Below are 71,527 nucleotides of genomic sequence, written 5' to 3' on the forward strand. Positions count from 1 at the left end.
TTTCAATGAAGGTGCATCATTACCCAGTCTTGGGTCAGGGCACCATATATCATAATTCACCAATGGAGGGGTCAAGCTAATGAGGTCCTGCAGGCATTTAAAATGAAAGTATATTAAAGGGTGTCCTAAAAAAATAAAATAATGAACATGTGATGTATAAGATCATACCTTAGGTACAGCTTGGAAGTCTTAGTCTAAGGAGGAGCAGTGAACAAATAATGGCTCATTGAAGATATGCTGGCTCCATTCTTGCCACCAGTGATCAAAAAGCTGTAGAAGTGAAAGGGGTGCACTCCCATCCACTAATGGCTTCTAGCAATAAAGATTATTCAAAATGAGAAATTCTATTATACTCTATTCTAGTAGTAAGAGTTTCCCTAGGATTCACTTTATCAGCAAATAATAGAGCTGGGGGCAATTGGCCAAAACCCATCTGCCTGACCACTATTGAAGGACAGAAAAACTCACAGGAAGCTGGGAATTTTTCTCTGCCATGCCTGATCTTGACTAGTAATGGGCTTGGCCTTACCAAGTGACTTAGAATTTTGAACTCTTCAAGATCACTATAAATGGTCTAAAATCTGAATGATGCTGGGAGTTCAAATTCTAGAGTGTCTGGATAAACAAACCACTCTAAAGCTAGCTCTAGAAAGTCTTTGTAGAAAAGCTTGAAGAAATCTATGATTTATCCATCAATGATTATTATCGATGCTGCCTCACCAAAAGACATACATCAGTGAGTCATCTGGCGTTTTGGGAGTTTTTCTTCTTATTCTTCTGGGTATTCTGAAGGGAAAGATAGATTGATCAGCTTTGGAGTCACCAGTTTGTGCAAATGGAGGTTAAACCATAACTGCAATAGCCACCAAGGGCCTGTGATGGTTGGAACAGTCTTATTTTCCATCAAGTGCTGGGAAACTCTGTTCAGAAGATTATATAATGCTCCAAGAAGAATCTTCCCAAGTGGGATTTTAGAATTGCCTGATATTTTTTTGCCAGAGTCAGATAATTGGAAGTTGGAGAGCAGGCTTGTCCACAGATGTAACACCCAAAATTTTGATTTCAATTAATAGGAATTAATTGAAATTATTTAAGTATTGTTGTGGACATTTAATCTAGTAAATAAATAATTTTTGTCAAATTAAAAACTCATCATAAGTTTAGAAACTTGAATCTTGCATTCATGCTGGAGCATAGTATTTTTTGTGTGTTGTTCCTGTTTTTATTTTATTTGTTTGTGCTTTCAAAATGCTATTTGGAAAAGGTTTTGGAAAAGAAAACAGAAAAGAAATTGGAAAAAAAGGAGAGAAAGAGGGAAGCCACCCTGTCGGCCTGGCGGCCCAGCCAGTTCCCCACCCCGGCCCAATTCCTCCAGCCCAGCTCCCCTCTCCCCCTCCCTCCCCTTCTTGTTTTCGGCCGCAGCACGGCCCAACTGGCCAGCCCGCGCGCGCACTCCCTCCCTCTCCCTCCTTTCTGCGACTGACGACGCGGGCCCGCGTGGCAGTGCCCTGTTTTTCTTCCCCAGCGCAACCCCGAGCCGAGTTTGATGGAAACCTCGCCTCAATCCCGATTTGCCCGGGATTTCCTTGCCAAGAGCAACCGAACCTCTGCAAAACCCCAAGCCTTTCCCCGTGCTCCCCTATTTCCCTTATATTGAAGCCATGAGGCCATATCCGTGGCTCAATTTCGCCTTCAGATCTCGCCGAGAAAACCAAGAGCGCCGCCGTCGTGATTGTCGCCAACCGAAGCCTCTCGGCGGTTTGTGATCCGTCGCCGAGGTCCGCGTGGTGTTTCCGAAGTCGCTGAACCTCTCCATTCTCTCTCTCGTGTGATCTGCGCCGTGCTAACCACTGCCAAACCCTACAGGAGCACTTCCGGCCGCCATTCGAAGCACTACCCCGCCCCCGTGGATTCCTCGCCCCCGTTTCTGTGCAAGGTGAGTTCGCCTGAGTCCCCTCCGCGTCCCCATACCCTCGGTTCGGAGAATGGTGCTCTAAATCGTGAGATAGGCGATCTCTGGCGAGGAGCAAAGCTCCCCAGCCACGGCGCCGCCGTGGACCCCTTCTGCTCCGGCCGGCGACCACCCCCCCATCTCTCCAATCTGTTTTGCACCATCCGATCTGAGATCAACGGTTCTCATTCAATGATACCCCTTCGCTGGTAAAAGTTATTAAAGAGACCCTCTGGAATACGGTATTCAAACCCGCAGTCCATGGCGTAAAGTTTAAAAGCCGTTTTGTTGTTTCGAAGGCGTACTCTGCGTCGGCTTAAATGAAAACACGTTTTCAGTATTTACAAAATTGCCACTGCATTTCTTTTGGCCTTAGAATATTCATTTTAACTCCGAATTGACCCATTCAAATTTCGTTAGATTCGTATTTACGAGCTCTACATGTTAGAACTATTTATTCTCTGTTTTGGAACTTTTTAAATTCCTGGTTCTATTTAATTAATTATTTCTCTATAGGAAATCTTAGAAAATTCATATCTTTCTCGTTTTAATTCTGATTTTCGTGAACTTTACGTTCGTGTGATCGTAGCGCTGCGTAGAATATTTTGATAAGCTTTTATATTTGTTGTACCACTGTTTGGTGTATTGTTCTAATTATATCTTGTTTGCTTCGTGTATGATTGTCTACATTGGATTGCGTGTTGTTGATTGATGATTGGGATTAGACGGTGAGCCGTACGTTGGTGATCAAGACCAAGCTTTTGAGGACCAGCAGGCTCAGGAGAGCTTTGAGCAAGGCAAGTATAACTTGGGATCATCCTTGTTACGTATTCACTTATAAATACACATATATATCATATGCATGCTATCACCTTGTCGACCTTAGCAAAATTATAGATGTTTGTTATCCTGGATTCCTTGCTACCTACTTGATATGCATTTGGTGTAGATGTGCTAGTGCTTGATATAATCCATGATCTTGTAAGATAATTAATAGCTATGCCATGAACGTTAAATTATGACAAATAACTATATGAGATCTTGTCTGTAAGTGATCACCAGGACAACAGTGCAACCATGAGGGCTATAATGGCTCTGGCTTTAGCTCAGTATGAAGACCTTTTCTAGCTTGTTAGAGGTTACCCGAAAGGGCGGAGGGGCTGAACCGTTTTGGGTATAGTGCGAGCCCCTGTCCTTATGTGTATAGGCTGCGCGTCATTGTGCCATTCGGAAGGGGGTATCTATATCTGCGTGCAAAGAAAACCTTGCGGCCCTAACATGTTAGATGAACTTTTGAAAGGCTTCATAGTGATCCCTGCCGACCTCCCTAGGAAGGGGGTTAAGAGATTAGCTACCTCGGGTGAAAGGGTAAATCATGACTCATGGGTAAAGATGTACAACCTCTGCAGAGTGTAAAACTGGTATACTAGCCGTGCTCACGGTTATGAGCGGCCTTGGGGGTTCTTGCTGCGCCGACGATGAGCTTATTAAGTTGTTATGTTCATTTGATTATTGTTTATGCTATGAGTTAATTACGCTTACACTTGATCATGGGATTAATGGATTATTTAAGCTACCTTGACATTTGCTATTTAATTATGAATATGCTATCCACCATTAAAAGTTAAATGCAGTCAAACCAGTGTCAACTATTTGAGCCTCATGAACCTCTGGTTATACTTGTTGAGTACGATATGTGCTCACTCTTGCAATTTCCCAACATCTCAGGCTATGATAATGAAGATGACTGGAATGAGGATTACCGTTATGAGTACTAGGTTTGGAGTCAACCAGTCAACAGTGTCCCTGTGTGGAGCTTCCGTCGAGAGCGTGGTTTACTTTATGCTATCATTTTTGTATGAGACTATGTGATATTTTATATTCCGCTATGTAATAAACACTGCAATGGTACATTTGAGATTTGTCTACTTATGTGTGCGACTGTTTCTGGGGCACATATGAGTCTTTTATGCATCCTATTTTGTTCTTAAAATATGGGTGTGACAAATTGGTATCAGAGCTTTGTTGACTGTCGGACGCAAGCCTAGTTAGAAATTGGCCGTCTTAAGGTTTTGAAATTGCTATAGAATCCTTGCTCTATAAACCTTGATATTTTCTTCCACATTATATCCCATTCATCTTCACCTTGTTGCTTATTTTAAAGACTTGTTCTCATCCCCACTCCTTACTTTGAATATGCTTTTAGAACCTTCTCTTACCACTTTCTGGTGTCATTTAAATAGGAGTTTTAGAATCTTTGCCCTTAATAGGAAGAGAATGTTAGTACCGCAAGTTGAGTCAATGCTTGAAGTGTGAAACTTTGATGCTTGGTTTGGTTTGTTATTATGCTTATGCTTGATTTGGATCTTTGTAATGAGTGCAATGATCTTTTGGATTTCCTCTACAATTTCATTTAGTTTATAGGCTTAAGGCATAAGGATTAATGAACTAAATAGTTGGGGTCGGTTAAAATTCTGTTTCTGTCCTTTGCTGTTTCCTGGAGCAGTCTGCAAAGAATCTGGTACATCTCAAAATATGTTCGTGCAATGTTCATCAAATTTTTCTGAAAACAAGTAGACTTTCGTATCTTTCCAATGCCGCAGGAATGACCATATTATCTGTTATGAGCTGTGAGTTATGACTGTTTAAAGTTGAGGTTTCTGTGCAGTCTGGAAGTCTGGAACAGTTTCGGTTGTACCCAGTTTTTGATTAACCTAACTTTGGAATCTGGTAATATGATGTAAATGAACGTTGTAGACAATTTCTTTATCTTTCCAACGGTGTACAGCATGTACCCTTTTGAATTCTGGAACTTGAGATATGGCTGATATTCTGATCTGCTGATGTTGGATGTTACCCAGAAAATTTCAGATTCCGTTAACTCTTGTAATTGTCATGTTGGACATTACGAAGATGTGTTCATATACCTTGGAATGCAGATGGCAGCAAGGAAAAGAGGCAGAGGCAGAGGCCGTGGCAATGGCAATGGCAATGGTGGCAATGCCCCAATCACTGTGGAGGAACTCATGCAAACCCAAAATGAGATGATGCACGTCTTCATGCAGCACCTACAACAGCAACCTCCACCAACACCCCCACCTGTCCATGTGAGAGATAAGCGTGGCGAGTTTATGAAGGGAAGACCCCTGGTGTTTACACACTCAACTGATCCTATGGAGGCAGATGATTGGCTTCGTGCTGTAGAGAGACAACTGAACATAGCCCAGTGCAATGATATGGAGAAAGTGTTGTATGCTTCTGGACAACTTCAAGGTGCAGCTCAGACATGGTGGGAGTCGTATCAAGTTGCTCGTCCCAACAATGCTCCTCCTGTCACTTGGATGGAATTTTGCAGAGATTTCTGAGCACGACACATCAATGAGGGAATGATGGAGCTCAAGCAGGATGAATTCAGATCTCTCAGGATGGGTTCTATGTCTGTGGCTGAGTATCATGACATGTTTGAGCAGTTAGCTCGCTATGCTCCAAACGAAGTTAGAGAAGATGCTGACAAACAATGCCTCTTCATGAAAGGTCTTTACTATGAACTTAGGTTGCAGTTGGCTGCAAACACATATCCTACCTTCCAGGCTCTGGTAAACCGTGCTATTGTGTTGGATAACATGCGTAAAGGTCAAGATAAGAAGAGAAGAATGTTAGCCCAAGGTTCTGGAGGTAACAACCGCCAACGTTTCAATTCTCAGCAGGGCGATCAACAGAGGTACCATGGACCAGTTAGTCAAGGGGATCGCAACCAACAACCTCAGCATAATCCTAATCAACAACAGAGTGGTCAGCAGACTCACCGCTCAGGAAATTCAAATGCCACCTCTATGAAGAGAAGTGCTCCCAATACCCCTACTAGGTGTTTTCGCTGTGGAAAGGAAGGTCATATGTCATATGATTGCCCAAAGAGATTCAACCAGCAGAATAGCAATCAAAAGTCTAACTCTCATGGAGCAAAGGTGAACCATGTGGCTGCAGAGACAATACAAGAGGGACCGGAGATTATGATGGGTACGTTCAGTATCAACTCTATTCCCGCTACAGTTTTATTTGATTCTGGAGCTTCACATACATTCATATCACAAGCATTTGTTAGAGTTCATAGCATACCACTAGTTGCCATGAAAACTCATATGCTAGTAAACTCACTAGGAGGGACTATACCAGTTTCATATTGTTGCCCCTCAGCAAGTCTTTCTTTAAGGGGGGTAGACTTCCCGGTTAGTCCCATGGTTATGAGAACCTTAGGCATAGATGTGATATTAGGTTTGGATTGGATGAAGAAATATGCTACGGAAATTAAGTGCAAAGAGAAAGTGGTAGTTGTGACAACACCAAAGGGAGAGAGAATAAGTGTTGACGTAGCAGTACAGGCTCCACCCACAGCTACAGTAAACCAGCTGGGTGATGATGTTGATCTTCAGGAATGTGTAGGGAATAAATCTTCAGATGAATTTTCAGATAAGTTACCAGGTGTGCTACCTGACTAGAGACATGAATTTGCTAGAGCAATGGAATCGGTTTTTAGAAGCAGAAGCAATTTGAGAAAGAGAGGATGATTGGAGAGAATCGTATCCACAGTGGTTTGTTTATGCACTGCTCAATCTCGAGGACGAGATTCTTTTAAGGGGTAGAGTTTGTAACACCCAAAATTTTGATTTCAATTAATAGGAATTAATTGAATTTATTTAAGTATTGTTGTGGACATTTAATCTAGTAAATAAATAATTTTTATCAAATTAAAAACTCATCATAAGTTTACAAACTTGAATCTTGCATTCATGCTGGAGCATAGTATTTTTTGTGTGTTGTTCCTGTTTTTATTTTATTTGTTTGTGCTTTCAAAATGCTATTTGGAAAAGGTTTTGGAAAAGAAAACATAAAAGAAATTGGAAAAAAAAGGAGAGAAAGAGGGAAGCCACCCTGTCGGCCTGGCGGCCCAGCCAGTTCCCCACCCCGGCCCAATTCCTCCAGCCCAGCTCCCCTCTCCCCCTCCCTCCCCTTCTTGTTTTCGGCCGCAGCACGGCCCAACTGGCCAGCCCACGCGCGCACTCCCTCCCTCTCCCTCCTTTCTGCGACTGACGACACAGGCCCACGTGGCAGCGCCCTGTTTTTCTTCCCCAGCGCAACCCTGAGCCGAGTTTGATGGAAACCTCGCCTCAATCCCGATTTGCCCGGGATTTCCTTGCCAAGAGCAACCGAACCTCTGCAAAACCCCAAGCCTTTCCCCGTGCTCCCCTATTTCCCTTATATTGAAGCCGTGAGGCCATATCCGTGGCTCAATTTCGCCTTCGGATCTCGCCGAGAAAACCAAGAGCGCCGCCGTCGTGATTGTCGCCAACCGAAGCCTCTCGGCGGTTTGTGATCCGTCGCCGAGGTCCGCGTGGTGTTTCCGAAGTCGCTGAACCTCTCCATTCTCTCTCTCGTGTGATCTGCGCCGTGCTAACCACTGCCAAACCCTACAGGAGCACTTCCCGCCATTCGAAGCACTACCCCGCCCCCGTGGATTCCTCCCCCCCGTTTCTGTGCTAGGTGAGTTCGCCTGAGTCCCCTCCGCGTCCCCATACCCTCGATTCGGAGAATGGTGCTCTAAATCGCGAGATAGGCGATCTCCGGCGAGGAGCAAAGCTCCCCAGCCATGGCGCCGCCGTGGACCCCTTCTGCTCCGGCCGGCGACCACCCCCCCCCATCTCTCCAATCTGTTTTGCACCATCCGATCTGAGATCAACGGTTCTCATTCAATGATAGCCCTTCGCTGGTAAAAGTTATTAAAGAGACCCTCTGGAATACGGTATTCAAACCCGCAGTCCATGGCGTAAAGTTTAAAAGCCGTTTTGTTGTTTCGAAGGCGTACTCTGCGTCGGCTTAAATGAAAATACGTTTTCAGTATTTACAAATTTGCCACTGCATTCCTTTTGGCCTTAGAATATTCATTTTAACTCCGAATTGACCCATTCAAATTTCGTTAGATTCGTATTTACGAGCTCTACATGTTAGAACTATTTGTTCTCTGTTTTGGAACTTTTAAATTCCTGGTTCTATTTAATTAATTATTTCTCTATAGGAAATCTTAGAAATCTCATATCTTTCTCGTTTTAATTCCGATTTTCGTGAACTTTACGTTCGTGTGATCGTAGCGCTGCATAGAATATTTTGATAAGCTTTTATATTTGTTTTACCACTGTTTGGTGTATTGTTCTAATTATATCTTGTTTGCTTCGTGTATGATTGTCTACATTGGATTGCGTGTTGTTGATTGATGATTGGGATTAGACGGTGAGCCGTACGTTGGTGATCAAGACCAAGCTTTTGAGGACCAGCAGGCTCAGGAGAGCTTTGAGCAAGGTAAGTATAACTTGGGATCATCCTTGTTACCTATTCACTTATAAATACACATATATATCATATGCATGCTATCACCTTGTCGACCTTAGCAAAATCATAGATGTTTGTTATCCTGGATTCCTTGCTACCTACTTGATATGCATTTGGTGTAGATGTGCTAGTGCTTGATATAATCCATGATCTTGTAAGATAATTAATAGCTATGCCATGAATGTTAAATGATGACAAATAACCATATGAGATCTTGTCTGTAAGTGATCACCGGGACAACAGTGCAACCATGAGGGCTATAATGGCTCTGGCTTTAGCTCAGTATGAAGACCTTTTCTAGCTTGTTAGAGGTTACCCGAAAGGGCGGAGGGGCTGAACCGTTTTGGGTATAGTGCGAGCCCCTGTCCCTATGTGTATAGGCTGCGCGTCATTGTGCCATTCGGAAGGAGAGTATCTATATCTACGCGCAAAGGAAACCTTGCGGCCCTAACATGTTAGACGAACTTTTGAAAGGCTTCATAGTGATCCCTGTCGACCTCCCTAGGAAGGGGGTTAAGAGATTAGCTACCTCGGGCGAAAGGGTAAATCATGACTCATGGGTAAAGATGTACAACCTCTGCAGAGTGTAAAACTGGTATACTAGCCGTGCTCACGGTTATGAGCGGCCTTGGGGGTTCTTACTACGCCGACGATGAGCTTATTAAGTTGTTATGTTCATTTGATTATCGTTTATGCTATGAGTTAATTATGCTTACACTTGATCATGGGATTAATGGATTATTTAAGCTACCTTGACATTTGCTATTTAATTATGAATATGCTATCCACCATTAAAAGCTAAAATGCAGTCAAACCAGTGTCAGCTATTTGAGCCTCATGAACCCCTGGTTATACTTGTTGAGTACGATATGTGCTCACTCTTGCAATTTCCCAACACCTCAGGCTATGATAATGAAGATGACTAGAATGAGGATTACCGTTATGAGTACTAGGTTTGGAGTCAACCAGTCAACAGTGTCCATGTGTGGAGCTTCCGTCGAGAGCGTGGTTTACTTTATGCTATCATTTTTGTATGAGACTATGTGATATTTTATATTCCGCTATGTAATAAACACTGCAATGGTACATTTGAGATTTGTCTACTTATGTGTGCGACTATTTCTGGGGCACATATGAGTCTTTTATGCATCCTATTTTGTTCTTAAAATATGGGTGTGACAACAGAAGATATATCTGTCCAACCATATGTTCAGGATTCTTTGTGCTCTCTATCAAATACAGACTTACCCTCAGTCTTGTGATTAATAATGTATTGGGACCAACCCCTAGTTTTTGTGCTACCAAGCTTGGCAGTGGGTGTCACCAGCAGACTAAAAGGGTTGATGTGTCCTGCTATGTTGAGGCCTGTCAGCATGTGAACATTGGATAATGTTGGAGACATTGGGCCTTGCCTCAAGAGAAAGGCATTGTAAGTGTTAGACCAAAAGAAACAGGCAGCTTTGAGCATTGGTTCATTCTTCTTGATATCACAGAGGGACAAGGAGATGCATTGGTCCAAGTTCCTAGTCCAATCTACTCTTTTCTTGGCTGCTACTTTGATTAGCCAGTTCTTCTAGCCTGGGATGATTGAAGGCCAGTTCTTTAAAGAAGTCCTCTTATCCTAGAGATTTGGATGCATATTAGACTCCTTGAAAGGAACCCTATTGGTCTCAGCAATAATTACCTTGTTGGGGTCTAGATCACCCATTGGGCCCAGAAAATTTTTGTGCAAATTGCCATCAAGCGGGATGAATATCTAGCCCTCGAGATTCTGAAAGTAGAGGAAAAGCATAAGATGCAAGCTGACAGAGTAAGAAAGTTTAGAAAATCAAAAGGAGAAAGCATACCTCTAGGATGTTGTCGATGGACGCCATCGGAACAAGAGTTGCCGAGTTGAAGGATTTGGTGTATTGGGATTGAATCGTATGGAAACTTGGCGAATTATGCAAGTTTTGAATTTTCGATTGAAAATGTTTGGAGGGAAACCCTAGCTTTTAAGATTGATGAACGAAGAAGACAGAGGAGGAAACAGAGTAATCAATATGTCTGTATCGGTTTTGAGTGGAAATTTTGGAATAAAAACCAGTTTTATCCCAAAATTAGGGGGCATGTGTTAATCCCAAATTTTAGCGAGTCAGAAAACTACCAGTGGGCCTGCTTCGCAGAAGGAGGGATAGCCGGATAAGTTGATCGACAAAGCAAGCCTGGTGAAATTAGTTGATCAGGAGGGTGTCAGAATGAGGCAAGACGAAGGAGACGTGTCGGGTTCAATTAAGATGGAAAAGTTAGAGTCCAGGTTACCTTTTTGAGGAAAGAGTCGTATTAGGACATGAGACTAGGACTCCAGACTATAAATATTAGGAACCCAATCCTTGTAAGAATATACACAATCATAATACAAACCCTTTCGGCTCTAGCCACCAACCTTAGGAGTAGGATGAGAAGTAGATCTCGACGAGACCTTCAACAAATCGAGCTGCATCGATTGATTTTGACTTCGGTTTGCTTGTAAGTATTGTCATGGTTCATGTTTAGTTTATCATGGCTGCATCATTTGACCTCATGTCAAGCTTGATTATGAACTAGTTATCGATTTGAACTGTGTTTGTAAGGCTGCATTGCTTCAATCTCTCATGAATCTCGGTTCAAGTTAGTTATCGGCTCTATTAAATTGGTAATTTAATAGATTCATCAAGTTACCAATATTATTCAAAGCTCAATGTTTTATTTATTGTAACAATATTCTGCCCGATCAAGATTTAACGAGTTGGCTCGAGCTTCAAATCTAAACACTTATCACAAACCTCAAGTAAATAACAATTATTAAGCGAATATAAGATAACTAGCTTGTTGATCTTGATCGTTACATGTTGTGCGTTCGAGATATTTGTTTTGTTATGATTAATTTGGTATTAATAACTAAATCCGATTATAACAAAATAGATAGATCTTGTTCATGCCTCATGGACCTTGTATCGGCTAAAATCGTCGATCCAGCTAAGCTTGAACGAATAGCGCGCGTGCATGAATCTGTTTATGCATTAAATGAACTAGTAATCTGTGTTGAATTTATTGAAGCCCGCTAGCCGTTAGACCGGTTGAATGTATATTTAATACAAATTATGAAACTAATTTACTGAAACCGTAGGTCGTTAGACCACTTTTAGTAATTTATTGTTTATTTTGTGGATGAAAGGATAATGCACGTTAGCTGTCTTTTATCTTTACATACACAACGTATCGGCTAAGTAGCCGATCCGGTAGTTTATACCCATAAGATGCAATTGTTCAATACGTTCGATAATGCTTATCTTTTTACATTGTTTTAAGGAGTTGACTTTTTAGTTAATTTCTTTCATTCAACGACTTCTTAAGGCCGTACATCTCAGAACTGTCTGGCAATAACCGGCAGGTTCCATAATTTGACATTTGTACTTTTACCTTGTTAATTTTCAGATCAAATTGACTGGCACGCCCCGGAATCAATTCACCAAGCTCGTGTGTTTGTGGCTCAAGAGGTCTAGGACTTCAGCTCCTGCACTCCCCTTGAGAGCCCCGAGATTGTTGGTGTGAGAAACCAATTTTTGCACCAACAAGACCCTAGAAGACTTCTAAGAAGACCAAGACATCAAGGAGATGTCAGGATGAAAAGGCATGAAGAAAAGAGGTCACTGTGCATAGAGCACTGGAGTAAAAGCCTGGTAAGAGTGAAAGGTCCTAATATGGCTAGAGGGGGGTGAATAGCCTATTTAAAAATTCTAAAAAACACTAGAGCAAGAGGTTAGTAAATAACAAAGTGTTGATATTTGGGAACGCAATAAGGAATTGATCCGCAAGCGCACGGATATCGGTGAGCACTTCACCCGAGAAATTATCCAGAGTATCGTATTTATTTTTTTTACCACTAGGAGAAAGAGTGCATCTGACTAACCGGTCTATTACTACTAACCTTTAGGCACAAAGAATGTCTTTCGATGTGAGTGATAAATAGAGAAGACTGCAACCGTAGTCTCCTTCTAACCTTGGTAAGGATGATCTACTGTTCTAATGGGGAGGCTAACAGAATCTAGACAACACAAAGGATGTTCGACCCGCACCTATAAACCCTATCCTTCCTGCTAACGAAATGTGATCTACAAAGGTAGCTCGGAATTGTCACGTTCCTCACTACTACCACGGTCCAGCTAGTCAGGGAATATCTATGAGTACCCCAGCCTAAACACCACGTTTACGCCAGTAATGATTACTCTAAACTCTACGCGAAGAGATTAAAGTAAACTCATAAACCATAAGAACAATAAAACAAGAACTTACTAGAATTTAGAAGTCGAATTACTGAAGAATCCTAGGAGCAAGCTTCGAGTTAGGAGAACTTGATCCCGCAGGTACAAGCTTGGAGTAGACACCGACAGGCCGGGCATCCTCCATTCTACACCTCCACTCTATCTCTCTCAATCTAGTAGAAACTAGAAGATCTATTTCTACCTTACATTGGTTGCTAAGCCTAAAAAGAAATATTAATTAGAGAAGAGGTTTTCCTTCGAGGGCACCCCTCAGTCTCTATGATAATTTCTTCATGTCTTCTCCAGGGGCCAGGGGGCCTTGCTTATATAGTCCTCCCCTTCTATGCGTTTTTGGGTCGATAGGCGAGGTGGTACTATGTTTTTCTTGATCCAATAGGTCGGTGGAATATCCAGAGCGAAAAGAGTCCTGATCTGGCTCCAGAGGGGGGCGGGCGCCCAGGCTACCAGGGCGGGCGCCCTGGGCCTGGCCCTGTTTCGCCTCCGCTTCGGTCTCATGGCTTCTGGAGTCTTCTAGATGATGTAAAATCGTGCGGTGCGTTGATATCTCTATGTAATCCCGACATATGGGCCTTTCTTCCTTATTTCCTGATAACCCCCTGCAGAAATAGATAAACAACAAAACTCATGGAATTCTGTCAGATCAAACCCTAATTCTAGGTGTTGGTTGCATATTGGTCCTTTCTCTTGTTTATTTGATAATTAAAATTGATACTTAAGAACCGTCAACAAATACCCCCATACTTAGGCTTTTACTCGTCCTCGAGAAAAGGATGGTTAAGAAAAATATCTGGGGTAAACATTTAAAAATATTCTTTATATTTGCTGGGTGTTAAAAATCCACTGTGTACCATAGTCAGGGATGTTTATGGTCAAGAGAAAAGATCCTTTCTTCTCAATCCTGTCACTTGGAGCTTTTGTATATTTTTGAAAGAAAGTTAGCATACCTTTTTATCCTCATAGGTTCTCTCAGATCACTCATTATCTTTTATATATCTCACTGAGGTTGTTTTATTTTGCAAAAATTCTCAAGCATTCTTACTTTGCATTTATTGCCTGATCAAAACGGGATCCGAGGAGGGGAATGTCATACTCTTAGATCAAAGACTTTGAAAATTAAAAACTTTGTCAACTCTTGCTGGCATATTGCTTATTAGAGGGACCATGGGCTATCATTTTTTTTCTCTTTTTTTCTTCTTTTTTTTTAAGTGGATACCGAGGTACCCCTAATTCTACTGCCGGACACTTGTCCATTTTTTCTGCGAGGTTGTCGAGCACTTGCTCCTTTTTATTTCCTCGAAATATTTCTATTTTTGCATAGCCCATGCCTCTAATGCAATAATACTTCGGAAGAGTGAATCTTACTGAAATAATGTCTTGATCTTAGGAGCATGATAAATCTCTCAACAAGGGTCTAACTCATTTTGAACAAACTCAATACAGAGCAGATAGCTTTTATAATCATTATTAATATTTTTAGTTTTATCAGGCATATAAAACACTTAGGATGGTAGCTAGAAATTTGAATATTTTGAAATAAATTCTCCAAGCAACAATGATATCAAGAATAAGAAACTCATACTCTACCATCACATATTCCATATTGACTTAAGTAACACAGGGTTTTAAAATGATTTTATAATAGTTGCAAGTTTTCAGGAAATATCATAGATTGAGATTAACCATGATAAGAAATATTTTAATCTTTTTAATTTATCATGTCGAAAACAATATTCTGCATAATCCAAAATATATGTATGTGTAAAGTAAAGTGTGCAGAGTGTGTACCTGAATCGTGGAGTCGTGTAGTCGAAGTGTGTTTGGCATGTCGAGGGATCTCCCCCATACTTGTTTTCTGCTTTCTTGCACAAAAATAAAGTAGAGACACACAAGACATAATAATAATAATAATAATAATAATAATAATAATAATAATATAATAATAATAATAATAATAATAATAATAATAATAATAATAATAATAATAATAATAATAATAATAATAATAATAATAATAATAATAATAATAATAATAATAATAATAATAATACTCTTTATTGCTCTTGAGGCATTTATTACAAAAGACTGATAGCAAACTGATAATAATAGTAAACCTAAACCGAATTTAAAGATAGATAACTAAAATGTATTGCCTCAAGGTCTAATCTAGATAACTTAGCGGCGCTCTAATTCCTGGATCTTCTTATTGGCACTGGCAAGATCCTGCCTAAGGCCTAGTATAATGGTGTTGTGGTTAGAGAGCTGCCTAGTGAGTGAATTAATCGAGGACTGGAGGTCTATGATAACTCTATCTAGCCTGCGAACTTCCTCATCAATATCCATTATAGTCTTGCGACGCTTGGGAGGTGTCTCAAAAGCATTGAGAGAGTGCTTCGGGGCTGCCTTTGGAGGGATGAAACGGACTTTGGCTGCTCTAATCCCTTCAAAGTAAGGTCTTTCCTCCTCCGTAGTGTAGCGTACGCTGCTGATCTCGCCGCTTCGTTTGGTCTTGACTCCAACGACCCTCTCATTGGGTCTAGGTGGAAGAATCCTTGTGCCGATTGGCACCTTGATAGTGGTCTTCGACTTGGATGATGATCCTTTGAGGAGTAGGGCTTGTGGCGGTGCGGTGAGAACTGGTTGAGCATGGTAAGATTGGGCGGAGCTGCGTTGGCGTAATGGCATGGCTTCTAGCTGTCTTTCTGTGTTGGCCGGGACGAGAGCACGGGCATCGGAGTCTTCCACAGGCTTTATGTTGAGGTTGAAGGGGACGACTTCCCAATCATCGTGGTACTTCTCGGCCATTGGAACAGCAAGGAACTAATAAAACTTTAATTGAAGTAGAGCTAATCAAGCTCTAATTGAAGGAGAGCTAATCAAGCTCTAGTTGAAGGAGAGAAAGCTTGGTGGCTTGGTGTTTGAAAACTGAGGTCAGGGGTCTGTTTATATAGGGGTCAAAAGGGTGCCTCTATGGGTTGTTCGGGTTGCTCCCGTCGATGTACGTGCAAAACTTTCTATCCGAGGGATTATTCGAATTACCATAATTGCATTTTCCATAACAGAGAAAGTCGGGACCGAGGGGGAACAGGGGCTGGGCGCCCGCCCACCTGAGCTGGGCGCCTGCCCTCTCTATGGCCCCTCTGTGGGCCCACTTCTCCGAGCGCGTTTCTAGATGCGAAATTATTTAGAAAAATATATATATCACCCAAAACCATCAGACCAAAAGTGTCGGGCTCTAATTCTCCATGGGAAGGTAAAAATGGACTACGTCTATTTCTTCAAATTCCTCATTGGGCTCTAAAAATAATTTAAGACGTTGACCATTTACCTTGAATAACGTACCTTCGTCATTTTGAAGTGTGATAGCTCCGTGGGATGATGAATTGATTACCTTGAATGGTCCTTCCCATTTGCTCCAGAGTTTTCCATGCCCGAAAAGCTTCACCCTGGAATTAAAAAGTAATACCTTATCTCCGGGTGTGAACTCCTTCTTCTTGATTCTTTTGTCATGCCACCTTTTTACTCTTTCTTTGTAGATCTTTGAATTGTGATATGCCTTCTCTCGCCATTCTTCCAATTCTGATAGTTGCATTCTTCTATAATCTCCAGCAACATCTAGGTCCATATTCCATCTCTTTATGGCCCAGTGTGCTTTGAATTCTAGTTCAACAGGTAGATGGCAAGTCTTCCCGTACACCAATTGGTATGGAGACATTCCGATTGGGGTCTTGTATGCTGTCCGGTATGCCCAAAGTGCATCAGGTAACTTGTCTTTCCACGTCGTTCCCATTTCATTTACTGTCTTCTGAAGAATATTCTTGATTTGTTTGTTGGAAGTCTCTGCTTGGCCACTTGTCTGAGATGATAAGGGGTAGCGACGTTGTGACGGATTCCATGTCTTGATAGATATTGCTTGAAGCGTTTGTCGATGAAGTGTGCTCCTCCATCACTTATCACTACTCTGGGGACTCCAAATCTTGGAAATATAATTTCTTCAAACATCCTCTTTGAACTGACGTTGTCGGCATGCTTGCAAGGTAATGCCTCTACCCACTTTGAGACATAGTCAACTGCCACCAAGATGTACTCACACTTCTTTGATGGAGGAAATGGACCCATGTAGTCTATTCCCCAGACATCAAAGAGCTCAATCTGAAGGTTGTTGGTGAGTGGCATTGCATCCCTTGTATTTATGTTTCCGTGCCTTTGACATGGCCCACATCTTCTGATATATTGCCTTGTGTCTTCATACATTGTAGGCCAATAGAATCCACACTGCCAGATCTTTGAATGTGTACAGAATGCTCCATAGTGACCTCCATATGGTGATGAATGACATCTGTCGATGATCTTCCATCCTTCCTCAGTGGTCACACATCTCCTGAGTAAGCCATCAGAGCATACTCGGAAGAGGTATGGCTCATCCCATATATGTGAACGACTTTCTTGAATAAGCTTCTTCTTGTTTGCTCCTGGTGGTACATACCCTGAAACCATAAAATTAACAATATCTGCATACCAGGGGTCAGACCTGTTAATCCCGTAGAGCATGTCGTCCCGGAGTGAATCATTGATGGGGGTTTCCTGTGGACTCTTAAAATACATTCTAGACAAGTGATCAGCAACAGAATTTTCTACTCCCTTTTTATCTTTTATTTCTAAGTCAAATTCTTGGAGTAATAAGATCCATCTAATCAGGCGAGGTTTAGCAACTTTTTTAGTGAGCAAATATTTTAGTGCAGCATGATCAGTGTAAACAATTATTTTAGCTCCAACTAAATAAGATCTAAATTTATCAATGGCAAAGACAACAGCTAGGAGCTCTTTTTCAGTGGTTGCATAGTTAAGTTGAGCTCCTGTCAAAGTTTTACTGGCATAAGCAATTGCATGATGCTTCTTATCTTTAGTTTGTCCCAATACTGCCCCCACAACATAATCACTAGCATCACACATAATTTCAAAAGGCAACGACCAATCAGGGGGTTGAATGATTGGTGCAGAGATGAGTGCTTTCTTTAATAAATTGAAAGATGTTAGACATGCATCATTAAATTCAAAAGGAGCATCCTTGGCTAGCAAAAGAGTAAGTGGTCTAGCAATAAATGAAAAATCTTTTATGAATCTACGATAAAAACCAGCATGGCCAAGAAAGCTTCGAATTCCTTTTATATTCACAGGTGGAGGTAGTTGTTCAATTACTTCAGTTTTAGCTTTGTCTACCTCAATACCTCTTTCAGACACTAAGTGTCCTAGCACTATTCCTTTCCTAACCATAAAATGACATTTTTCCTAATTAAGGATTAAGTGCTTTTCTTCACATCTTTGCAAAACCTTGTCTAAGTTTTCAAGACAACTATCAAAAGTTTTTCCATAAACAGAGAAATCATCCATGAAAACTTCCATAATCTCTTCAATCATATCAGAAAATATAGACATCATGCATCTTTGAAAAGAAGCTGGTGCATTACATAACCCAAAAGACATTCTACGGTAAGCATAAGTTCCATAAGGGCATGTAAAAGTGGTTTTGCTTTGATCATCGGGATGGATCGGGATCTGATGATACCCTGAATATCCATCTAAGAAACAGAAGAACGAATGGTTTGCTAACCGCTCTAGCATCTCATCTATAAAAGGTAAAGGAAAGTGATCCTTTCTCGTGGCTTTGTTTAGTTTTCTATAGTCTATGCACATCCGCCATCCCGTGACGGTGCGTTGTGGAATTAGCTCGTTCTTTTCATTCATAATAACAGTCATGCCTCCCTTTTTAGGCACAACTTGTACTGGGCTCACCCACTCACTGTGCGGCACAGGATATATAATCCCTGCATGCAGCAACTTTATAACTTCCTTTTTAACTACCTCTCTCATAGTGTTGTTAAGTCTACGTTGGGGTTCTCGAGAGGGTGTAACAGAAGGATCTGTTGGAATACGATGGGTACAAATCATAGGACCGATTCCTGTAAGATCTTGAAGTGAGTAGCCGAATACTGAGCGATGTTTCTCAAGAATGGTCATTAATCGCAGAGTTTGATCCTGAGTGAGTTTATCGCTAATGATCACAGGGAACTCTGGATTATTGTTTAAGAAAGTATAGGTAAGACCGGGTGGTAAAGTTTTAAGCTCTATGGGAGGTCTAGGTGTTTCTGCAAACTCATCTAAGGGTTCAGGCTCGGAAGGTTCGTCTTCTTCTTCTGTGAAGAAAGGAGTTTCGTCTTCTAAGTCTGGTTCATCTAAAAGCTCTAGAGATGCAGCCTTTACTTCCTCCATAGGATCAGGCAAAAGATATGACTCGGCCTTATTATTTAAGGAGTGTGAAATTGTTATCGGAAATTTAAATGTTTTTCCAAAAGAAATGTGTAGCTTTCCAGTATGACCTTCATAAAGGAGTCTTCTAAAAGGTTGTCCTATCAACAGGTCGAAGTCTCATGTATCAAAGATATAGAAGTTCAAATGAACCATGGAGCCTTCTACCGTAAGAGGTAGGACATTAATAATTCCAAGACTGGGGACCAATCGTCCCGAAGATTCCTTTATGACCTTTGTTGTGGGGGTTAAGACAAGATTTTTAAATAGTTTAAGTGCAAAGGATTCAGACATGATGTTGATCCCCACAACAGGATTATAGAGAGCATTAAATCGATCAGAATTATAAGCACAGCGTATAGTTATAGAGGGTGTGTCCAAACGGATCACATCAGAGGAAAGCTCTGATTCCTCCAACCATTCGCTACTCATTACTGAGATAAGCTCTCTCAATTGATATTCACTTGGCAAATAAATGCTAAATTGGCCGTTTTGGGGTTTGTCAATAGAATGGTAGTTTGAAATATTTCCAAAATCGGCAAAAAGATCGGATTCTATATCCAGCATGAAGTCCGGTGGTGGAATTTCTTCCTCTTGTGGCTCAGAACTTGGGATAGCTAAAGTAGATGAAGAATTTGGCAGAGTGTCTACTTCGGCTTCGTAGGTTTCATCATGAAGGGTATTATCCATCTCAGCTTCTAGGATTCTATCTAGGATCACTCTTGCTTCATCAGCACGGATGCGAAAGAAAGAACCTCTAGACATTGTGTGCAGCATTTGTTTATGATTTTTCTGAAGACCTCGAAAAAAGTGAAATAAAAGACCAGGGTCTTCAAGATTAAGGTTTGGACCAGATTCTAAAAGATCAAAAAAACGTTTCCAGGATTTTCCCAAAGTTTCATTATCTTTTTGTTTAAAAGATAGGACTTCGAGTCTAAGGTCGTCTATACGGTCAAGGGAATAGAAATCTAGACAAAAGTTGGCTCGTAAAACTCCCCATTCACCTTGTTGTTGACTTACCTTCTGACTGTACCATTGTCTAGCTTCTCCCCTTAGAGAAAAAGGAAAAAGCTTCCAACGTAAAGTCTTATCAGAAATGCCTTCAATGCGAAGACAATCACATGTTTGCTCAAAATCTCTAATATGAAGGTAAGGGTTTTCGTCTTCCTTTCCCGAAAAAGATAGGTTTTGAATCATGGCAATCAACCTAGAACTTAACTTATACTGGGATGTTTGGATAGGCTGTGATGATTCCCATGGTAAAAGGTTAGTTGCTAAAGGGATTGCAGACTCATGGATCGATTTAGAATTTTGGTTTTCCATAAGGTAAGAGTAAAGAAAATAAATAAAGAATATAAAAGATAAGAAAAGATAAAAGTATAGATACAAGCTAATAGTAAGACACAGGTTATCTCAGCAACCGTCTTTCTCCCCGGCAACGGCGCCAGAAATGCTTGTTGATATTTGGGAACGCAATAAGGAATTGATCCGCAAGCGCACGGATATCGGTGAGCACTTCACCCGGGAAATTATCCAGAGTATCGTATTTATTTTTTTTACCACTAGGAGAAAGAGTGCATCTGACTAACCGGTCTATTACTACTAACCTTTAGGCACAAAGAATGTCTTTCGATGTGAGTGATAAATAGAGAAGACTGCAACCGTAGTCTCCTTCTAACCTTGGTAAGGATGATCTACTGTTCTATGGGGAGGCTAACGGAATCTAGACAACACAAAGGATGTTCGACCCGCACCTATAAACCCTATCCTTCCTGCTAACGAGATGTGATCTACAAAGGTAGCTCGGAATTGTCACGTTCCTCACTACTACCACGGTCCAGCTAGTCAGGGAATATCTATGAGTACCCCAGCCTAAACACCACGTTTACGCCAGTAATGATTACTCTAAACTCTACACGAAGAGATTAAAGTAAACTCATAAACCATAAGAACAATAAAACAAGAACTTACTAGAATTTAGAAGTCGAATTACTGAAGAATCCTAGGAGCAAGCTTCGGGTTAGGAGAACTTGATCCCGCAGGTACAAGCTTGGAGTAGACACCGACAGGCCGGGCTTCCTCCATTCTACACCTCCACTCTATCTCTCTCAATCTAGTAGAAACTAGAAGATCTATTTCTACCTTACATTGGTTGCTAAGCCTAAAAAGAAATATTAATTAGAGAAGAGGTTTTCCTTCGAGGGCACCCCTCAGTCTCTATGATAATTTCTTCATGTCTTCTCCAGGGGCCAGGGGGGCTTGCTTATATAGTCCTCCCCTTCTATGCGTTTTTGGGTCGATAGGCGAGGTGGTACTATGTTTTTCTTGATCCAATAGGTCGGTGGAATATCCCGAGCGAAAAGAGTCCTGATCTGGCTCCAGAGGGGGGCGGGCGCCCAGGCTACCAGGGCGGGCGCCCTGGGCCTGGCCCTGTTTCGCCTCCGCTTCGGTCTCGTGGCTTCTGGAGTCTTCTAGATGATGTAAAATCGTGCGGTGCGTTGATATCTCTATGTAATCCCGACATGTGGGCCTTTCTTCCTTATTTCCTGATAACCCCCTGCAGAAATAGATAAACAACAAAACTCGTGGAATTCTGTCAGATCAAACTCTAATTCTAGGTGTTGGTTGCATATTGGTCCTTTCTCTTGTTTATTTGATAATTAAAATTGATACTTAAGAACCGTCAACACAAAGCGAAGCTTTTTTTGCTCTAGCTCTAAAGGGGGTTTTCAAGCCACCTATCCAGCAATTCTAGTTGATATGATCACTAGGCACACAAGAGCTATGTCTCTACTTACACTAGAGAGCTACCTAAAGTTTCTATACAAGTATGTAAGCTACTCTAGATTGCAAGAAAGTAAGAGAGAAGGTTTGAGCTTTATACCACCGCGTAGAGGGGATGAACCAATCAATAAAATGAAATCTAATCACCGGGAGAAATCCAAAGTACAATCACAATGGAGACACACGATTTTCTCCCGAGGTTCACGTGCTTGCCGGCACGCTACGTCCCCGTTGTGTCAACCAACACTTGGTGGTTCGGTGGCTAAGAGGTGTAGCACGAACCTCGTCCTCACTAGGACACCACAAGAACCTACCCACAAGTGAGGTAGCTCAATGACACGAGCAATCCACTAATGTTGCCTTTGGCTCTCCGCCGAGGTAGGCACAAACCCCTCACAATCACCGGGAGATGGCCACGAACAATCATCAACTCGTGCCAATCCTCCTCCGCTGCTCCAAGCCGTCTAGGTTGCGGCAACCACCAAGAGTAACAAGAAAACCGCTGCTCCAAGCCGGACGGTGCTTCCAGTCAAACACTCTGTCCGAAGTCAGATAGCACCGGACACATGAACAGGAGCTCCCCAGCGTCCGGTGTTCACCGTCCGGTGCTTAACCCTAGAACCACAGCACACCGGACGCTCAGCCTCAGCGTCCGGTGCCTCAAAGGCCAGCATTCGGTGAGTGTTTCTCTGCGAGGAACACTCCCGCGACTTCTCCAAATTTTCCACCGGCGCAATAAAAAATATGCACTTCATTTTCTCGAAAAGCGCCGAATCCCGCCTCCTCTCTCTACACTTCAAACTCCACCTCCTTCTCAAAGTGTGCCAACACCACAACGTGTATACCAACAAGTGCACGTGTGTTAGCATTTTCACAATCATTTTCTTCGAAGGAGTTAAGTTAGCTCACTAGGTTCTAAATGCATGCACATGAACAATGACACGTAGTGGCACTTGATAACCTCTTAGCCAAAGAATTCCCCTCTTTATAGTACGGCTATCTATCCTAAATGTGATCACACCCTCTATGGTGTCTTGATCACCAAAAACAAAAACCCTAAGCAATACCTTTGTCTTGATCTCCATAGGGTTTTGTTTTTCTCTTTCTTCTTTTCCATGTTGAGCACTTGATCATCTTGTGGTCATCACCATCGTCACCATGATCATCACTTGCTCCATCACTTGGCATGTACCAACCTCATTAAGTCTACACACACTTAGTATAGAGGTTAGTACTAGGGTTTCATCAATTATCCAAAACCAAACTAGGGCTTTCAAAGAGAACACTTAGTTTTAATGTCCATCATTCACCAAAAAACTCTAGAGGCGTGGAGTTGGCTAGCACCAAAGCTTGGCTCCAGGCATGCAATTGGATGAGCATTTCTATAGAAAGATTTCTTAAGTGCCAGAAAAGTCCACTTATACATAGAGGGAAGCACCAAAGAAAAAAGGTGGTTGTCTAGAAGGTTATGCAGAATATTTGGAGTGGCACCAGAGAACTTCAGTGGTGCACTAGAGAAGGCAACAGAGAAAGAAGCCCCCAATAGTCGGCAACGAATAGTCCATATGGCACCACTAGGAAACTCCTAGGGCACCGTAAGCTTTCAATTCTCACTTTAAGAGGGAGTCATCCACTAATGACTATATTTGGGTTGGAGGCTATATATACCCCCATGGTTGACTAGTTTGGAGATGTTAGAGCGTGCTGAAGTTGTAGAAGAATGCTAAGGCTCTATTCCAAGCACTCTAGCCACCAAAAGTATTTAAGGAAATATATATTAGGTGATTAGCATAGGGCTTTGTGAAGTGCACACCTTAGTTAGACAACCTTCTTGGTACTTTGCTCTAGGCATAGGTTGTGTTTAGTGAGGTTTGCATATCCCTTATAGCTCGATGCCTATGTACACCATTGTTGTACACTAGCTAGGGGCTTTGAAATCTTGTGATATCACATCAACCGCGTTTGTGGTGTGGCCCCCTAGCTTGTACCTTAGGGAACAAGGTTTGTGACATTTTGGTCAGAAGCTCGATATATAGTGAACATGGTGCGGAGTGGTCCAAGAGAATGCCAAATAGAGATCCAGTTGCACGTGGGAAGACCCATGGACTCCATGAAGTTACCCGACCAGTTTGAGAGGGGCTCCACCTTAGACCAAGGGGAGCATGAGCTTCTCATACCTCGGCAAAAAAATTATCATGGGGTTTAATTTCTCTAACAACTTTTATTATGTATCTAGATATAAGTGTATATTTAGGTGCATAACAAAAACTATGTATAAAAGAGCCAAAATGAATTATAATTTAGAAGGGAGCGAGTAAATAAGTAGTTTCCTGTATATTTTCTAAAATATCAAAGTAATGGCATTAACAACCCAATAGGTATCAATATTGTACTTAGTGGCAAATACTAAAATACATGTAGTACTTGGACAGTCAGCAATGTGACTAGTATGAACGGTTTTCATACAAGAGGTCTGATATCTACTTGTTTTTTAAGACCAGAAAAAAGGAAAAGTAGTTATAGTATTGTATTATATCCCATCAAAAGCCACAAGTAACCATCTTGAACTGAAATATTTGGACACTCGTTTACCATTTCTTCTAGCTATGTCTAACGTCATGTAGCTTGGCTTCAGCTGTGTTCAGGAGTGCTATTGTTGCAATAACCTTCTCTTGTCTCTTTTATCTTATGTTCCAGCATAAAAAAGAGGGACAAAAGAGGAGAGAGAGAGAGAGAAGGATATTAGTGATGCATGTGTCGCCATAGAGGTGCTTTTGCTATGTACCAATGCATGTTTTGTTGATTTGTAGGGTTCTAGTTGTTTTTTATGCTAGAAGCATGATTTGAATAGAAGAGAGATGTGGTGGGACCTGTTAGTAAATGAAATTATTTTGAAAACCATGTAGAGATAACTAAAAAAACCAATTATTTATGGCTATTTTATTAAACTTGCTCTTAGACATGAGCAATGTACATAGGTATAGGCGCCTCCCATGAAAATGAAAAGACACAGTCATCCAAAGTACCATGCCACTCCTATCATCATCTATCCTTCGTATGACGCTCTCATAGACGGTAGCCACCATGTCGGTCCCACCTACTGCTTCTCTCATTGATGACCCCACTCATTCCCACTTTGATCACGACCATCCCCTTTCTAAATTTGATATCAGTGACCCCGCCACCAACAAATTGAGCTCACCTCTGGCAAGATTGAACTGTAGCCAAAGTTTATCCCTATCCTCCTAGCAGAATCTAAAGGACACGATGACCCTCTCCTCCTATGCTCCTCATTTGACCACAATGCTTCCCGCTGCTTGTCCCTCACGCAATGCAACCACCGCTCATCACTCCCTTTGTTTGAGTTGAGCCTCAACACCCTCATCATTGCGTCTGCTCATCTTCCATGCCATCTAAGCCAACGAGGAAGAACTCGAACCCACTTGCGATGTAGGTCTAGTAGTGTGTAGATGTGTAGGTCTAGTAGTGTGTAGATGTCCCTTGTTGTTTTCTCCCTCCTTGAGCTTGTTGGAAGCAACAATGTGGATCGGTCCTTATGGACTGCTTTAGATTTGATAAACTATACAAATATGTCCATATTATACATAGAATATTGCTTATGGGCCGCTTTTGAGTGATATTGTGTTTGGCCTTATATTTGCTCTAAAGTATTGCATCCATATTGTACTCTACTTCTCTCACTCATGTTATGGCATCCGCAATGTATAAGAGCACCTTTGATTCCATATAGGAGCACCCTTATTTTGTTCCAAATATCACGATGTATTGAAACAGTATTAATCATTGAGGTGTGGACTGACAACAAGCAAAAAAAGAATGATACTAGGAGTTAGTTCTCTGTCTTTAAAGTAATAGGATCAACATATGGTGTATCATGAACAACTTGCAATGACCTAGAGAAGGAAAGAAGATTGATGGAGACAAATTATATTTATAGGAGTTAGTTCTCTGTCTTTAAAGTAATAGGATCAACATATGGTGTATCATGTATGCATGTATAATACTAGCTCTTCAACACATTGCAGACCGACATGTTCGCTTGTATAAAAAGCTATAACTGAAAGTACTGTTTACTTAAATAACTGACAAATTCGGCAGATAACATGAAACAATCAAAACTCTCGAGCTGCCCTCATAGTACTTAGCACAAACCTTTTTGTGGGGTCATACATGCTTTTTAGTATACTAGTGAAGCGTGTGCGCCATCGCGTGCACATGCAATATAAGTATGGAAGCTGAACTCAGATGAGATAAGCACTGGAAAGTAAATGCAGTAGTTGCAGTATGCGTAAATGGAGCAATTACAACATGCACTGAAAAGTAAATAGAGAACTGCAACATAGACAGAGTCCTAGTATGACAGAGCATGGTTCTGACATTACACAGCTGATTTTAGCATTGCGCAGATGGGGTTCATAAGTACAACAAGATCTATTTTAGTTCGTGGTCTGTCTCCATGGAGGCTCTGGTAGTCTGGTGTCGTTGCTGGAGCAATCTGTTTGTGGATTTGGCTGTGTTAGTTTTGTTTTATCTGTGAATCCTAACATAATGATATGTAAAGCGAATTGATAAGAAATGTACCTGAGTCTCGGCAAGGACACACACATTCATTGGGGTGACTGCATCCCGATATGTAGCCTGGGAGGTCTCTGAGGGAATATATTGTGATGACTACTGCTTGTTTTGATTATTTTTTAATGGATGAGTTATTGATAAGAGGCCTGCTAGCTATACCTGTGGAGTGGAGTAATGAGGTGTGTCCTTCATGCTCACCATAGTCTGCTATAATTTTGTCGTTGCAGCTCACATAGCTGTCTGATTTTGACAGGGAAAGATGGGTGAGCAGAGAAAATTCACAATATAAATTGGAGTATTTAGAAACATAGGTGTCATAGCTGTAAACATGGCCTCTGAGATTCATGCGGAGTGCAAGGTTGTAAATGTAATTGTTTTTGTAAGCTTACTTGGAATCTTACCGGTATATACCTGGCGACTGTGAATAGGATGTAACTTCCGGATCTGGTAACCATTAACAGTTGGTTAGTTTGGAACTATTGTAGTTTGCTGTGTATGAGTGGGGATTGCGCTATGTATTTTATCTGTTGATAATATTTTGGTGCTTCCAACTCATGAGGAACCTGTCTAACTCAAGTCTAGTGTTATCAAATCTAATCAAATGGAAATAAAAGCAACAACATGGCCAGCTATTGTCCTATTGAGTTTCCATAGTAGTAGTCCTTAATCTCGAAATGCCACATTTAGAAACAGAAAGAGAACCTGATTCATTCAAATTTCAGAGTCATACCAAAAAAATACCGGTCATATTGACTGGACCAAATGTTGATCAACACGAATCATAAATTTAGAGTGGATGGTGTAAGTATTTTTTTTCTTTGGCACCACTGAGGACCTTTTGGCCGAACTCTGATGCTTGCAGCTGTAAAGAAGCCAATTTACTGCTTAACGTCATATATCACATTTGTTAGCAGAAACAAAGAAGCCAATGTAATAAACTATTTTTGGTCTTGACATTACATAAGCAGTGTTCTAAAGTTTCTTTTTTTTCCTCATGCTAACCAGACCATCAATCCGTAGTATTAATATTTTTTTTCTAAAGTCATAGGAATTAGAAGTTGAAGGAAGGAAATGACACTTACCTTACTTATATACTCGTGTCTTACTGGGCTGCATCTATGTGATAGGAGTATATTTTTCTCACGATCTACAACCATGCAATTAAGCCATTATTGATAGACTTAATTACAGAAGATCAAAATAAAAATTCTTGGCATAAAAATAGCCAAATGCTAATGTGGCAGAGCTGCATTGGTACAGTATCATCTAAGTCTTCTGAACCAATGTAATCTAAATCTATCTTTTGTAGAGAACATGCACACTGAATAGGTATTCGTTTTGAACAGATCGCTTGCACAAGGAGGACAATGACACACAGCTTTTTAAAAATTGTAATGTACTAATCATAGCTCATATGGGAACCAAAAACAACCATTATGTACAACACTATAAATGATAACCATAAAGGTGCATGCTGTAGCGAGATGACCATATAAAAAAAATGTGTGCCTAAAACATGAACCTGCGTTGTTTTGTCTCACGGGGAGGTTGCATGATTTTCAAAACTGAGTCATGCCATGGCAGCAGGCAGCATAAAAAGAAGCAGGGGCACTACCTGTCGAGTTGGTTGTCAAGGAATTCAGACTACCTTATTGTGATTTATCCACAGGAATGACAGCATAAAGAGAAATTCAGCAATCTGTGTTGTGAACGGAGTAAACAGTTTAGCAGGTTTGTATCCAAATCAATGTTTTTAACAGATATGTAATTCAACTATGAAAACACATGTTAAACTGTGAGGACTAACATACCATGAGATTGTAATAGTCAATCCAGCCCCACATCAAGGCCTGCATAAAGGGAAATTCAGCAACTTGAGTTGTAAAGTAAACAAGAACAATATCTGAATTCATGGTTTTAACAGATATGTAATTCAACTGTGAGAATGACATCCTAAATTGTAAGCACTAATATACCTTGTGTCACAGAACCGACCAAATTATAAGAGTTCAAGTGTAGAAACGATTGCCAAGCAATCAAGTTTCCAAACTTGAGCCCATATAATCCCAGTAGTCAATTGAAATCACGAAGGACTTCAAACCAACTCGCAACAAACCAAGATCGTAATAATTCAACATAAACACAGCGAATGTTACATAGTCATTCATTGCCGTCGAAGCGGCACCACATCGGAGTTATTAAGTTATTACAACACAAGTTCGAAGTAGCGGAAGCAAAATAATTACACACACTTGTTCAAAGTTCAGTTCACAAGTTTTTGGTTATTGCCAGAGTCTACACCATCCTTCCAAAAGCATCAGATAGGAGGTTGTTAGAGAACCGTGCCCAACGGTTAGTCCTCATCCCCAGCGGGATGGAGACAGGTCTTGCAGAAACCGTCATAGAAGATGTCATCTGCAACATGTGAGAATAAACCCTGAGTACGAGAATGTACTCAGCTAGACTTACCCGTCTAGTAAAATATAAAAGACACCAAGGATCATGCAAGGCTAAGATATAAAAGTAGAGCTGGTTGACTCGACATTTTTGCCAAAAGCCTTTATTAAGACTAACACAAAGTAAGAGCATCATATTTATTTATCATCAGCCTACCACTAGATTAGCACCTGTACTACAACACATCACTTGATTATTACAAGCAATAATAACCATATCAGGTTCATCATCTGTTCTTCTTGCTATCATCATTCTCATGAACCAAGTTCATTAGTGAATGCTACGTTTGCCGCTGCTCTGTCAAGTTCTCACTGACCGGGAGAGACGGCGATTCGAATCGAATTCCTATCCAGCTGGAGGGTTATTCCTAGCACTCACCCAAGCATCCCCCGTCGGAGAGCCATCGGGTCACCTTTGGTACGACTCAGGAATCGCGGCTCCGATCAGCGCCGCACTCCCAAGGCTACCACTCTGCCAGGGAGGTCAGGAATTTTAACTCACCTGCCTTTGGGCTTACGCCAATGGTCCCCCGCACACCGCACTTCCTCCGGTACTGCGCACTTTATACTTGCCGGTCTTCCGGCCTGAGTCATACTACTCGGCTTCGCGGTCGGAACGAGTTATCCGGCCAACTAAGTGTCAGGCATGCGTTCAACATGACAAGAGGACGTACAACGATCAGTCCTTAGCTGCCACAGACGGAGTTACTACAACCTTGCAAAACTCCGCCCGGCTTAAATCAATTTAATCAGGTTCCATCCACGATAGCGTATATAGACCATCGTGACCCGACACAACCCTATATCGCGCAGGTGATAGGAAATCACCCGACTTCTACCGATTAAGCATGGCTAAGCTGCTACTCGATCCTAACTCTATAACCAAGGGGTGGTGAGTTATCTGGACAAGGATGGAGTAAAATGCAGCAAAGGTTTCATCACAACTCCTGTACTTAATGCAGCAATAGATATAACATATTAAGTAAACTTTCGAAAGTAAAGGGAGGCTTAGAATGCTCCGGGGCTTGCCTTTCACGAACGAAGCTGGCTCGTGACTTGGACACTCAACTTCTTCTTCTAGCTCCTCGGGTCCGACTTGCTGGACCTCCACCTCTTGGCTGCCCTCCTGGCCTTCGGGATTCACTTGCAGATCGAAGGAGGCGGTCACGTCCGATGCACCTATTGCATGCTCGAGGAATAAGAGGGTGTGCATACAAAAGAATGGATGCTTGATAACATAATGATCTCACTGGACACTCATTTACGGAGTACACAGTTATAACAAGTCCACACAAGGTAGTAAGTTAACTTGGTCCAAAACCTATCATGATACTAAAACAGCAAGCAACACAAAACAGAAGTAACTCATTAAATAAATCATAACTAATGATAAACAGATCCAACAAATATAAGTGAAGACATTCTGGAAAGCTTATGAAATTGTCTACAAATCATATTTAAATATCACAGTAAGATTCATACATTAAACCAGTCATTTAAACAAAGTTCCAGGTTCTGTCCCAGAAAAACAGAGAGCACCTATTTCTGGAACCCAACTTGGAAAGATCATAACTTCAAAACTACTAGACCAAATGATCCCAAATTTAAACCACAGCTAGTTCAATAAGTTTACAACAACTTTGATTTAGATAAGTTGCCCAGAAAACCAAATTATCATTAAGCAAAAGTTAAATTGCTTCCTTGCTGTCCAGAACAGCCTTTAACCCTATAATTAATTATTTGATGACATAACCAAAACATAAATCATGCCAACCACATAGCTTATGAGCACAAGCATATTATAACACAACCAGAACACCAGATGGAAACTTCCAAACATTTACTTAACAAGGCATTTATTAATTAATTCTAGAAAAGAGCATAATTACAAGATGCTTAGTCAAAGTGCTCAGAAAAACCTACAAAAATTATAGAAGCACAAGTATAGCACCAAGGCATCACCATAAAAATTTCAGAGCAATTGCACATACCAAATTAAAGATATGCATCTAACATGTGCCAGGGTGTATATTTCATAAATTGGAAATCATGACTTATATTGTGTCAAACAACAGATTTCAGATTATTTACATGTTGTGAATACCATAAACAAGTTTACTACCAAAGTAGAGCACCAGCATAAGCACCAATTATTTTATATGATTTAATCAAAGAAACAAGCCACATTTCAATCATAAATTATATATCAAAACTGCAGTACTCCAAAAATCATGAAATATTTATCAAAGCACTCTAATACCATACAAAAGCTACCATAAAATTTTCGTGCAAACTAAGCAGTATAACCAGAGATATGAATTTATCCATGAATAACAAGATTAAATTCTTCATAAATATTTTCCCAGAAAACATGGTTCATTTTATATTTTTATTAAAAACTAGCCATCTCAAGGAACACCACAAAATTGGTTTCACAAATTTTAGATCTCAGAAGCAGTAGATATGATTTTTGCAAGAAAGCCAAAAATCCAAATTTTGAATAAAAGAAAAGGAGGGAAGGAGGTGACACAGTGGACCCCGGCTGTCAGATTCATCTCCCTCACGGCCGAGGCGACTCTCGCCGGCGATTTCTCCGCGACGGCGAGGTCTCCGGCCAAACTAAGGGTACCAACGTGATCCCCAGACTCTAGCGACTCGATTGACCCCCTTTTCCCCACGGCGGAGCCACCAGAAGGGGCTCGCCGTCGACGATGGCGGCTCGGCGGAGGTGCTCGGCGTTACGCCGGAGCCCTCAGGCCGATAGAGCGCGACCTAAGACCTTCTACAGCACCAGCGAACTACGGCGGAGCTTCCTAGGTACGCGGCTTGGCTTGAAACCTCGTGGAACACGCTGGCCACGAGAGCACCCATCTCCGGCGGAAACACGGCGGCGCTGCACATCGTGTCCGGCGACGGAGAGCTCGGTAGAGCGTCCACCAAGTGGCACAAACGCAAGCTAGGAACCTAAGCAACCTCTAGGACCCAACCAGAGACGACGAGAGGCTTCACAGGGCTCGGCATTGGGCTCGCCGGAAAAGATGGTCACAGCGACCCGATTTGGGGGAAGAAGGGAATGGCGGCTCACCGGTGGATTTCACGGCGAGGTGGTGGGTGGAGAATGGAGAGCGGTTCACGGCGGAGCTGTGGGTGGAGTTTGGTGAGCAATGGCGCAGCAAGGAACGCGCGCGAGCTCGCCGGAGTACGCTCGCGACGGAGAGCTCACGGCGGCCGCGTTTCTGGCGAGAGGGGCGAGGCAGAGCAGAAGTGGACGCGTCCACTCTGCCCGGGGCGACGTCGTGGACTTCATGCACGCGTTGGGAGCTGACGAGCGGGGCCATCGCCGGCGTACGGACGACATCTGGCGGACAGGTGGCGCTCTGGCCATCCCCGACGGTGAGCTCGGCTTCGATTCAGAGAACATGGCGACCGGCTGACAGAGCGACTTCAGCAACGCATAACTCCCAAACCAGCCCGAGATAGAAGATGATGCAGTTGACAAAGTTGGAGTTTCAATCGAGTTCTACAACTTTGTCAACAAGAGCAAAAGCCAGATCGGCTGGGATTGAGAGATATAAAGTTTCCAAAATCGATCGGTTTCGTTCCAGGACAGCCCCAAATCTGCCTTGTGGGTAACTTTTGAGCTATTTGTGATCATTTTCATGAGATGGCCATAAAACAACTTTTGTTCCTTATAAAATTTGCTACAACTTTGCTGTAGAAAGTTTTGACATGCAAACATTTTATGAAACACTTTTTAAAAGCCTAAGAAAAAGAGGTTTCTAGGGCCTATTTGCACAAGTATGACTTAAAGGCATATTTTGGAGAAGTGATCAACATGAACATTGTTCCCAAGGTTAAGTTAAGCATAGATAAACTAATTACCAAGGCATAGAGCATAAACACAAGCATGGTTCACTCAAACATAAGCATAGGAAGCCTATTTAAGCAATTTAAATCACATTTTACATAGAATGACATGGCTCAAGATAGATGATGATCATGATATGCTTTGAGTAGATGGTGATGCCTATGCTATGCACATGATCAATGCAACCATAACACTGGGGTGTTACACCTTGATATTTTAATAGTCAATCCAGGCTATCTATAAAGAGCAGAGGCTGCCATTTTTGTGCTGAAAGAAAGAAAAAAAATTCATACATCACTTTAACATATGGTGATATTTTAATAGTCAATCCAGGCTATATATATAGAGAGAGAGAGAGAGCAGAGGCTGCCATTTTTTGTGCTGTAAGAACGAAAAAAAATCATACATCACTTTAGCCTTGAGGCCAACAGGTCAAACAACAAGAAGACGCTAATTAATTAGATTGAACAACCAATAAAATAAGTTCATCAGTACACACCTGGGCCAAGTCATCATCTGGCCACGACCACACCAACCAAAGGAAAGGAATGTCAGGTGCGATTAGTCTAGCACTTAGAGATAAAGCAGAATGATGAAACTTTAAGTACGTATCTCTAAAACACACACGAGCTGGTCAGGGACTTCGACCAAACAATTGGCACTTGTAGCATCCTGAAAGAAGGCGTAATCAGAGTACCTACAACAAACACAGATGTAGTCAAATTTGACTATGAGACTGAAAAACATTAGATGATAAACAACTATTTTTAGTTGTCGATGAGGAAGCAGGTAGAGCAGGTCTCCATCACGCTGTGGGCTGATTTTGTCCCGGCTCAGCAGACAAACAAGAAGAAAGGAGAAAGGCTTACCAGGATGGAAGGAGCTGGCTATGGAGGCACTAGATCTGGTCATGGAGGCACCGGATCCGGCTGCGGAGTCGTCGGAACAGCCGCTAATAGCCGTGCAACGTCTGTCGTGGGGGCTTGCCCGTGGCTGTGGCCGTCGCACCGGGTTGTGGCTGCGCTTGGGGGTAGCCTCGCCTGGACGCCATGTTGCCGCAGCACCACGCCGAGGGCCGCCGCGCTAGGGGCGGCCTCGCCTGGGCGCCACGCCGCCGCGCAAGGCGCCTGCCCTAGCCACCATCGCCGCGGGAAAGGAGGGAGAGGGAGGAGGCTGGCCAATATGTCGCCACGCCGGAAGAGAGCGAGAGAGGGAGAGGAAGGGGAGGCACAGGCGGGGGCGGCGGCGGCGGCGTGCTGTGGGAGGAGCGACAGGCTGAGTCATCGCCTCGTCAGGCGTAGGAGGGAGCACGGGAAGAGTCGAGAAGGAGAGAGAGAGAACGAGGAGGAGAGAGGAGGAGGTGAGAAGCTAGATAGAGAAGCAGAAGTTGTGATATATATTTGCTTCTCTAGATTCGAAAAAGAAGCGAGGGAAGCAGGGGAAAGTGGGAGAAGCTGAGAAGAAGCGCGAGAAGCCGCTCCAAACGATTTGAGCCACACGATCGAAGATCCAACGGCCAGTAGAATTTTGGGCGACGTGGACCCTGCTTCTCATCTGGAAGCCACCGGATGGTTTAGAAGAGAAAAGAGGTGTTTGTTTGGAGGGACTAAAGTTTAATAAGTATTGTAGCACATTTATAACTATAACAATTAGTGTCCAATCATGGACTAATTAGGCTTAAAAATTATTTCGCAAATTATTCTGTAGCTGTGTTTTTAACTTTGTAAATAGTCTCTATATTTAATACTTCATACATATATTCAAGTATTCGATATGATAGAAAAAATTATAAGAGGGAACCAAACATGGCCTAACACTATCAGATCACAAATTCTCGAGCTGCCCTCTCACGATCTAGACGTGTTAAAGATTTACCCATGCGTGATCTTTCGTTGTATTTAACAAATATTGTCTAATTATAGACTAACTAGGTTCTAAAGATTCATCTTGCAAATTAAAGGTAAACTGTGTAATTTAGGCCTTGTTTAGTTCCAAAATTTTTGTAAAATGCTTACTGTAGCACTTTCGTTTGTATTTGAAAAATATTATCCAATCATGAACTAACTAGGCTCAAAAGATTCGTGTCGCAAATTACAGGTAAACTGCGTAATTAGTTTTTGTTTTTATCTATATTTAATGCCCCATGCATGTGCCGCGAGATTCGATGTGACGAGGAACATCTCAAAAATTTTGTAAAATATTTTGGAAACTAAACAAAGGTCTACTCCATGCATGTGCCGCAAGATTCGATGTGACGCGAAATCTAAAAAATTTTACAAATTTTTTAAAACTAAACAAGGCCTTATTTAGTTTTCAAAATTTTTTATGATTTCTCATCACATTAAATCTTTGGACGCATGTATAGAGTATTAAATCTAGATAAAAAAATAACTAATTACACAAAATTTACTTATAATTTATTAGACGAATGTTTTGAGCCTAATTAGTCCATAATAAAATAATAATTATTAAATATAAACAAAAGTAATATAAGAACCAAACTCAAATTTTTTTACCAACTAAACCGGACCTTAAAGCTGATGGTGCCTTGAGTGTGTGGGGAGTTATTCTAGATTCAAAAGCCGGTTCCCGGTGTCGTCGTGACATCCTCATCATCAGAAATTGAAAGGCCGGCGCCCATCAACAAGGCCCCACATGGTCTCCCCTTTTCGAGGAAGCGAAAGAGCAAAGCAAACCGCCGGAGGAAAAAGCACAAGCGCGTCGCCACGTGGCTGGGACCACACCCCTGACCCCACCGCACACTCTATATCCCCAGTTCCGCACAGGCACACGGCCCCACCTGCCGGCCGCGTCTACCTCCTTCCGTCCGTTCTCCAGGCCGTGTCCAAACTCCAAAGCACCACTCCCACTCCCTCCGCCCACGCGCACGGCGCGCCCGTCCTGTGCACACATCACAACACCACACGCCGCGCTCGTCAGTTGTCACGCACCCCACGACGCCCACGCCCCAACCGTCCCTCCAAACCCAGATCCTCCCCCGCCTCGCCTCACCCACCACCATGCCCATGGACACAGACGAGCGCCCCCTCGTCGAGCTCGCCTCCGCCTCCGCCGGCGCCGCTGCGGCCGCCACTACTCCCACCGCCTCGACCTCCGCCTCCGCTCCCTTCCCGGCCCCTGCCACACCGGGGTTCTCCCGCGCGGTCCGCTGCAACGCGCCCGCTTCCTCGCTCCCGGGCACCGATGGCGGCGCGCAGCAGCCGGCGTACCCGGGGAACGCGATCTCGACGACCAAGTACACGCCCGCGAGCTTCGTGCCCAAGTCGCTCTTCGAGCAGTTCCGCCGCGCCGCCAACTGCTTCTTCCTCGTCGTCGCCTGCGTCTCCTTCAGCCCGCTCGCGCCCTACCGCGCCGTCTCCGTCCTGCTCCCGCTCGTCGTCGTCGTCAGCGCCGCCATGGCCAAGGAGGCCGTCGAGGACTGGCGCCGGAAGCAGCAGGTGAGCGCGCACTGCTCTGCTCTGCTCTGCTGTACCTCCACGGGTTCAGCAAAGGCATTGGGACTGGTGGATGCTGATGTCTCTCTCCCGCCGAGTTGGTTGGGTTGGTTGGCCTGACGGCATTGGGGTAGGCAAATGTTGTTCATTGGATTTGTTGCTTAATGCTCGGGGATAATGGGTGGTTTTGATCTGAAATGTGGCGCGTCACCTCGATAGTCAATACTAACAATTCTGTGCGCCTACAAGGCAGTTTTTAATAGTTGTAGTGCATCTCTGCTTCATTTTCTTTTACGAGACTCTCAAATGTACAGTGTCCAGATCCCAGGGGGTAGTTAGAGAGTTCAATGCCTTTTCAGTCACTCAAACGCACTGTCATTTGGCTGTAGGTAGGATGTCATAATGGCATGTTTGCCTGCCTGGGATTGTGGACGGCCGTACTTTGCCTGTGTTTGTGATCAGAAGGGATTGCATTAATTTCTAGGGAGCGAGATAACTTTATGTTTTGTGCACTTGTGCTTCCTACTCGCCTACTGTCTTAAAACATTTGTGCCATAACATAGTTGTTTACGGCCTTGTTTAGTTCACCCCGAAATCCAAAAAGTTTTCAAGATTCTCTGTCACATCGAATCTTGCGGTACATGCATGAAGCATTAAATATAGACGAAAACAAAAACTAATCACACAATTTGACTCAAAAACTAATCACACAATTTGACTGTAAATCACGAGACGAATCTTTTGACTCTAGTTAGTCTATGATTGGACAATATTTACCACAAACAAACGAAAATGCTACAGTTCCGAAAACTTTTCAGTTTTCGGAACTAAACAAGGCCTACATATCCAGGGTAGTTGTATCTCCTATCAAGCTGTGTTGATAAGGCTTCAGCAAATACTATGTTTCTTTTTTCTCTGGGATACCCACACAAACTTTTGTTTGATTAACATATATATGTTTAAGCTATATCTGCTGTGTTAATGAAGTTTGAACTGAAAACATATTGTGTGGAAGTAATTTCCCAGCCATATATACATGCTGTTTTGTTTAATATTTACTGAACTGAATTTGTTTTTGACCTTCTTTTACATAGGACATAGAAGTGAACAATAGGAAGGTTGAGGTGTTTGATGGGATCCAATCATTTCATGAGACGGAATGGAAGAAGCTTCGAGTTGGCGATATAGTTAAAGTTAAAAAGGATGAGTTCTTCCCTGCTGATCTTCTTTTCCTTTCGTCTAGCTCTGATGATGGATTATGCTATGTGGAGACAATGAATCTTGATGGTGAGACAAACTTGAAGCGGAAACAGGCATTAGAGGTGACTATGGGCTTGAATGATGACCAGGTTTTCCATAGTTTCAAGGCTTTCATTCGATGTGAGGATCCGAATGAGAAACTGTATTCTTTCTTAGGAACTCTGTACTACAATGGGCAACAATATTCTCTGTCTCCGGAACAGATCCTGCTAAGGGACTCAAAACTTCGTAATACAATGTGTATATATGGCACTGTAATATTTACGGGACATGATACAAAGGTGATGCAAAATGCAATGGAGCCACCGTCAAAGAGGAGTTCAGTTGAACGAAGGATGGATAAAATAATATATCTCCTTTTTGTGATTCTCTTTGCTATTGCAACGTTCGGGTCAGTTGTGTTTGGAATGAAAACAAAGCATGAGGTAAGTCCAGGAAACTATGCATGGTACCTCAGACCAGATCAAGCAAATATATTCTTTGATCCAAACAATGCATCATTTGCAGCCTTCTGCCATTTTCTCACAAGCCTGATGCTGTATGTGTGCTTGGTGCCTATTTCATTGTATATATCGATAGAAATTGTCAAGGTGTTACAGAGCACATTCATAAATCAAGACCAGAATATGTATTGTGCAGAGTCTGATAAACCTGCAAGAGCTCGCACTTCAAATTTGAATGAAGAACTTGGTCAAGTTCACACTATACTGTCTGACAAAACAGGGACATTAACATGCAATTCAATGGAGTTCTTGAAATGTTCTATTGCTGGTGTTGCTTATGGAAATATGGCTACAGAAGTGGTGACATGTTATGGAGAAATAGCTGAAACTACTGGCAGTTTTGGGCACAAGGACACTGCTGAATTCAAGAGATCAGTCAAGGGGTTTAATTTCACTGATAGTCGTTTGATGAATGGAAGATGGGCCAAAGAATGTTCAAGGGATGCTATAGAAATGTTTTTCCGAGTGTTAGCTGTTTGCCATACTGCAATTCCTGTGGCAGATAGAAATTCTGCTGGTATGCCTTATGAAGCTGAGTCTCCTGATGAAGGAGCTCTTGTTACAGCTGCAAGAGAGTTTGGTTTTGAATTTTATCATAGGACACAAACGACAATATCAGTGCATGAGTATGATCCTGTTGTTGGTGGAAAGGTGGATAGGTGCTTATCTTTTCCACTGTTCTTAGTGATTATTCTTCAAAAGTGTCAACATTGCCAACATCATGATGCCTACTTTTTATTTCAGAACATATAAACTACTCAACATCTTAGAGTTCAGCAGTGCTCGTAAGCGTATGTCTGTCATTGTGAGGACAGAAGAGGGTCGACTATTTCTCTTCTGCAAAGGAGCGGACAGGTTCAATAATTGTTTTTACATGTGATGAAAATCTTCTATGTTTAACACTGCATTTCCCGTTTATAAGTACATATCCATGTCATGATAGTGTCAGCCTTAAAGTTGTGCAGCATATTTGAACTATTGCAGCTATTCTAGAGTGGACCTTTCTTCAGAGTTGTGAATTTCACATGCTAATATTTAATATTTTCAACCTTCAAGTTCTGTTGACATAAGTATATCATTATCTTTTCATCTCTGTGCTTCAGTGTAATATTTGAAAGGCTCTCCAAGGATAATGGAACAGCTTGTCTGACCAAAACGAAGTGTCACATTGATGAGTATTCTGAGGCAGGTCTCCGGACCCTGGCACTTGCATATTGTGAACTTACTGAAGAACAATATGTTGTATGGAATCAGAAGTACTCGTCTGCCAAGAATTCTGTACATACTGATCACGATGCAGCTGTTGAGAAGGCATCAGAAGACATTGAGAAGGATTTGGTTCTCTTGGGTGCTACTGCTGTAGAGGATAGATTGCAAAATGGGGTGCGTTGACTTCTACTTAGTGCTTCTTATTTTCTTAAGATAAGAGTCTTCTATTTATGTGAAATTTTGAATAGACAAACTTCTTTTCTATTTTTGATTTGTTAACCATTCTTTTTTGAACATTAAATACATCAGGGGTGCCTCCATTGTAATTTGTTAACCATACTTAGTGAGCACCATACTCTATTCCTGTGCAAAATATATTTATTGGGTTATTGTTACATAATTTGCTTCTTGTTTAGATAGTTTGTCACATAGTATGTTTCTTCTTTAGGTAGTTTGTCACATAGTTTCACTTGTAATCTTGTTTTGATATTTATTGAGGAAAAATTACCACTTTTTATGTGTCAAAATGTAAACAAATGTTTAACTCATGGTCAAATCATTGCTTGTATCAACTCTATCCTTGCAGGTCCCTGAATGTATTTACAAACTTGCACAAGCTGGAATTAAGATCTGGATTTTAACTGGAGACAAGTTGGAGACAGCTGTGAACATAGGGTTAGTTCCATTCCATATGCTCTTATATATCTGAAAAACTGAGATCACAATACCTTAAAGTTTAATGTATGTTGGTGCTTGGTATCTAGTTACGCTTGTAACCTACTGAGGAAAGAGATGGAGGAAATTTTTATCACACTGGAGAACTCAGGTACAAATGCTTCAGAGGGTTCCAGTGGAGAAGGAAACAAAATGGTATGAAATCTAGAAATGAAGACACTTACTTTTTCTTACTTGCATGTATGTATAAATAATTGCAGAAAATTTACACCGTTTTGAAATGCTAGCGAAGTCCTAGACGTTTTTTTTTTCATGAAATGCACATAAATGTCAGTAAGTATCAATACTATTAGATCATCTAAGTAGTGTATAGGGCAAACGGATGGGCTGTATAAGTTGAGTTTATGCTATGTATACAATGATGTTTGTAACCTTTTGTATCTTATCACACAGGCCGCGTTTGAAGAAATTGATAGGAAATTACAAGATGCTAGAGGAAAGATTTCCCAAAAAGGAACTTCAACTTCATTTGCTCTTATCATTGATGGCAATGCTCTGACACATGCTCTCACGGGCCGCCTTAAGAACTCATTTCTAGATCTAGCAGTCAACTGTGCATCAGTTTTATGTTGTCGGGTTTCACCAAAACAAAAGGCACTGGTGAGTAACAAGATAATGCATCTGTTTGACTATTCCTTTAAGTTTATGCCGGCATTTAATTTATCCATAGTAGTGAACACTAGTTTGCAGCTTCTATAGCTACTGGGTACTGTTGCAGGTCACCAGGTTGATTAAAATTAGGACAAGTAAAACTACTTTAGCTATTGGCGATGGAGCAAATGATGTTGGTATGCTACAAGAGGCTGACATTGGGGTTGGAATAAGTGGTGCTGAAGGAATGCAGGTCTATAGTTTTGTGCACTACTTTCATTTTTGGATCTGTCACTTAACCTATTGTTATGAATCTTGCCTATGCTTTGATTCTTGAAATGGATGAAAATATCTACAATTGTAATTTATCAAGTTTTTATTTGCAATATTTAGCCAAATTACTTGCTTGGAAGTCAAGTTGGATGGAAGTTTTAGCTTACTCATGAAGTTTGTTCCGTACTGTATTTTAGGACAGAATGACTGATCATGTGATAGGACTTTGCAACTGATGATCAGTTGGTTAAATATATTGATGAGCCATTGACCTCGTGAAAAGAGCTTTTACCCAAGCTAGCTTCATCAATGTTTCAAAATGCACGGTGCGAGAGGCACGTGGTTAGGCTCTCCTAGCACCTGGGTGTTCCTAGGCAATTTTACTTTTTCTGTTTAGCTGGAGGAATGCCTCATTGAATAGAGAAAATATGGCATATTACAACGACAGTATTGGTATACTGCATGCATCCATGACTTTTATGATCATAATTTATCTTCCTCTCTCTCTCTCTCTCTAAGGTCTCACTTTAATACATAGATCAAGTTCTAAGCCACTCTAAGGTGCTACTGCTCTGCCTAGTACTACATTTTAGAACAGAAACATCATGCCTTTTTCTCTTTTGGTTTTTGTATATGCTTTATGTTATCTAACAACTGATGGTGCTTTGTATTCCAGGCTGTTATGGCAAGTGACTTTGCAATTGCACAGTTTCGTTTCTTAGAGCGATTACTTCTTGTGCATGGTCATTGGTGTTATCGTCGGATTGCAGCTATGGTAAAGCACTGCCCGCTCTGCTTCTTGAACTCTTCAGTGAACTAGTCCCTCCAGTCTCATTTTCTTCTCCTTTAGGGCATCAACATGGTTTCTGGGACTGAGATTTATTCACTTTTATCATTGTGTTGTCCTAGCGATATGTTTTATTCTATGGATATATAAGTACTCTTCGTACTGGATATACTAGTATGGTTTTAATGTTAAAAATCAAATACTTGTATCACCTAAACAATTTCCTTGCAATATGATCATGCCTCTTCATTTTTTTTCCTTGAACCTCCCGAAAGAATATTACATGTGTATCCAGCTAAGCTTATGTGCCATTTTGATACACCAGATATCAACCTTCCCTTGGCATGCAATATACCTAACTTTCCAATGCTTGTTTTGTCTTATTTAGCACTAAGTAACAAATTTTGGTGTTCTTATCGAGCTCTGTTAGTTTAGTTCTTGCATTGTATAACAGTCTGCATTTTGTTTGTGATATGGACAGATATGCTATTTTTTCTTCAAGAACATCACATTTGGCTTTACGCTTTTCTGGTTTGAGGCTCATGCTATGTTCTCAGCACAACCTGCGTACAATGATTGGTTCATTTCTTTCTATAACGTTGCCTTCACATCTCTTCCTGTCATCGCCCTCGGTGTTTTTGACAAGGATGTCTCTTCCCGTGTTTGTCTTGAGGTTTGTAACCTATCAGATTCATATGTAATGTTTGTGATATATATGTGAACTTTGGTCTTGGAGTCTGCTTGTAGCATTGCATTGGTTGATTTCTTTTTCTTTCTATAAATCACCTTTTGCTCCCTTGCATATCATAGGTCCCTTCATTACATCAAGATGGTGTTAATAATGTATTCTTCAGTTGGTCCCGAATACTCAGTTGGATGTTAAATGGGATGTGCTGTTCAATAATTATTTACTTTGGTTCCCTCAACGCTATTCTGGTTCAGGCTGTCCGACAGGATGGTCGTGTTGCTGGGTTTGACATCCTTGGGGTGACCATGTACAGTTGTGTAGTGTGGACTGTGAACTGCCAGCTTGCTCTCTACATCAGCTACTTCACCTGGATACAGCATTTTGTCATCTGGGGCAGCATACTGATCTGGTACACTTTCCTGGTCATCTATGGACTATTTTCCCCAGCAATATCGACCACTGCATATCATGTTTTTGTGGAAGCTTGTGCGCCTAGCCCTTTGTACTGGTTATCTATTCTAATGATTGTGGTGACCGCCTTGATCCCATTCTTTGTCTACAAAATATCGAGAACACTGTATTACCCACAGTATCATGATCAAGTTCAAAGGGCTAACTCAAAGAATTGGTAGTGCCAGTTGTATAAGATGCTACTGAATGAGGATATGTACAGTCAGTAATTTGGTTTAACATACCACATGGTTTGCTTTCTAGATCATGATGTCAGAGGTAGTGTATATAAAAAGTTGGCTGTTTAACAGATCTTGTATATACGGTTTATGCCCACAAAGTTACAGGTTCAGGTTATGGCAGTGTATCTGTGAAATATCAGAACACAATGGTGACTTCTCAGTCATGCGGAAGGAACTGCAAGCTGCAAATTGATTTTTTGGATCAATGACCCCACTAGAACACATTTTTCTTTTGTTGTGGATGGGGGTCATCATGGAAGCAGATTGCAATTAGGATTTATATAGAATGATGTATAGCACGTTGGTAACTGCAAATATTAGTTCCTTAATGTATGAGTATTGTTCTAGGAAAATTAGTGATCTTGTAGTATCAAACTGTCAAAACCAATGTTCTTGGAAGCATAGTTAATACCCTTTATTGCTCCAATGGTTTGTGGCTTGTATGTAGGCATCTCCAGTTCCATGCCATTTTCTTAGGACCATTCATTCCTTCTACCGCTCTTTTTTAGAACAATTACTTGTCCACAAGCCATTTTTCAGTGGAAGCATTGTTCAGTCCACATACGGATTTAGGCCTTGTTTAGTTACCACCCAAAAACTTTTCACCTCGTCTCATCGAATGTTTGGACACATGCATGGAGTATTAAATATAGATAAAAAAACTAATTATATAGTTTGCATGTGTTTTGCTAGATAATCTTTTAAGTCTGATTAGGCCATGATTAGACACTAATTGCTATAATAACAAATGTGCAACCGTACCTAAAACTTTTCTTTATTATGATTGTTCTAGAGTCCAAGTACTAGTCTGATATATTGGTTTGATCAAGCTTTCCTCCATTTGCTCAACTTTTGTCTTGCTATCTCCAAGAGGAGACCTATCAAGAGACCCAAACCCAAAATGTTCCATTACAATACCTATAGTCTCCAACAGAATACCTATATAGAAGACTCACTTTGGGTATTAGGAGAGGCATAACCTAAATATGAGTATCCTCTTCTCGAGACCCAAATATGAGTATCCTCTTCTCGAGACCCATTTGCAGGAAGAATTCTTTTTTGGGTCTTGTTAGAGAAGATTAAAAATAGGTATAGAACCTTTTGCTTGTAGTGCTACCCAAACTTTAAATAAGTCTTATTTTGGGTAAGGGTTGTTGGAGATAGTGTAAGCGGAGAAATTTGCATGCTTGGACAGACTTCTTTTTTTTCAAGGGCTACTGAAAGGATTGAATGTCTCAAAAGAGATGTATTAGTCTCTAAAATTTAAAACAGCAACCTTAGACTAATTAAAACTATTTCACTCTAGACTAATTAAAACTATTTCACTCCACTTGAATGGCTTATGGTAGTGTTAAACAAGAACATTTAGATGAGTCCTTAGGATCAACAAATTAAGTCATGCCCTTAGTAAAAATTGAATCTCTCTTTTCTTTCTTTCTTTCTTTTTTTTTCTTTTTTCTTTGCGAACAAGCAAAAAATTGAATCTAACCACTAGGGATCTCACTTGCACAAGATTGTCACCAAAGATACAAAGATCAACAAGAAAGTATAGTAAGTGTAAAAGGTTCTTATTTGGTTTTGGTAATTGAGTGATAACCTAGATGGACTAATATGTGTTTATGTGAGATATACAGAAGATTAGTCCACAGGTAAATATGTGACGAAAGAGCTCATTGCATATGAGACATGACATGGAGTCATGTGACCGAGGTGGAGAATATTAAGATGAGGCTTGGTTCGACAGACCAGTTGCAAGTATGAAGGGCAAGTCGAAGGCTTTGAAGTGAGGGACCGCGTGTGACGGTAAAGCTTGAGCAAGACTCGATGCCGATGGACTGATGCAAAGTGAGGTCAAGATCAATGAACCAATATGATCACATGATGATATGAAGTGGATCATATCATTTGTGATATTGTTGGTGCATGTGTTGCATCAACATCAGAGATGGAATAGAATGCGCAAGACAAAGCTATATCTGTAGGACATTTCATTTCACTAGTCATAGGTGTACAGAGAAGTTCGTGACTGGATTTAGGATAGATGGTTGTACTATCAAGAGGGGTAAACTTATTTGCATATTGGTCATCTAGTGTCACTTGAGCGATCTAACTTTGCATACGTGTTAGGATCGAGTGGCGTGGCAAGTTGAAAGGCTAACTCCTCTGGAAAAATTATTGTGAAAATACTAACACACATGCACATGGTGGTGTACACTTGGTGGTGTTTGCACATTTTTTGTAAAGAAGATGAAGCTTGAGAGCTAGTGAAGAGTGGAGACTCCCTGAGAAACACTGACTACACGCTAGTGCCGGGAGCACCGGACACTGGGGCTGTGTCTGATTAGTTCTATCCGGCGGCGCTCAGAGAGGGAGTGGTGTTCGGACCTCCTCGTAGTTCTACCCTCACCACGCCTCCTCGCAAATCTGCCCTTACCATGCCTCCACCTTGCAGGTCCACCGGAGCGCCACCGCCTGGGAGCCGCTAGGATGCGAGGAGAGCCTCGTGCCCCACCAAGAGAGCGAGAGGGAGGTCAGAGTGGAGAGAGAGGGAGCGGGTGGCTAGAGTGGAGAGCGTGGCCAGAGTGGAGAAAGAGAGGGAGAGGGAGGCCAGAGTGGAGAGGGAGATCGAGGGGGCAAGACTCGGTCTTGGAGTGGAGAGGGAGAGGGAGGCGTCAAGACAGGAAGAGAGGGAGAGGGCACTGTCTTGCAAAATCATTTATGTAGTATATGGTAAATCAGAGTATGCTTCTAGTATAATCAAAATCTATGTACACATGTAGTTGGAACAAAGAGGAGTTTAGTAGATGTTTGTTGATGGTATATAATGATTACTTTTAACCGTCAACTAAATGCATCAAGGACATCACCACTAGAAAACATAGGGACTCTAACTGACAATTTCCACGAGTTTTGGCGATTTCATGTTTTTTGTAGGATTATTCTAGAAAAGAGAAATTGGAGGATTTAATTGTAAGTTTACACAAAACTTAACCGCGACGGAAAATATCATTATCGGACTCAGGAAGAATCCAGAAGACACTAGAACGAAGCGGAGTAGCGGAGCCCACCTGGTCCACCAGCTTCTGGAGTATTCCTCCAACGCCTATGAGGATCAATCTTGGCCCTACTTGAAGTCGGTTTGATCCAACGGTCATCGTTTCCTCCACCGGGCTATAAATATGTGCCTGCACCCCCCACCTTAGAGGCATCTCCTTCATCTTCTTCATTAGCTACATCCAGAGCAAAAACTAAGGTTTCATCAAGTAGAGAAGTAGGGTCCCTCTAAATCTTCTAGTTCTAGTTCTCTAGTTGTTTAGTTGTATCTAGATTAGAGGGAGAGAGAAGAGGAGAGAGCCAAGGAGGAGCCGGGTCTGTCGGATCTTCTTCAACATTATATATTTGCAGCAACCAGTTCATCTTTGGTTAATCTCCAGGTACTTTAATTCTATAATTTCTAAGTTTTTATTTAATATCCATATTTACTTTTAAGTTATTTATTGGATTTTCGCTCGCATCGAGTACTCTAGTTCTTAGCGGCGCTAGAGTAGTAATTAATAGGTTAAGTGTGGTGCTTAGTCTTGATATTACCTGGATTTGCACCCAATCTAGCGTATTGTTGTGGTAGCCCTAGGATCGTGACAGTCCTGACGGCCAACGCATTCCACCACGTTCGGATTGGTGTTGTTGGACCGTAGTCAGAGCTTCCTAGCCCCTATCTCATCTCTTTTTGTGGTTAGTGTTCTGATGTCCCAAGATAAGTAACCTTAGAGTAAATTATGATTCCTAGATCAACCTATAGAACTCTTAGGAAAATTCCTCTCTACCCTACAAAATTATAAATATAGTTATCCTTGGGCGATCTAAATCTTAACTAGTACACTTCGCGTCCCCCGTGGAAAATCGATATCTTGGAATACTCCCGGGTGAAAGCTACATCAGTATCCGTACACTTGTGGATTTTTCTGTGTGTGTTTAAAATATCCAACAATGTTCATGCATATAATGTCCTAATGGGATATTGTACATTGATTGAGCCAAAATTTAGACTACATGTATTGTTTACCAAGATTTATACACCATATCTACAATTTATTTTTGTGACATGGATTAACACACAAGGTAGCTAATACTCCCTCCATTCATTTATCTCCATCATTTTAGCCTTCAGCGCAATGACCAAGAAACAAAGCAAAAAACACTCACTTTACATTTAATCTCCCAGGTTGAGCGCACATGAGGAGTCACATGCAAGAAACAACCAATAAACGGCAAAGAGGCAATAAATGCAGGTGAGTGGTAGCAAATGAGTAACAAGGGAGCAATAAATGTAGGCAACTTCCAAGCTAACATAAAGAAGATTTTTGAATAAAAAATTTTTGCTTAGATGAAGGAGATAAATGAATGGAGGAAGTAACTTGTGAATTTTAAGTTTGACCGTTGTCATACCTCTTCTTAAATATGATTGTTGCTATGCCAAGTTTATTATTTGTTTTTATAAAGCAACTTTATAACTTAGTGATTTCAATCAAAGAACAAAAAGTCAATAACTCAGTGAAGGTATTGATGTTGAACCACATAGGTTCAGGAGAAGGATTGATATTGAGCTAACATATGGTACACAAGTTGGGTAGACATATTTTGCTACACATATGGCAATAGCTTTTTATAGAGAGCTATTCTCTTTTGATCCTGCTTGCACACAAAAAACCTTACAAAAGAGTGTGCGAGGTACAATATGGGCAACAATCCATCTCGTGGTGGTGGTGGTGGTGGATGCCGACCTCCTCCACCGCGTACGGGCCCAACATTTTATGAGCATGATACGGACGAGATATCACCGATATCATATTTATTTTCATATTTCTGGTCGGATTCGGATTCGAATACGGATAATGTCAATCATGTCGGATAAGATACGATTGGATGTCGACATCATAAATATACGATTTAAATATTCGGATACGGATACGGTATCAGATGTTGAATATTTGGACTCGGATCTGAACAGATCTACACGAATTCGGTCTCGAATACGATCGGAAAATATCCGTACTGTTTTCATCCCTAGTCATTTGGTAATAGATTCAGCCCACCAAAACGCTTGGTAGGTGTCGGCGATACGAAGCCACACGTATGTAGTGATGAAACGCTGCATGATAGCCACGTGTTGGAGCACTCTTGGAGAACAAACAGAGATGGCTTCTCTAGACGCAAATTCTCTCAAGGGTATGGATTTAAATTTTAATAGGACTAGAGCATAAAATCTAATAGTCTACCCATTTGAAAATAATATAACTATTGCATTGAGTCAAAACAGTCTTAAGTTTGAACAAATAAGTATAACTAAGTATCAATGTTTGTGATGTCAAATATATCTATTTAGTGTGATAAATATTGAAATTTAATCAAATTTGGATAGTTTGATTAGGGATGAAATTAGAATTGTAATTTTTCAGGACCAAGATAAAGAAAGCAAAGTTTATACTAAAATACAAAAAAGCAAATTTATTTTAGGTTTATTCAAATTCATAGTAATAAGTTTATTCTAACATCTGTCACAATATTTTTCTTTTGTTTTTCCGCTTTGGCGATGGCGAGAACGAGAGGACAGAGGATGAGAGGAGAGAGCCCCGCAACGAGATCGTCTGCAGTCGCTGCAGCGACTGTAGTCTGCAGTCAGCGTGTCTTAGCCGTCCGATGTTGATCCAACTGCAGTCCCACTAGGGTCATCAGGCAGGCCAGTTTGAGAGGCCCATATATCAGCCCACAGCACCGCACAAGACATCAACTTCTTCTCTTTCGGTCTTTGCCTTCTGCTGTCGTCTCTGTCTCGGATGCTAGTATATATTTATGCTATTATGCTATCTAAATTTTTTTGCAAAATAGAAGCAGTAATACTTTCGTTTGTATTTGATAAATATTATCTAATCATAGACTAATTAGGCTTAAAAGATTTGTCTCACAAAATATAGGTAAACTATATAATTAGTTATTTCTTTTATCTATATTTAGTGCTCCATGTGCCGCAACATTTAATGTGATGGGAAATGTGAAAAATTTTGCAAAATATTTTGGAAACTAAACAAGGCCTAGGAGGATGTGTTGCAATTTGCAAATTTGTCTTCACAGATCACTCTCATTCACTTTTACGGTTTTGCTGATGTTGCAAACATTCATATAAATAAGGACACTTACAATGCAAGACTCTATCATAGAGTCCAAGACAATTAATTACATATTATTTATGGTATTTTGCTGAGGTGGCAGCATATTTATTGAAGAAAGAGGTAGAAAAATAAAACTCCAAGTCTTATTTAGACTCTATATCCACATTGTTCGAGATAATAAATAATTTTAGACTCTATGATAGAGTCTGTATTGTACTGTGAATGCCCTAACTCCAGCGCTAGCTGCAGTCTGCTCTTGCAGATAGTGACCATGCAATTATCGGTTTATCATACAAGAAAACAAAACACTGTCTTGAGATTTGTGAAACCAAATACTCCATCTACAACCATCCTCGTCGGCGTTCTTATTGGGCTGAGGTCCACCGCTAGCAGTTGTTTGAGGGCATGAGGGGTGTAGTCACCGTCTGATCCATTGGACTACAGAGGACAGTCAAGAGGAGCGACTGCAGAGGATCTCGTTCCCCGCACTGGAGCGCCACGTCAGACGTCACGCAAAGCGAACTGCACGGAGGCGTCAGGCGTGTTCCCCACTGCTCCCTCCCGACGCGCGCAAACTTCCAAACGGCTCCACTTGCTTTCAGTTTTGGTTCCGTTCCACACACTTCCCATCCCCGGACGCGGGACGCCCACTCCACTCCGCCTCTGATCCCGTGCCGAGTGTGTGCCGCCATTTCCCGTGCCGCCGCCCCGCCGCCGACGCGATCCCCATCACGCGCCGCCCATGGCGCCCCACCTACTCACCCCACCGGCCCTCGCCATTACGGGCGCCGCCGCCCCAGGCCGCCTCGGCGGCGCCGCATCGAAGGCGGACCCGCGGGCGCCCAGGCCACGCGCGCCGTCGCGCACCTTCTTCTGCTCCTCCCCCGGCACAGGGCGGCGCGGGATGATGATGATGAGGAGGAAGGGCTTGAGCGTCGCGGCGGCGGCGGCGGCGCAAGGAGCGGAACCGGGTGGGCCCGCGGGACCGATGCGGCTCAACGAGTACATGGTCGCTGTCGACCGGCCCCTCGGCGTCCGCTTCGCACTAGGTGTCGACGGACGCGTCTTCGTCCACTCCCTCAGGAAAGGGGTAAGCGGGGAACGAACAATGGGAAGGAAATCCTTCCCGGGCAGGCGGGGTGAAATTGGAAGTACCTTCGATTGGCGAGTGACTGACTGGCATAGTGACACACGGCTGCTGCAGGGGAACGCCGAGAAGTCCAGGATCATCATGGTCGGCGATACGCTCAAGAAGGCGGGCGGTGACGGCGAAGGCCTCGTCACCATCAAAGACCTAGGTGACACGGAGTACGGCACCAGTAATGTCGTTATGTTTCACTCGTCCAAAGACTAGCGTCTCTATGAAATTTAGTGAGCGATCCCGTCCCTGTCGTTTTCGGTCAGTGTGTCATATAAGATTGTTTATGATCGGAAGTGCCTCTGCTGGTTATGTTAGTGTTATTTTTGCCTCTTCTGTTTGAACTCTGAAATATTTTATACCGTCTTAAAATAGACTTGTAACTAATAATTTCTGGACTATGCGTTAAGCTTAGTAATTCAAGATGCTTATTCAATGGCAATGAAATGGTTCTTTGTTAGGGTAAATAGTTCATGGCACACAACAGTACTCCGATGCCCTGAACAAACAAGTTTCAGCTCTGTGCTTTCCCAGGCATTGAAGTGCACATATACTTAGGCCCTGTTTAGATTGAGAATGAAAATTTTTTGGGTGTCACATCGGATGTGTCAGAAGGATATCGGGAATGGTTTTTAGAAACTAATAAAAAAACAAATTACATAGCTCGTCAGGAAACTACAAGACAAATCTATTAAGTATAATTAATCTATCATTAGCACATGTGGATTACTGTAGCACTTAAGCTAATCATGGAGTAACTAGGCTTAAAAGATTCGTCTCATGGTTATGCTTCATTCATATGTCCTCTTTAACTTGTATCCAGGTCTGCGCTAAGGGATAAGTCTGGACCGTGCAGCCTTGTCCTTGAGAGACCATTTGCTCCTTTTCCAATCCATCAGTTGCATCAAAATGAAGATTACCACATTCTATTTAACAAAGGGCGGGCTGCTGTTGCCTCCTGGAATAGTGCTGTTTTGTCCACAAAGCTGAATGGATCTTCTACTGGGGATGGAAAATCTGGTTTTGCTGTATTCTCCCCAAGGTTGCTAAGTTCTCAAGGATGGGCTCTTCTGTCTAACGAGAAGGGTGGACTCAATCAGAGTAGCACTAACCTTGCCAATCGCATAAGCGAGATTGTTGGTTTGTATTCTGATGAAGACGATGCCAATGCTGAGTGGGCACATGGTAGCTTTCCTTTGGAGGAGTACATCAAAGCACTAGACCGTGCTAAAGGTGAACTGTACTATAATCATTCACTGGGTATGCAGTACAGCAAGGTACTGGAAGACTGCTTCTGTTAAATTTCTTAGACATATACATCCATAAAGGGTGTGTCAATACTATGTGTGCTTTCAAGAGCTCATGACTACTTATCAATATATACCAATAACCATGGCATTTGTTTTACATAAATATTCGCAGATAACAGAACAAATATTTGTTGGGTCATGTATTCAAACAGAGAAAGATGTGAAGATGTTATCAGAAACTATGGTATGTTCCTGACATAGCCACAGGCTTGTCTGATTGGTGCTTTTTGCTTAGATTTGTTGACTTGCATTTGTACTTCCATTTACCTTACAATCCAGTTAAGTTTCTGATACTTCAAAAGGCTTCAGGGTATTACTGCTGTTCTGAATTTCCAAAGTGAAAGTGAGCGCATTAACTGGGGAATCAATTCTGAGACAATCAACAGTTCTTGTCGTGAGAATAACATCTTGATGGTTAACTATCCTATACGGTATGCTGTAATTCCTCTATCTAGAAGATAAAGTTTAGAATGTTTGATTCTAGTTCTTCACTATAATTATATCGAACCAACTGTAGCTTTTAAATATCAGGGAATCATTATCCTGTGCCAAACAAGACTAGACTTTGTATAGGTTAGAACTGTTGTTTATTTGTAGAGCGATGTTGGTGATACTTTGGCAACTGTTGTACTTGATATTCAGAGTGTACTATTTGTTGTTGTGTGGATTAATGGTTTAAGCGCTTTATGTCTCATTAATCTGTTAAGCTTAGCTCATCCTGCTTCACCCTAGTAGTTATTTGAACAAAAAGGATCTCTATAAATTGTAGGTGAAATTTTTACTTGGTTTGCAGACATGATAGGCTTGCTAACCTTACTATTATCTGGATGTTTTCAGAGAGGTTGATTCCGTGGACCTAAGAAAGAAACTTCCTTTCTGTGTTGGACTTCTGTTGCGTCTTATCAGGAAGAACTACCGTATATATGTGACTTGTACCACTGGATATGATAGATCACCTGCATGCGTGATATCATACTTACACTGGGTTCAAGATACACCTCTCCATATTGCTCACAAGTTCATCACTGGTTTGCACTCTTGTAGACCTGACAGGTAATTATGTTTGAGCAACATTATATTAGTTGCTTTGTTTTATGCAATCAAAGAGGACCCTGTTTATTGTGATTGCTGCTGCAGTTGTTTTTATGCTTTTTGGTTTCTGAACTGAAAAATGGTTTAATTATGCAGAGCTGCAATTGTTTGGGCAACTTGGGATCTTATTGCTTTAGTTGAAAATGGAAGGCATGATGGTAGTCCCACACATTCAGTATGTTTCGTTTGGAATAGTGGTAGGGAGGTAAGTTCCTTTTATACAAAATGTTATGTATTTGGCATAAAAATATTTGTTCAAGTCAGTGTGAGACTTCATGGTATGATCTTGACAATCAATAACTCGAGTGGGCTAACGAGCACGTGACATTGGCTCCAGGGAGAGGATGTAGAGTTGGTTGGAGATTTTACAAGTAACTGGAAAGACAAAATAAGGTGCAACCACAAGGGTGGGTCAAGATATGAGGCTGAAGTTCGACTTCGACATGGAAAGTAAGTTGCCACTTGCTTGTTTTCGTGGCTGAGGAAAGCATCTGTCTATCCCATCATCTTCTGATCTCTTTGCTGCTGATGGTTATTGAGTTAACTGAAACTAACGCCATACTCATTTAGGTACTATTACAAGTTTATAGTTGGAGGGCAGTGGAGGCATTCGACTTCACTGCCTACAGAAACAGATGAACATGGGAATGTCAACAATGTGATCAGAGTAGGTGACATTGCTTGGATTCGTCCTGCTCCAAGCCAGCTACATATAAAAGTATGTCAATCCATTCCTTGAGTGCCTCGATTGAACTTCCCCCCTGTCTACATTGCAATTAAGGCATTCACATGTTTTCGCTGATGGAACCATATATGAGCTTTTTATATAAGTGCTAATGTGGAAACTTAGTAGAATCTGTAGCTTACTATAGCCAAAAATCATATTATAATAGGATCAGTATCTCTCATGGCAGGACCCAACTGTTGTTAAGGTCATAGAAAGGGCGCTAACTGAGGACGAGCGGTTTTCATTGGCGTTTGCAGCACGCCGCATGGCATTTGCAATCTGCCCAATCAGATTATCACCTAAGCAGTAGAAGTGTCATCCTTTTCCAAGCGGAACCAGGCGTCATCAAGGACCAGTAGTTTTCTTAGCTACAGAAAACTCATGTAATGTAGAAAAAAGAGGGGCCTTCTTATACTGTATTTATCCGTTCCCACACAACCTGGACTGGAACGTTGATAAGTGGCTCAGCAATGAGCACAATGTATGTACACCTCTTTGTATTGTAATTCTATGGACTGTATACCTGAAATAAAGTCCATTTCAGACTATATGACACTCTTGAGAATCTGAGGCCGGCTCGCAAATGGCCAGCGAACAAACTTTGCAGTCTACACAGCTCTCATGGGATTGGAGAGATGACTACTTTGCCGGTTGCTCTCCCGGTCTCAAGGTAGGAGAAGGCCTCCACGACCTGCGAGAAGGCGAACGGCCCCTCCGGGTCGATGAGCGGCTTCACCTTGCCTGACTCGAGGTACGGGTTGAGCTTCTCCAAGACGGCGCCGTTGGAGGTGACGACGAACCGGAACCCTGGAGGGCTGACGGCGCCGGTGAGGACCACCACGCTGCCGCCTTCCTTCACTACCTTGACAGCCTTGTCACCCTGGCCTGAAATGGAACAGTCACGTTATATCTTGTGGTGGCTGCTGGGCATGCATGCATTTGTCTTATCTTACCGACTGCGTCCAAGACGACGTCGTATTTGTCCGTCAGCTCTTCGAAGCTGTCCTTAGTGTAGTCGATGGCGACATCGACACCCAGGCTCTTGAGCAGCTCGATCTTCTTGGTGCTGGCCGTCGCTGCCACCTTTGACGCGCCGTACACATGCTTCGCTAGCTTCATTCCACGCACGTCAAGATCAAGAGCAGAGCAGCATTATAATTTATAATTATAATTGTGCGTGGCACAAGATTCAGTTCAGTCTTCAGTACGTACGTCCGTGCCCAACTTAACAATCGAGCTGGAATTCGAACAGTACCTGGATTGCAAGGGAGCCGACACCGCCGGCGCCACCGAGGACGAGGACGGACTTGCCGGCGGACAGTCCGGCCCTGTCCAGGCCCCCGTTGGCGGTCTGGACGGCGAGCGGCAGGCTGGCGGCCTGCGCGAAGTCGAGGACCTTGGGCTTGAGCGCCAGCAGCTTCTCCTCGACGGCGGTGTACTCCGCCAGCGAGCCGGACTGCTTGGGCCCGTCCAGCGGCTTCTCGCTGATCATGCCGTACACCTCGTCGCCTTCTTTCAGGTTCTTCACCTGGCTGCCCACCTTGACGACGACGCCGGCCATGTCGTACCCCGGCACGGTCTGCAGCAGCGCGCGCACACACACACACACAGAGCACCAGCAAGTTCAGCACTCCAGAAACAACAATTTGCAAGACGAGGACATATAGCTGATGATCGATCAGTCAGACCGGGAGAGGGGAGTCGGTGGCCTGGAACTTGCCGGCCCGGCGCTTGGCGTCGACGGGGTTGAGCGCGCCGGCGACGACCTTGACGAGCACCTGGTCGTCGGCCAGGGCCGGCACAGCCGCGGCCTCGTCGAGCTTGAGCACGCTGGCGTCCCCGTACGCGTCGTACACCCAGGCCTTCATCACCCCGGGCACCTCCGTCGTCGCCACCGCGGCCGTGGCCGGGGACGACGAGGACGAGGACGCCGCCACGCACCGCCCCGACCGACCAGCAGCCTCCGAAGCTGTTCTCCTAGTCCTAGCGGCGGCGTCGGCGGCGACGGCACCGCTGCCCCTCTGCGGCGCCGACGACGGGAAGACGAGCTTCACGGGAGCCTGATGAGGCGGCTGCGGCAGGAATAAGGACGACCTCGAGTAGGAAGTGGCCGGGATCGACGAAGAGAGGAACGCCTGCATTTTTTTTCGTCTCGGAGTCGGAGCAGGATGAACGTTTTGCTGGTGCTCTTGAGCGCCGCTGCCAGTGCCAGGTGCTGCTCTGTTTGTTGTTATCCGTTTGTGGCCGTCGGGAGTGGCGGGGAAGAAGCGCTCGGGGTGACCAAACTTGTGGCTTTGGATGGGCGGACGAGTTTGGATGGATCTGCCAGCGTCGATGGGGAAGTTCGATGGCTTGTCGTCTTCTCGATCCGATCCAAATTTCCCGGCTGCAGCCTTTTCCATGGGCCTGGCCTGGCTGTGTACGCACGAGACGCCCGTTCAGTTCACTCCAGATTGGCCCGGCCGCTCCACGTCGTCCGGGCATCGCGCTCACCGTTCGTGGACTGGGAAGTAAGAATGGGAACGAGCCAGCCTAGCCTTGGCTTTGGATCCGGCCCCATAGCTTCAAGGATAATTTTAGGAGAACCATAATCATTTCATTTTCACTTAAAGGACTATGGCCTAAGAGTAAGAGCAACTCTGCTGCAAGCGCTCGCAGCTCGCATGTGACGAGTCATGCCGCCCTCTTTGTCAGGCTAAGGATCACCCTCCATATGCCTCATCATTGGGCCATGTGGTGTGGCTGGTCCGGTTCACTTGAGCTTATCTGCCGAATCTGCCAGCCATTTAGGAGTAAAGAGACGGAGCTTAAATATGGAAATAAAGATCATGGTGATCAAACACTTGGTGGTTGACAAAGAGTAAAGTGATCAAGGTAAAGGTATAACCATAGGGTTTTGCTTTTGCCGGTCTAAGTTGAGTAGAGAAGTGATTGATCGGTTTTAGGAAAGATAGCCGACTATTAAGAGAGGAAATCACAGTCATCTCATAAATCAAGTGCTACTAGGTCTACATCTTGAGTATATGCATTAGGATCTAGTAGAGTGCTAACATAACTCCTTTGAAGAAATTGTTTATTAAAATGCTAACACACATACACATGGTGGTATATATTTGATTGTGTTAGCACATTTGCAAAGGAGGAAAAGTTTGAGAGGCAAGAGGGGTTTGGGATTCGACAGTTTCATGGAATGGAATGTCTATTTTCCATTGCACCGGAGAAAAGTTTCGGAGAAGTCACACGAGTGTTTCTCGCTGAGAAACACTCGTTGGACTCTAGGTCAGACAGCGTCGGACGCTGAGACCGCGTCCGACGAGTGTAGCGTAGTGAGGCACAATCTGTTTTGCACGTCGGAGCGTTCGATACTTGTGGACATAGTGTCCTCTCAGGCGCAGAGTGAGCATCTGATGCTGGGTGTGTCCGATGCCCCAGCGTTGGACCCATCCAGCGCGAGCTCGAAGGTTTTCAAACCTTACTAAGTAGTATCTGGTGTGAGGTGACATTTTCGACGCTTGGCGTCTGACGCGTTCGGCGAATGTTGTCGCTATCCATTAAGTTCTCAGTGTCCGTTAAAGATCAACGGGTCACATTCAAAGGGTGACGCATGGTAGAGATCTAATGCACAAGGCAGGCGAGTGCTGGATGCCAGGTCACATCCGATAGGCAAGCGTCGGAGCGTCCGACGCCCCTAATTTTGCTCCTAATGGCTACCCCTTGAGCAAAACGTCATAAATAGAAGGTGGCCATATTTTCGGGTGTTCTCTCTTGCCATTCTGAATACTTACTTTAAACTAGAGAATATCCCCTCCACTCATCTCCTTGGTTGATTGCGCATCCTAGTGAGATTGAGTGAGATTCAAGTGTATTGCTTTAAGAGTTGCATCTAGTGGCACTTGATCCTTGAGCTGGCTGTGGATTTCTCATTACTCTTGGGTGTTTCTCGACACCCTAGACGACTTAGAGTAGTAGAGGTGTTGAGCTTGTGATTAGAGATTGTTTCAAGCCTCACCAAGTGATGTGTGAGAGGTTCTTGAGCCTTCTCCGCCGGAGATCGCAATTGGCTACTCTGGATTGCTTGTGGCTTGGAGGATCCCCATCTTGTGAGTGGATGTACGGCACCCGCTGAGAGTTTGACTTTGGATTACCAATTGGCTCATGATCCATCAAGTGAGTGTATCGCCATAATGAGGACTAGCTTGTCGAGAAGCAAGTGAACCTCGATAAAAAATCGTGTGTCATCTCTTGCCGAGTATTTCTACTTGTGTATGCAATTCTGATTGATTATTTGATATATATATATCACTACTCTTCAATGTCGGTATAAGAATCTTCACTCACTCCTTTACATACTTGCTTACCTTGCTTAGTTGTGTAGCTTGGTTTCTCGGTTTAGGAGTAAAACTAGGTGTTGCCTTGCCTTGTTGGTTTGTTTTAGTGTTTAGCCTTGTACTAGACTTGTGTAGGTGGCTTGTATAGATTAGTTGTGCTAGTGCTTGAAGTGCTACGCTATTTGTTTTACTAATACACTTGTTTAGTCGAGCTTGTAGATTTTTAAATAGGCTATTCAACCCTCCTCTAGCCTTTTAGACCTTACAACATTGTGAACAGTTGTCGGCTTAGACTAACCACCATCCTCATCGTGCTGCTTGTGGTTGTGAATGTCGCACCACACTGATCTTAGTTGTATGCTTGGGCCTATGTTGGAAGCATGTCATTCAGATCTCCAAAAGTTCTTTGTATCTCAACTTGAGGAGGTGGTGTGCCCACTTGAAGCTAAGGCCTCACCATCAAGTTGTGGCTTGCATGGATGGCCACCCATCTACAAAACATCGAGCCACCAAGCAAGGGACCCCTCGTTCTAGATTTGGTCAGTCTATTTGGCTCTTAGTTCCACGGTTCGGCACTCTTCCACTCCATCACTCTTGTCATTGCACGCTGGCCTATCCGGGATTCCATGTTTCATGTTAAGAATTTGATGGCCATAGTGAATCCAAACAGTGTGATGCATAATCAAAAGGAGGAATCGTAGGAGTGCCAAGAGCAATCATGGGAGGAAAATTTGTACCAAGTTGTCATCTTCATCAAAGAACTCACCACTACAAGTGTTATTGGACAATCAACCAGTGAGAACTTTGACCTCCCCACTTTCATCAAGCTAGCTTCAAAAGCCCCTAATAGGCCATTTTTTGTTGCACAAGGTGGCTCCAGTAGACTTGCAGCCCTTGGAGCGTGACGCATATTTCGAAGATATTGTTTTAGTCGAAGATGCTTCTAATGAGGAAGCTATTGACATAGGTACCGGTGTGACAATGGACCCTATCGATATCATCAGCCCTTTGAATGGATCCTCTTAGTCTATTGATGAGATCAAGGCATAAGATCCTAAGCTACCAAATAATCAGCCAATGGAGGAGATGCCCCACCTGGACATCAGCCATGGAGATTGAGGATTGCAATAGCCCCCCATACATCACTCACCAAATGGCGACACCACCAACAACACGTTGACGCAAGTCTTATGACAAATTGATGGTTTGTCGAAGTGCCCACATTGCCATAACAACAAGTTTGATTACTATTCATGCTGACGCTGGTACTGTAAAAATTTATAGTATGTACTCCTTTTTCCACTTTAGAACTTGCGCAATATAGTATGTACTCCTTTTTCCACTTTAGAACTTGCACAATCTGTATCTTTATGATTCAAACTCTAAATAAAAGACTTGGGGATCGTTAGGAATGGAGAGAAGCTCAATGAGGATGCAAATTAAGAATATAATAGTCATATTTGTTTGAGCTTATCTGCTGAATCTGTCAGTCATTCAACAGTGTTTTTCTCTCACAATAAATCAGCGTACATACTTTCAGCCATGACTTTTTAGACAAGCGAACAAGATAAGTGTGTGAAAGAACTGTTGCCACTAGGTCTCCTCGAGTCACTCATGCATACAAAAGGTTGGGCTTTTGTGAGATCTTGTTGTGGGGATCTCTTTGCCTTGTCGCTAGGCTTTGTTATTATTCTTGCCATTTTAGTTACTGCTGCCTTATCGTTTTGCCATAGTAGCTTTCTTTGCCATTGGTTTTCATCGTTTTCGACTTGTCGTCTCAGGATTGTTGGTACTTTATTGTATTACCCAGTTTATGCTTCTTCTTTTTAATACAATTGGTAGATTTCAGGCCTGATTCGTTTTAAGACGAGAAATCTAGAAATTTTGATCGACACAAATATGGTAACGACACTTACTTTTGGAACAGAGGGAGAAATCTCATATATCTCGATGGGACAACTATGCAGTCATATGGACATGATGTAAACCAATTACTGTACTCCGTCGAGAAACAATATGCACTTCTCGATTTTTCAAAAGTCAACAAAATTCAAGTTTGAGTGAGTTTATAGAAAACAGTATCAATGTTCATATTTTTAAATAGATTTACTTTGCAAATATATTTTATGATACTTGGTATTATAAATATTAGTATTTTTATATAGATTTGGTCAAACTTAAAATTATATGACATTTTTAAAAACGTTGAGCCGAGAGAGTATCTCCGACTGGCATATATGTACCTCAGAACAGACGTTTACAAGAGCAGAAAGGCAGTGTCATGTGTGGAACAAGACGTGTACAAGAGCAGAAAAAGGCAGTGCCATGTGTGAATGTCCGCTCATATACTAACCGGGGTGATATAGAACAAGGGAAACTCACATGCACGCTGTAGCAACAGGAAGCATTAGGACAAGGTTGACAGAGAAGACGCACAAAAGCCTTTCCCAAACATCCACACACATTCTTTCTGGAAACTACGATATCCCCCCCTTTCCCACTAGTACATCAGAAGCATCCAACCAAAGGGACATGTTGCACCAGTACATGCATACATGGGTCATCTCAAAAAAAAAAAAAAGGAAAACCCATGCATGCATCTAGCATATCCGTATCCTACTCTGAAAAAACAACCACAAGCACTGCTACAGAAATCTAGCAATACTGCATAAAGTGATTCAGTATTGGAATTGTTTTCTCGGTCAATTCCAGTTCAATCTACCGCCACCTTGATAAATTGGTTCAAACAGAGCCACCCTAGAAATGCATTCGTAGAGAATGGCCGTTCAGCCGTCTCTACAAATCCTCTCTATTTTTATAGATGACTCTTCAAGCTGCAGCTGTCTCCAAAAATAAATTTCTAGAGATAACTAGATCTAAAGCCGTCTCTAAGATGATTTGTAGACGTGGCTACATCTAAAGGCTTCTTAAAAAAGCCACAGCACGGTAAAAGATTTTTAAAATAGCCTCGGATAGATAAGTAATCTAAAGTAAATTTGTAGATCTCGAGAAGCTATATAACTTTATAGTTGATAAATTTTTTATTTAAAATAATCCATACGAGAAAATTTTGTTTGAATTCCTTATATTTGAAATTCAAAATTTTCAAACGACTTTTGATGGTTAAATGACCAAAATCAAAGTTATAGATATCTCGAAATTTCATATAACTTTGTAGTTGATAACTTTTTCATTTGAGTTTGTTTAGGATTCCAATACTTATTTTAAAATCGGATAAACATATAGTAGGAGGAGAAAGAATATCTCATATTGATACAAGTTTGAGTGAAGTAGTTAGAGGAGCAACGTGCGAGTCCGGGTGTGACGTGTTGGATCCCCTGTGACCCTAGCGTAGTATTATTTATAAAAAATGTTCATATCTAATCCAATTTCGTCCCTATCACGGGAGAAGAAAGGGACGATTATACGTCTTTTGCTGTTGCTTATTGTAGTTTTATAGTTATTATTTAGTTACAGTATTAACACTGTTTTTAGTGTTATTGGTGATCGAGAGCATGCATGTCGTGGAAGATCAAGCACGAGACAACCAAGAAGATTAAAAAACATACGCTTCTTTTCACGCAGATCTTAAGCATACATTTCGCAAATCACACAAGCAATAAGTCTACATGTAATACAAGGCAGTACTGTTCTGGATCATGCAAGATAATGTGTTCCTAGTGGCAGTGTTCTATTTTTTTTTCTTACTACAACGTACTGCCAAAAAGGGTTACAAATGTCATGCCTACATCCACTTAATAAAATATTCAGAAGAACAACCGGGGAATATCGAATAGCATTGTTACGGTGTTAATTTCTGCCTAGCACTTGGCGCATTCTGAGATTCCATTGCTCACTAGATCTCTTCCAAAACATTTTGGTTGATGTGTGGAGACACTATTATATAAACACTTTTGAAAGGCGTCTCTCTTTTAATCCAGAGGCAGCTCTTTGTCTAGAAATAAATTTCTAGAGGCAGGTGGCAATTTGGCCCGTCTCTAAAAATAAGTCCATCTCAATAAAATTTATAAGTTTTCCAAATTAAGTCAAATGAAGGGAAACTTTATATCAAAGTTGCAATAATCAAAGAGATCTGTAACCTTGTAGTTGATTACTTTTTTTTTATGGTTGACTACTTTTTAAATACTCATAACATATGTTGGAAAAAAAAGATAAATCCTTTTAGTCTCATAATATTGAGAAATGCCTGGCCATTATTTTGGTTGACTAATAATCATAAAGAATAATAGCCATTAGATTTATTATGTTTGCCAGAAGAAAGGAAAAAAATCTAGATTACTCTCTCAAAGTTTGGCCGTCCACATAACCACCTAAAGTAAACGTTTGGTTCAATTTTATTACTAACCCTTACTATTTTCGATGGTCCACTTTATCCCAAAATTGGTCTTCTTTGTTTCTACACGTACAAGTTGTGTTTTAATTTCAAATTCTAGGGGATGATAGAGATCATCATGTTTTGTGCTAGAAAATACATTATGAATAATTCACCACTATGTTTTGTAAATTTTCTATCTATAGTATTAATGTATTATTAAATTCATAACCTATCAAAATAATGATGGAAATTTCGAGAAGTATTCTTTTAACATGAAGTATGATGTCATGCACCATCTAATAAAATTTGAAATTAAAAGTCAACTTATACTAGGGCCTTGTTTACTTCCCAGAAAATTTTGCAAAATTTTTCACATTTCCCGTCACATCGAATCTTTAGACGCATGCATGGAGTATTAAATATAGACGAAAATAAAAACTAATTGCACAGTTTGGTCGAAATTGACGAGACGAATCTTTTGAGTCTAGTTAGTCCATGATTGGACAATATTTATCAAATACAAACGAAAGTGCTACAGTGTCCATTTCCCAAAATTTTTCGGAACTAAACAAGGCCTAGGAAAAAAATAGTAAATCTTGTTAAGGACAATTGGACCAACTGGAGCTGTTACGAAATAAACATAAGAAGGCAGTAAAAATAACAAAAAAGTAGTTGTAAGTATTAAACGTATACACAAAGCTGCTTTTAGTACTTATATATGTAGCACAATGTATCGAATTGTGCTCAAGCACAGATTGATGGGCTAGTTTAACTAATTATTATTGATAAAAGAATATAAAATTTGACCTTTTTCAGCCCTATAATATATGTCTATATATATCTGAAATAGGCAGATCATAAGACAATAATAGTCTAGTGGCCAGAAGGCGTGAGTGGTATATAAACTAACCTAGTATGAACTAATCTTTTTTTTTAAAAAAATAATCAGACAGGAGAACTACCGATTATGTTAAAAAGAAGATAAGTCTAATGTGGGCATAACAATACAACAGTGACCAACAATCACGCCGGAAAATAAACTCAACAAAAAGCAAAAGAAAAACAACTCTAGCCGGCTGGGTTGGGACATCGACTCTGAATTGCACAAAGTCAATGCTCAACTAAAAAAAGAGAACTACCGCAATCTCCAAACCACCACACGTACTGCACCGCCAATCCCCGAATGACTAAGGATGTCAGGGCAAAAACACCATCATCACTGCTCGCACCATTGTTACCGGCGATGATCCACACCGAGCTAGCCTATTGCCAAGTAGGACTATCCGTTGTAGGTCACTGCAAGCTAGGTAGCCGTCCTACAATCGGATCCGCTTGTGCCACCTATCAAGATGATGTACCACACCAGACTTGCCACTGCCAAGCAGGGCTAGCCATCGTAGCCCGCTGCAAGCAGCCAAACCAACATGTGAACATCCACCGAGATCTAGGCACGTACACTGTAGTTTCTAGTAACCAAGTGTATATGAGATGATGCAGATATACTTCAAAAGTTTAAGAAAGCATGGCCACACCGTGGACTATTGATCCATCTGCAAACTAAATCACACCCACTACTACAAAACAAGTTTATGGAGATGAACAAAACAAGTTTGCAGAGATGGGTGTGGCACATTTGCCTATGGTAGACCAAACTCTGTTAATCATGATAAACTTTGTATTCATGACTGTGTTTATATATACACTTTATATTATAAATTGTATAGTAAATTAAATATTTTGCATAATATTTTTTAAACAGTGACATATATTGTAATTGTTTTAATGCACACATGAAAATTTTTAAACTTAAATATCTTACTGTATTTTTTTAATTTGCAATAATTTTGTAAGGAATGTTTAGTAATTTGTTAATGCAAAAATATATTATTCCAATAAATTTACAAAAACTATACCCAATCAACTGGAAATCTATTTTCACATCATATTGACGTTAAACTTTTTATTTTTGTCATTTATTACTCGGAATGCTAGTAGGGTATAGTTTTCATCAAATAAAAAATCTATTTATCATATAAAAATGTATATCTTGATGAACACACCCTTTGACCGAACCATAGATGGTCCCAAATGGAAAAGTCATGAATACAAAGTTTGTTACACTCATCAAGTTGTACATTTGGCCTATGGTCAACTTTTCATTTGGAAAAGTTTGAACCACTTAATTTTGAATTTTGAGAGAATTCATAGCCACGCAGCGGTTTCGGAACCATAGATGGTCTCGAATGGAAAAGTCATGAATACCAATATTGTTCCACTCATCAAAATCTACATTTAATATATAGACCATTTTTGCATTTGACAAAGTTTTGGGAAGGTGTAGTTGAAAATCCACAATTGACACATATAGTTTCATATAGTTTGTGTGAGATTCAAGATTTGGTGGGTATTGTTAACTTAAACTTTCTCAAATGGAAAAATTGTGTATATAAAAAGTTTAGATCTTGATGATATCTAACAACTTGGTATTCAAATTTTTTTCATTTTAAGTAATTTAGTTTGTCATTTGACCAAGTTTGACCAAAACACGTCTTGGATTTTAAAGAAATGTGCTTAGGATTCGCACAAAATTATCCAAATGGAAAAATGGACAATATATCAAATGTAGATCTTAATGATCTCTAACAACTTTGTATTCAAATTTTTTTCATTTCAAGTCATCAAATGGGTCATTTCACCAAGTTTAACCAAAGTTAAAGAATTGGTTTTTACAAAAACACCCTTTGACCGAACCCTAGATGGTCCCAAATGAAAAAGTCATGAATACAAAGTTTGTTACACTCATCAAGTTGTACATTTGGCCTATGGTCAACTTTTCATTTGGAAAAGTTTGAACCACTGAATTTTGAATTTTGAGAGAATTCATAGCCACGCAGCGGTTTCGGAACCCTAGATGGTCTCGAATGGAAAAGTCATGAATACCAATATTGTTCCACTCATCAAAATCTACATTTAATATATAGACCATTTTTGCATTTGACATAGTTTTGGGAAGGTGTAGTTGAAAATCCACAATTGACACATATAGTTTCATATAGTTTGTGTGAGATTCAAGATTTGGTGGGTATTGTTAACTTAAACTTTCTCAAATGGAAAAATTGTGTATATAAAAAGTTTAGATCTTGATGATATCTAACAACTTGGTATTCAAATTTTTTTCATTTTAAGTAATTTAGTTTGTCATTTGACCAAGTTTGACCAAAACACGTCTTGGATTTTAAAGAAATGTGCTTAGGATTCGCACAAAATTATCCAAATGGAAAAATGGACAATATATCAAATGTAGATCTTAATGATCTCTAACAACTTTGTATTCAAATTTTTTTCATTTCAAGTCATCAAATGGGTCATTTCACCAAGTTTAACCAAAGTTAAAGAATTGGTTTTTACAAAAACACCCTTTGACCGAACCCTAGATAGTCCCAAATGAAAAAGTCATGAATACAATGTTTGTTACACTCATCAAGTTCTACATTTGGTCTAATGGTCAACATTTCATTTGGAAAAGTTTGAACCACTGAATTTTGAATTTTTAGAGAATTCATAGCCACGCAGCGGTTTTGGAACCCTAGATGGTCTCGAATGGAAAAGTCATTAATACCAATATTGTTCCACTCATCAAAATCTACATTTAATATATAGACCATTTTTACATTTGACAAAGTTTTGGGAAGGTGTAGTTGAAAATCCACAATTGACACATATAGTTTCATATAGTTTGTGTGAGATTCAAGATTTGGTGGGTATTGTTAACATAAACTTTCTCAAATGGAAACATTGTGTATATAAAAAGTTTATATCTTGATGATATCTAACAACTTGGTATTCAAATTTTTTTCATTTTAAGTAATTTAGTTTGTCATTTGACCAAGTTTGACCAAAACCCGTCTTGGATTTTAAAGAAATGTGCTTAGGATTGGCTCAAAATTATCCAAATGGAAAGATTGACAATATATCAAATGTAGATCTTAATGATCTCTAACAACTTTGTATTCAATTTTTTTTCATTTGAAGTCATTAAATTGGACATTTGACCAAGTTTGACGAAAGTTAAAGCATTGGTTTATACAAAAACACCCTTTGACCGAACCCTAGATGGTCCCAAATGGAAAAGTCATGAATACAAAGTTTGTTACACTCATCAAGTTCTACATTTGGTCTAATGGTCAACGTTTCATTTGGAAAAGTTTGGACCACTGAATTTTGAATTTTGAGAGAATTCATAGCCACGCAGCGGTTTTGGAACCCTAGATGGTCTCGAATGGAAAAGTCATGAATACCAATATTGTTCCACTCATCAAAATCTACATTTAATATATAGACCATTTTTGCATTTGACAAAGTTTTGGGAAGGTGTAGTTGAAAATCCACAATTGACACATATAGTTTCATATAGTTTGTGTGAGATTCAAGATTTGGTGGGTATTATTAACTTAAACTTTCTCAAATGGAAAAATTGTGTATATAAAAAGTTTAGATCTTGATGATATCTAACAACTTGGTATTCAATTTTTTTTCATTTTAAGTAATTTAGTTTGTCATTTGACCAAGTTTGACCAAAACACGTCTTGGATTTTAAAGAAATGTGCTTAGGATTCGCACAAAATTATCCAAATGGAAAAATGGACAATATATCAAATGTAGATCTTAATGATCTCTAACAACTTTGTATTCAAATTTTTTTCATTTCAAGTCATCAAATGGGTCATTTCACCAAGTTTAACCAAAGTTAAAGAATTGGTTTTTACAAAAACACCCTTTGACCGAACCCTAGATGGTCCCAAATGGAAAAGTCATGAATACAAAGTTTGTTACACTCATCAAAATTCACAATTCTCAAATATAGTTTCATACAATTCTCAAAATTCGTACATTTTACAATACATACTATTAAACATGACTTCATGTTAAGCCGACACAACAGTGAACTTCTTCTTGACGTATGACCCTTGGTTATGATCCTGCCGTAACCATGGTGTATCCTCATTGTTTAATAGAATGCTTGGGTCTTTGTTGACTATGAAGGGCGGAATTCGATCATCCCTTTCGTAATCGTCTCACATGTCTGACTTGTCCTCAATTCCAACAATGTTTCTTTTCCTAGAAAGGACAATGTGGCGCTTTGGCTCATTGACGATTGAGTGGTCATCATTTTTTCCTCTCTTTGGTTTCGTAGACATATCTTTGACATAGAACACCTGACTCACGTCTACAGCAAGGACAAATGGTTCATCTTTGAACCCACTATTGTTAAGGTCCACGGTTGTCATCCCATACTCCTTGTCGACTGTTACCCCACCTCTGGTCATCTTCACCCATTGGCACCGGAACAAAGGAACTTTAAAATTAGCTGCATAGACTAGTTCCCATATGTCTTCTATGCGTCCATAATATGTTTGTCTGTTCTCATTTGGATCCGTGGCATCCACGCGTACACCACTATTTTGGTGGGTGCTTCTTTTATCTTGGCCAACTGTGTGAAATGTGTTACCATTTATCTCATACCCTTTGTACGTGAGGACATGCCATGATGGTTGCCTGGCCAACAAATAAAGCTGCTCATTGTTGACACTTACTAACACCACTTAGATACTAGGTTGTCATCCCCAGCATGGTGCCAGAGTGTACAAAGGTATTTATAAATATGGAGGCTCTCTAGAAAATAATCTATTCTATCCGCAAGCGCACAGATAAAACACCTCATTGTAGCATTTCACCAGGTAAGTATTCCACGTATCGTTATTTATAATTTTGCTTCAGAGAACAATGGAGATGAAAATAAGGATAAAATCTATCAAGGCATAGACTAGAGATAAACTTGCAAGAACATGATTACTAATGAGGAACTCGTCACACAGTCACTTACTTTGGCAGGGGGTAAGACATAATAATAATGATAATGAATTATAAGCTCATGGGTAAATAACACAGCGATTAGAAAATAGACTACTCCTCATATATGTAAGGTGACGTCGGATTAGCTAGAGAATAGATTCTAAGTTATCTACTATCTACTGTTGACGGTCCTTAATGCTCACATTTAACCATCAACTAATCATGGAAAAGGATCTAAATGCAACCAACACCTAGACTTAGGGTTTTATCTGACAGAATTCCAGGAGTTTTGGTGTTTGTCTATTTCTGCAGGGGGTTATCAGGAAATACGGAAGAAAGGCCCACACGTCGGGTTTACATAGAGATATTAACGTGCCGCGCAATTTTCTATCATCTAGAAGACTCCAGAAGCCACGGGACCGAAGCGGAGGCCGAGAGGGCTCAGGCACAGGGCGCCCGCCCTAGTCCCTTGGGCGCCCGCCCTCCCCCCTGGACCAATCAGGGCGAAGTTCGGGGATCATGCTCCACCGACCTAATACTTCAAGGAAAACCACACGATCAATGTCGGTTTGATCCGACGGCCCAGATTCACTTGAAGGGACTATAAAACCAGACCCCCCTGGGCCCTGGAGATCATACCTCTTCTACAGAATCAAAGCTAGGGTTTCAAGTCTTCATCCAAGTAGAGAGGATCCCTCTAGTTCTTCTAGTTCTACCTCTAGTTCATCTAGATCTAGTTCTAGTTCATCTAGTTCTAGTTCTAGTTCCTCTAGTTCTAGTTCTAGTTCTAGTTAGTTCTAGTTGTAATCTAGAAAATAGGAAGAGAGAAGAGGAGAGCGGAGGAGGAGGAGCCGGATCTGTCGGATCTTCCTCAACATTGTACTTTTGCAGCAACTGGTTCGTTCTTCATCGTTCTCCAGGTTATTCAATTCATAATCCTGAGTTCTTTAATTACTTTTATTTACATTCAAGTTATTTATTGGATTCCCGCTTGCATCAAGTGCTCTAATCTTTGCAACATTAGAGTAGTAATTAATAGATTAGACGTGGTGTTTAGTCTTGCAATTACCTGGAATTGCACCCAATCCTGCGGATTGTTGTGGTAGCCTTAGGGTAGTGACAGCCCTAACGGTCGACGTATTCCACCTCGTTCGGATCGGTGTTTGTAGGACCGTAGTCAGACCTTCCTAGCCCCCTTCTCATCTCTGTCTGTGGTTAGTGCTCTGATGTCCCGATATAGATAATCTTGAAGTAATTCTTGATTCTTAGATCAACTAGAGAACTCTCAGGAAACTTCCTCTCTTCCCACCAAAAATAATTATATAGTTATTCTTGGGCGATCTTGGATCTTAATTAGTACACTCACGTTCCCTGTGGAAAATCGATACTCTGGAATACTCCCGGGTGAAAGCTACATCGGTATCCGTGCGCTTGCGGATTTTTCTGTTTGCGTTTAAAATACCCAACAAGCTTTCTGGTGCCGTTGCCGGGGAACGGTAGCTGTGCTAGTTTCGAACCAAGTCGTCCGTGTATCCTTTTTCTTTTCCCTTTTACCACACTCACCATTTTCACCACACCACATGGATTTCACTCCTATCTATAAATTCTTTGCTCCAAAGGGCGAGTTATTAGAGCCACCACCATCATCACATCCAATTCTTACAGATGGCTACGACCTCGGCCCTGATCTAATAGCCATGATTCAGGAGCAACCCTTCTCTGGGCAAGTAGATGAAGATCCATACACCCACCTTAGAGAATTCGAGCAGTTGTGTTCTTGTCGATCTATTTCTGGCATGACACAAGAAACCCTTAAATGGAAATTATTTCCGTTCTCCCTTTTGGGAAGAGCAAAAAAGTGGTATGCTCATTCTGTAGGTGGCGTTAATGGAAATTGGGACGAACTTCGGGACAACTTTTGTCTCGCTTTCTTCCCACTCTTTCGAATCGCTGACCTTAGAATCGAAATTCTTACATTCAAACAAAGAGAGAAGGAAACTTTAGGAGCAGCTTGGGCTAGGTTCACAAGCCTTACCAATTCTAGTCCAAACCTTTCCCTGCCTGACCATGTACTGTACTACCACTTTTATCGTGGTCTAAGCAAGGAGGCTGCTCTTCACCTCGACATTGCTTCAGGAGGCTCATTCACACACAAACTCACAGATGAGGGGAGAGCTATCCTAGAGAGAATCCTTGAAAATACCCCTTACACAGGCATTTATGATTAGTTTCCTGAAGAAGAAGAAGAAGATGAAGAAGAAGTCGAGCCTGATCCTAAACCAAAAGATGAGGAACTTGCAACCGAGTTAGAAATTCCACCTGACCCACCTATTAATTTGGTTGTAGAGAAACCTCCTGATAAGGAAATGCAAAAACCAACTAAGGGATGATAAACCACCACCTTTAGAGCATCCCTTTGAATTCGAGGAAGATCTTTTTGAAGATTATGGAAACACCTCGAATTTTCCTATCCAAACACGACCTCTAGCAAGGACCACTCAATCCATTCTAAGAGTAGAATCTGTTGACATAGAACACATCAAAAGCCTTTCGGCTATTCTGAGTTACGAATGGCTAACAGAAGCAGAGCTGTCTCCTGAGGTAGCTCGGATCATCACTCCTTCAACCATTCTTCTATGCCAAATTAGAAGGTCCACTAGGAAGGTCCACTACAATCCATATGTTGGGATAAATGTTATTTCCAAGGAGTTAGCTGACACTCTTTATCCCAATGAGTCCATAACCCCATCCCAAAAACTTTTACAAAGTCCATCTGGATTAATTCTAGAAAGTCATGGGGTATTAAGGACAGTTCCTGTTAGAATCAAGGACTCTGGAATATGTCTAGATTTCCACATTTTTGACATACCAGAGATTCCTCTCTTGATTGGCAGACCAATCATGAAACTTCTACAGGAACAACCACAACGAGGTCATTTAGACTTCAAGGTTGGGAATTCCACTATTGTTGTTCCTCTTGTTAGATCAATTAACACGATAGTGGAACCCAAACTTGACCCAGATCCTATTGAGGAGATCTTAATGGTGACTCAAGAGGAGATGACCCAACCATTCTTTAATCATGAACACTTTGTTCAAGAAGAAGAAGAGTTGGTAGAACCCGTTGAGCTAGACAAAAATGAACTACCTTCACCGCCTTCGATAGAATTAAAACCTCTTCCTTCTGGCCTTAGATATGTCTTTTTGCACGAAAACTCAAAAACTCCAGTAATCATCAGTGACAAGCTTTCCGATTATGAAACACAACAACTTGTCACTGTTCTTGAAAGACATAGATCAGCATTTGGCTACTCTCTCGAGGATCTCACGGGCATTAGTCCTATTCTCTGCACTCATCGTATCCCTATTGATCCCAATTTTACACCTTCAAGGGAACCACAACGGAGACTTAACAATGCTATGCGAGAGGTTGTTAAGAAAGAGGTCCTCAAACTCTATCATGCTGGGATTATTTATCCTGTGCCACATAGTGAGTGGGTTAGCCCTGTCCAAGTAGTGCCAAAGAAAGGAGGAATGACTGTCGTTAGGAATGAAAAGAATGAACTCATCCCTCAACGAATTGTCACTGGGTGGCGTATGTGTATTGACTATCGAAAACTCAATAAGGCTACAAAGAAAGATCACTTTCCGTTACCCTTCATTGATGAAATATTGGAACGGCTTGCAAACCACTCTTTCTTTTGTTTCCTTGATGGTTATTCTGGATATCACCAAATCCC

General features: G+C 41.5%; 4 protein-coding genes across 36 annotated transcripts; 2 read left to right on the forward strand and 2 right to left on the reverse strand.

Moving 5' to 3' along the window:
- On the reverse strand, window positions 25,972–34,011 carry LOC110437076. 33 transcript variants are annotated; one of them, XR_002455161.1, is made up of 11 exons: window positions 33,513–34,010; window positions 33,143–33,340; window positions 32,851–32,910; window positions 28,131–28,169; window positions 27,842–28,018; window positions 27,402–27,466; window positions 27,050–27,181; window positions 26,721–26,763; window positions 26,479–26,559; window positions 26,326–26,382; window positions 25,972–26,239 (listed from the first exon to the last, which is right to left on the reverse strand). XR_002455161.1 is itself a non-coding variant. In XM_021465234.1 (7 exons), exons 3-7 carry the CDS (start codon window positions 27,065–27,067, stop codon window positions 26,123–26,125), a joined length of 339 nt encoding a protein of 112 aa, XP_021320909.1. In that variant the 5' UTR covers window positions 27,068–27,181; window positions 27,402–27,466; window positions 28,131–28,169; the 3' UTR covers window positions 25,972–26,122. The 33 variants fall into 33 exon arrangements, 6 of the variants coding, with proteins under 6 accessions (XP_021320909.1, XP_021320910.1, XP_021320912.1 ...); XR_002455154.1 differs by having other exon boundaries at window positions 26,326–26,393; window positions 26,479–26,555; window positions 33,513–34,009; XR_002455155.1 differs by having other exon boundaries at window positions 26,326–26,393; window positions 26,479–26,555; window positions 26,709–26,763; window positions 33,513–34,009.
- Window positions 35,520–43,263, forward strand: LOC8073506 (probable phospholipid-transporting ATPase 8). The gene is made up of 11 exons (XM_002444222.2): window positions 35,520–36,101; window positions 37,193–38,520; window positions 38,606–38,716; window positions 38,965–39,244; window positions 39,657–39,745; window positions 39,835–39,940; window positions 40,199–40,405; window positions 40,524–40,649; window positions 41,346–41,444; window positions 41,938–42,129; window positions 42,267–43,263. Exons 1-11 carry the CDS (start codon window positions 35,664–35,666, stop codon window positions 42,774–42,776), a joined length of 3,486 nt encoding a protein of 1,161 aa, XP_002444267.1. The 5' UTR covers window positions 35,520–35,663; the 3' UTR covers window positions 42,777–43,263.
- On the forward strand, window positions 49,615–53,820 carry LOC8070005 (phosphoglucan phosphatase LSF1, chloroplastic). The gene is made up of 10 exons (XM_002444223.2): window positions 49,615–50,093; window positions 50,208–50,311; window positions 50,965–51,418; window positions 51,564–51,635; window positions 51,761–51,882; window positions 52,289–52,504; window positions 52,640–52,748; window positions 52,881–52,993; window positions 53,114–53,261; window positions 53,458–53,820. Exons 1-10 carry the CDS (start codon window positions 49,746–49,748, stop codon window positions 53,578–53,580), a joined length of 1,809 nt encoding a protein of 602 aa, XP_002444268.1. The 5' UTR covers window positions 49,615–49,745; the 3' UTR covers window positions 53,581–53,820.
- Window positions 53,660–55,539, reverse strand: LOC110436955 (2-methylene-furan-3-one reductase). Its single transcript, XM_021464786.1, has 4 exons — window positions 54,959–55,539; window positions 54,526–54,849; window positions 54,224–54,383; window positions 53,660–54,155 (listed from the first exon to the last, which is right to left on the reverse strand). Exons 1-4 carry the CDS (start codon window positions 55,409–55,411, stop codon window positions 53,890–53,892), a joined length of 1,203 nt encoding a protein of 400 aa, XP_021320461.1. The 5' UTR covers window positions 55,412–55,539; the 3' UTR covers window positions 53,660–53,889.

Source organism: Sorghum bicolor, chromosome 7 (assembly GCF_000003195.3).
Source record: "Sorghum bicolor cultivar BTx623 chromosome 7, Sorghum_bicolor_NCBIv3, whole genome shotgun sequence".
NCBI classification, from domain to species: Eukaryota; Viridiplantae; Streptophyta; class Magnoliopsida; order Poales; family Poaceae; genus Sorghum; species Sorghum bicolor.

Excerpts from the sequence above, each read along its gene's own strand:
- LOC110437076 (XM_021465232.1), bottom strand. The coding sequence starts at position 27,476 with ATGGTTGTAGATCGTGAGAAAAATATACTCCTATCACATAGATGCAGC. Across the intron at positions 26,764-27,401 it reads GACACGAGTATATAAGTAAG|ATCCGGAAGTTACATCCTAT; the intron begins GTAAGTGTCATT and ends AATGGTTACCAG. Across the intron at positions 26,394-26,478 it reads CTCATTACTCCACTCCACAG|AGACCTCCCAGGCTACATAT; the intron begins GTATAGCTAGCA and ends ATATTCCCTCAG.
- LOC8073506 (XM_002444222.2), top strand. The coding sequence starts at position 35,664 with ATGCCCATGGACACAGACGAGCGCCCCCTCGTCGAGCTCGCCTCCGCC. Across the intron at positions 38,717-38,964 it reads TTCTGCAAAGGAGCGGACAG|TGTAATATTTGAAAGGCTCT; the intron begins GTTCAATAATTG and ends TCTGTGCTTCAG. Across the intron at positions 39,746-39,834 it reads GAGACAGCTGTGAACATAGG|TTACGCTTGTAACCTACTGA; the intron begins GTTAGTTCCATT and ends CTTGGTATCTAG.
- LOC8070005 (XM_002444223.2), top strand. The coding sequence starts at position 49,746 with ATGGCGCCCCACCTACTCACCCCACCGGCCCTCGCCATTACGGGCGCC. Across the intron at positions 52,749-52,880 it reads TTTGGAATAGTGGTAGGGAG|GGAGAGGATGTAGAGTTGGT; the intron begins GTAAGTTCCTTT and ends CATTGGCTCCAG. Across the intron at positions 52,994-53,113 it reads GTTCGACTTCGACATGGAAA|GTACTATTACAAGTTTATAG; the intron begins GTAAGTTGCCAC and ends ATACTCATTTAG.
- LOC110436955 (XM_021464786.1), bottom strand. The coding sequence starts at position 55,411 with ATGCAGGCGTTCCTCTCTTCGTCGATCCCGGCCACTTCCTACTCGAGG. Across the intron at positions 54,850-54,958 it reads CCACCGACTCCCCTCTCCCG|ACCGTGCCGGGGTACGACAT; the intron begins GTCTGACTGATC and ends GCGCTGCTGCAG. Across the intron at positions 54,156-54,223 it reads CGTCGTCTTGGACGCAGTCG|GCCAGGGTGACAAGGCTGTC; the intron begins GTAAGATAAGAC and ends GTTCCATTTCAG.